This window comes from Balearica regulorum, chromosome 1 (genome assembly GCF_011004875.1).
Source record: "Balearica regulorum gibbericeps isolate bBalReg1 chromosome 1, bBalReg1.pri, whole genome shotgun sequence".
NCBI lineage: Eukaryota > Metazoa > Chordata > Aves > Gruiformes > Gruidae > Balearica > Balearica regulorum.
The window spans coordinates 150,545,048-150,617,136 of NC_046184.1; the positions used below are offsets into that span (position 1 = coordinate 150,545,048).

At 40.1% G+C, this 72,089-nt stretch overlaps 1 protein-coding gene across 1 annotated transcript; it reads left to right on the forward strand.

The window, feature by feature from the left end:
- The first annotated feature begins 9,182 nt into the window (after positions 1 to 9,182).
- SLC5A7 (solute carrier family 5 member 7) lies at positions 9,183 to 36,889 on the forward strand. The gene is made up of 9 exons (XM_075739227.1): positions 9,183 to 9,312; positions 10,325 to 10,547; positions 16,329 to 16,442; positions 19,355 to 19,510; positions 25,030 to 25,178; positions 29,160 to 29,303; positions 31,226 to 31,379; positions 32,196 to 32,413; positions 33,172 to 36,889. The coding sequence occupies exons 2-9, from the start codon at positions 10,370 to 10,372 to the stop codon at positions 33,793 to 33,795; spliced, it is 1,737 nt and encodes a 578-aa protein (XP_075595342.1). The 5' UTR covers positions 9,183 to 9,312; positions 10,325 to 10,369; the 3' UTR covers positions 33,796 to 36,889.
- The last annotated feature ends 35,200 nt before the right edge of the window (positions 36,890 to 72,089 follow it).

Here is a 72,089-nt window from a genome sequence, read left to right on the forward strand (position 1 = left end):
ACCTGCAAGCAGCGTCTAAGTTTTACTGAAGCACTTAAACTGAGATAAATATTTTTATATTGTATTTTTTAAAAAGCCAAGGTTATCACGTCAATCCAGTTGCCTTCCTATTCTGTTCCAAACCCTTTGAAATTACTGTATGACTTCAAAAGGAAGATTTTTTTCTTGAAGTTAGAGGTGTTTTCTTAATCCTATCAATTTCAACCCACTTGCTCTAAATCAAGCAGAAATACTCCAGTCAATTTCAACCAAGTGTTATGGTGATCTTTTAGACAACATTCATGAACGTGCATTAGTAAACACATGAAATCCAAATCAATGTACTTCTGTGAAGTTTGGTGTCACTCAGCAGTCATAAAATAGTAACTTGTGGATAAAAAGGAACGTCCTGGTGAAACTAGATAGTATTTCAGGCCGAAGTATTGGCTTTGTGAACCTTGTCATTAAATGCGCAAGTTTTCCAGTTTGACAATTTTACATAAATTCAGGACATCTTTAATGAGATTTGCGTACTGTAGAGCTTGCAGTTAAACAGCATCTCCACAAACTCCTATATATTGTGTCTGAGATTATTACTACCCAAACCTCTCCACACTTATTTCCTTCACATTCCTCCAAGGATATATCTACTATGACATTCTTTTCCCACACTAATTACGAATGCTGTTTACAGATTCCTGGTAGAAGTAGATGAGCTTATAAAATCCTCTCCTATCAGTTGAAGTTGATGAGAAGAATGACTTCAAAGGGGATAAAATCAGAATCATTTTACTTTTTGTTTTAATTTTGGCTCCAAATACGATTTTAAATTCTCTGGCTTAACAGTAGTGAAATGATACATTTTTCCTTTTTTATTTAAACAGATGATTTAATTTGAAAAGACCAAATTGCATTTCTCATAGATCCCTTATAAATTAGATCACAGAATTCAGAAAACAGCTCTGAATTGTGCCCTGATGGCTGTGTGCAGCTGGCTGGCCACTGAGAAGCCAATACTTTTTTTTCAGTATAAGTGACTTTTACAGTAACGATTACCATTATGGTTCTCCTCTGTTTGCCCATGCATTTTGTCTTGTGTGTGCTTTTTAAGACATCAGTAAATAAATACACACTTTAATTTTCCTGAAAGAATGGAGTGGTGGAGCAAGTGAACCTATCTGGATGTTTGAAGAGATACTGGGTAACTTTAAAGATCAAAAAAATTTCAAACCTCTGCAGAAGACAGGTCTCACATTTACTCTGAAAGCTTTAAAAGTGTGAACAAGCATGGCAATATCATGGTCTCATGGGTTACTGCCTTTCAGTAACTAACCATCTACATATGCCTCACTTTCATTGTGAAACCCAACATGCTAGCTTAAATCACATTTTATGTGACTTTCACAAAAAGCTATGCAGGTATGGACTTTAATTAGACTTCTGTAACTATTATACAGGAGATCTGTAAATTGTTCTGGCAAAGGTTCCATTAAAAACTAATTTAAAGCTGATACGTGTTTTTTCTTTCTCAATATTTTGAAATTGGCTGACACTAGTTTCAACTTTTTCATTATTAGAGACCATGCACAGAACAACAGATTAAATCATTGCCCAGATAAGTGGGTCTAACTTATGCTGTGTGGATATTTCAACTATACTACAAGCTACTGCTGCTAAAAAAAAAATTAAAAAAAAATAAAAAAAATATTTAATTTATCTAATCCTAAAATCCTCACAGAATCCAATCAATATTTTCAGGTTTTCCCCTCAAGAAATCATTGATTCTTTAGCCAAAATGTATGGACATGAGTGAAGAGAAAATTAGTCCAAACAGCACCAATTTGTATCAGTCTACCCAGTGCCATAGAGAAAATTATTTTATATTGTTTAGGATCAGTTACTGGTAGTGATGCCTGAAAGGCCAGTTTTTCACATTGCCCTCGCTAGATGTTTCCAAGGAAATTCCCATGGTTAAATCTCAATGGGATTTTCTTCAAAATTTTTGCAAGCTCTTACTTGGTCAAAATTATGCACTGAAAATGATCAGAAAGTTTATTTAACCTTGTCTATAGTAAGAACATGAACATCATACCTATTAATAATAGTAACATTTAAAGTAAAGTTTATATCATATCTTCAGATCATAGTCAACAAAATACAATTTCTGTGTGGTTTCATTTAGTGCTTAACATCTTTATTATATTTTTTGGTTTTAATTCAGTTTCCTTTCCTATTTTTTAGTAGAAGGCGATATCCATGGATCTATAAAAGGAATATTGCTCATGTGAAGTTCAAAATGAGAAAGAACCAGTCATCATAGGCTTTACCAAAACTTTTCACAGATTTCCTCTAAAGGCTGAAGTCCTGTCAGAACAAAGATTGAAACTACATGAAGCTGAGCTGTTGATTTTTTCAGTGAAGGTACAGAAGCATTTTTTTCTAAATTCTTCTAAATCTGCATTTGTAAAGATCTCCATGTTATCATCAAAAAAAAAATAAAAAAATATATCCTTCCTAAACTGAAGTTTTAAAACTTAATGTTCTTGAAATCCTTTCTCAATTCCTACTCCCCCCCACACCCCCACACCCCCACCCCCTAAGCCAGGACAGCAACGGAATATTGGATAGTAAATAACGAGCAATTTGAATTCAGACAGATTAACATAAAGCCCTCATGACTGTCACTGCAGGACAAAGTAGCAGAGGTTAAACAACTGAAGGTAGCTTAAACTCATCTGCTAGTCTTTGCCATCTGAAATAATATTTTTTTTTTCTTGCATTTGTATCAGTTCAAAGCAAAATTCAGACTACAAGCCACCTTCAGCATGAGTTGAGAATATTCATATAGTCAGTAATAGCTCCAAAAGTGTTTAAAAAACTGATCTCCCTCTTTTGCTCTCTCTTTGCTCTAGGGTATCTCTTTGTTGCAATACAGCACTTGATTGTCTCAAGGTTTGCAAACAGATCTGTGGCCCACTTCTGCGTCAGTTCACTCATGACTTGGTGACTTTATTTGCTGGGGTGGAGCTCTGGCACCCTCCATTCACCACACTCCTCTTTTCAGCTTTGGGTTATATTTGGATTTCTGTTTCCAATGTGGATGTGAAGTAACTAATGTGGTTTCAAGACCATAGTGTCCACGTAGGCATGCTCCTTTCCTTCTTGGGTATGTGATTGGTCGCTGACACATTGTAAGTTGTCGTGCAACACAAATTATAAATGGGAGAAGCGGTAGCCTAGCTGAGGGTGTTCCTATGCCAACTGTTCCCCAGTTCAAAGGCCTTTTGCTGTAAGGTTGATAAATGGTGGGTCTCCTTTCAGACAGATTTATTGTGCAGGGATAGATTTCCCCAGAAATCCAATAAGCATTTCAATCAGCTTGATCTTGTTTAGTTCAAGGCACACCAAAGAAAGGTGGATCCTTGGTTTGTCCATCTATTCCCCTTTGCTGGTCCTAACTTGCCATCTTTTTCAAAAATCAAAAGGAGAATGACCAGGATTACTGAAGCTTGCCAAATAACTCTTTTGTATTATGTCCTATATTAAGGATCACTGATTTGCATCATAGTTTCATTTTGTTAGCTATTTTATTCTGCTTAATCCTCATGTTGTTCGGTGATGCTGATCAACAATGCAGAAAAGCCTAAAGGAATATATGTAGTTTCTGTGTCAGGGTCTTCACCTTACAATACATTTGTATAGCACATATTGCAACGGAGCTTTGATGTGACTGGCTTCTGGGAACGACTGGCAATATCAATATTAAATAATGATACTAATACACAATTTCCTCACTTGTTTCGTTTTAATCATATGCTCAGTACAGTTCAGATGTAACAATTCATCATAAGGCAGTGTATATCTTTGATCCGATTCACTCTTATTTACACCCAGGTAAAAAAAGGAATAATGTAATACAGCTGGTGTAAGAGAATGAAAAAAATGAACACATTGTATTTTCTCTTTCAGTCCCTTAATTTCAATTTTTTTATGACAGCTTTCTTACAACAGGTGTTGAAAAAGTAGTTTAGTTCAGGTTGCTTGAAATTTCTCACAATAAAAGCCTTACTTTTAATTGCATACAACTTTGCAGGCATCAGGTTACCAGCTGAAATTTTTCATGCCAGATGTCTGCCTTAGATTGAATATTGATTTTCTTCAGCATTTCAGCAAAAACAATATTAGCTGCTTCTGAGATTTGCGTAAACATTGAATAAAGCAGCAGCAGAAATTGACTGGACCTACAATTTAAGTATATAAATCTGTACAAAAATGCTACCCATTCTCTTAGTGTGTTCTACAGATAAAATTATCCATGTCTGTGAAGCACTAATACTCTGCACTGCAAAAACACCTGGAGAAAATCACCAGTTTTGTTTTCATTGCAAACTTCGTATGAAGTGTAATGTGAAAGGCCACATGATTAATGAGGAAGATGAACAGAAGTAGTGAGGATTTACTCTTATTGAAAGACAGGCATCTCAGAGAAAAAAGTGGTATGTCATTAAATATTATTATAAAAGGTACATGGACAAAAGGATTGTATTAAGATTTCATAGTCAGTTTTAACTTTGCTTTTCCAATGTTTTTAAGTACTAAATTTTACAGTCTTATCATTCTGTACTGTTTTGTTTGGTTTTTTGTTTTTTTTTTTTTATTTTGGGGGCTTTTGTTTGTTTGGGTTTTTTATATTATAGACTGATAGAAATTATGCCACAGAATTAAACAATATGTCACATGTAGTATTTACCACAGTAGGAAAAAAAAGCAGTTGCTCGGACATTTTATCCAGTTTACTATCAAAAGAGTCACATCAGTGATCTACACTGTCTGGAATCCTGAGAGCTCAAAACCGCAGCTGTATCTGTATCTTCCCACAAGGTAACCGGGGACTGTTAATACCTTTCAAATATATCTTCCAAAAGAGTTCTCATCCAGGTGGCTTTTCTGAGCTGTTGAGCAAATGGATGGATAATTTCTTTGGGGAATCCATGGTTAATAAAGAAACTGCAGAGGGAATCTAAGATGGATAATATCCCCAAACCACAGACTGATCAAGAGACCCCTTTTTAGAAGAATTCTACTATAAACCTTTCTGTAGCATCTGTCTCAGGAAAGCTTTTATTACAGGCCTTAAACTAAGCTGTAGTAAAAGCTTTCTTACTAAGGCAACGCTCCTCAAAACCCTGCTGTTGTTTTTTTTTTTTTTAAGGAAACTAGTGGGTTTTTAAGTAATCCTGTAATCCAATCTTACAAAATGCATAATTACACCTTGCAGATTTTAAAGCATAGGCATCTATCAGAAAATAGAATTTTACCTCAAAGATAAATTTAGCCAGGTTAATTCCTTAGAGGTTTTATATCATGACTTAAACCTGTGGTTTCTTGAATACTGTGAATGACAGTCCTTAACAGATATGTTCACTGGACGTAGACTTCAGTTTCTGTTCCTCACATTTCCTATTGTTCAGACTCCTCTGAAAGACCAACTATGAGGAAGCATTAAGAAAAATAAACTGGGTGATAGTTTAGCCTGGCCCTAAACAAATGTTTTTATTTTGATCAGCTCCATGAGTTGTATCCAGGGTGACCTTTTTCTAAGCTAAGTCTCAGTGATGGACATAGGTTTAAAACACAAAAATCTTCACTGTTACCAAAAGGGAGTTCAAATAACTATAGATAGGCTCAAGAAATATTTGGAAATATTGTAGCATATTTGCATTAAAAAATGACAGATATTGTACATGAAAGCTAATTGTCATTGTTTCCACAAACATCTAATTTGCAATGAAAAACTGTGTTCTGAAACAATCTTAGTAAGGACCTGTATCTTTAGCCTTCTGCTCCTTGATAGGTATCCTGCCTCTGAACAAGCTCTCCACAAAAATATTCAAAAGATTTGACTGTGACTGAAATAAAAATTCATTTTAGTATTTGAAAAATTGCCACAAAAAAAGAAAGAGGACTTGAGGGGAGTTTGTTAGTGAACTAAATCTCAAGTGCATTCAGTAACTTAGTTTGAATTGTTCCAGGTTTTCACTGTGGCTAATTAAAGTAAAACCTGGCCCTTCATCAGTGTTCAGCCTATAAGGTAAAATTGAAAGCTGGATAGCCCAGTGCAGGATGAGCCCTTGGAGGCTTGCAGCACGCAGGAGTGAGGATGCAAGGTTATTTGCAAAACTTCATTTACCAAGGTACCGGTATTCATCAGATGATTGCTCTTTAGTGCTTCATACTGATTCATCTAACAACCTAAAATGAAAGAACAGTAAGGGTCCTTCCGCTGAGCCACGCTACCAGTCAACTTTGGACTGCCCCACTATGGGGTTATCAAGTCTACTGCTGTCACTGTTCAGAGCAAGACTTTTACAAGGGGCAGAGGCAGGCCACCGTCTTGGGCAGCCACAAACCACCAAGGACTGAAAAATTTGAACATGATTCAAGTTGAGTCGAGGCAGGCTTCTGTGCCATCTTTCTTAAATATGAAAACTAAGTTTTAAGTTTTCTTTTGCAAACAGCATGTTTTCAAGCTATGTTCTTTAAAAAAAGAAAATTATGTTCGAACCAAGAATAATTGTTCTAGAAGCCACAAACTGTCAATGGACTGCCTCCTTCCTGGAAAAGATTACCTCAGTTCTAAGCGTTTTGATAGCAGAAGTAATTATCTTTGGAAATGTGGTCAGGTCTAGTATGGAATCTGCCTTGCAGTTGCAGTTAGTATCTCTGGCATCATAGTGCATCTTTTCCCAAGAGCCATAAAATTTGCTGGTGCTTATTTGTGCACACCCTCAGATATCATGAAAAATAAGCTTGGCGTACGGCTGTGGTTGATGGATGCTCTTGGGGTGCAGCTGGCAGAATACAACAGGAATCTAGTGTAGCAGGGTCCTTTCCCAAGAGAAAGCACCAGAAGACTGCCTGAAATAGTAATAGTGGATGGGCAAAGAAGGGATAGTAAATTATGAACTCAAATAATGTTCACACCTCACTAAAATTATTGTCTTGATCTTTCCCAGCTACATCCAGGTGAAAACCCAAAGCCATATCAGCTCAAGGAACCTATAGTTTAAATTAACATCTCATGAGAGAATATATGATTTATCTTAAGTAACTAAAGGAGTAGATACACATGCAAGATAAAACTTGGCCAGTACCTTTGATTCATTGAGTGGAAGGTTGCAAACCATTCCTGAGTATCAAAAACTTATCAAAAGAGGCTTCAGAAATAAAAAATAATCAATTTTCAGGATTCATTTTAATGAATTTCATTAAAATATAATCAATTTAAAATGAATTAATTTCTAGAAATGAAAAAAATAGTTTCCCCACCTGCCACAAACAGGTGTTAATTAGGTCAACTAAGGACAACAGCAATTTGTTATAGTCTTCAGTGAAGACCGAAGTTGGGATTTAATCTAAGAAAGGATTTTTTTTTCCCATCGGTTAGCATTTTTTGAATTTGCCTAAGGCAGACATTGGCTAACACTTTTCCCAGAATTTTCCACACTTTGTGTTGTCCTAACTTCTTTCTTTGTATTAAGCTGGAGAAAAACAGACTAAAATTAATAAAAAATTTCTATGAATTTAATTTAACATCCATTTTAGCATCCAAGCATTTTCTATCACATTTTAATTGCTGGAACTTGTTCATTTATTCATAATTGAGACACCCTCAACATTGCTTCCAAGGTCTCTGACTTCTACTTATTATTTATATTGTGTTACTTATGACAGGATTTCTGTTTAGAAGGCGCCTTGATGCTCCCCTGTGTCTAAAATGTGTCTCTGTTGCCTGGGAGGAGGTTTTTACTGCAGACTCCCAAAGCAAACGTTGCATCACTAGCGTCACTCAAGACCCACTAGCGTCGTGCTCAACCCATGAGATTGGCTGACAAAAATAGTAACATTTCTAACCTTTAATTCTTTGGCTACCTTTATTTGGGCTTCTTAAACTGAGCCAGAGACTTGAAAGCAGTATTAAGCACAGTATGCAATCATAATTTATTGCACATAATGTACATAATCAATGGCTGGGGCTAACATGCTACTTTGTGTGAGATGCTCAGCAGCCCGTGAGCAGGCAGAAGCCATTCTGTTGGCCAGGCAGTTGGCAGACAGTGAAGTGCCAGCCCTTGAGTCATTCCTTGCAGTGGGCTGAGCTTTGTCCACTTGCCACCTTCCTCCTCTTTTCTTTTTTTTTTACATCTTCCCACATCACAATTTTTCTTTTGAATGTAGGATGATTTTATATTTTCTGCTTTAAATTAGTTCTTTTACCAATCTCAGTTCCATACTCCTGTGGGCTTTTTATTTCTACTTTTCTATCCTTCATGAGCCAATGGCCTATGTTACCTGCCTCTCAAGAGCTGACGGTGACTGCTATAGCTCAGCGTGATCTTGCCTTTATAAAAACTGGGGCATGGGCACATGTGGGCCCTCTTTGCACATGTACCCTTATTCTCAGCACTTAGAGGCTCATTGTCAAGCATCGTTTCGAGACAGAGAGCAAGAGTCCTTTCACGGGAAAGCTGATACTACCATAGCTCTGCAGGTGAGGTTTGTAAGAGGCATGGCAAAAAGGGAGACCCCCAAGAACTAGCTGCCCTGCAGCTGGGAAACGCAGTTGCACATCCAACCAGGTTTGGAAGGGAGCTGTGGGGAAAGACGGTCCTGACCAGCCCCACACAGCTGTGCCTTGGTTTGGTGCTTGCCTGGTGTTAGGCCCAAGGGTGGCACGGGAAGGGTGTCAAGGAGGGCAATGAGAGCACAGAGCTCACCTTCCCTCTCTGCCTCAGCTCTCTCCCCTTCCTCCAGCCCTCTCCTTTCAGCATCTCACTTTTGATCAGCTCTTTCTTTCCTTCCTTTCTCTTTCCTGTTGGTTTGGAATGATCCCGTTCCTTCCTTTCTCCCCCTCATTCCCTTTTGTTTTCTCATCCCCATTTCACTTCCTAACCCTGTTTCCCTGCCATGACACGACAATCACTCTCCCTTGAGTCATCCTTATTTCCCCCCAACGTCCCCTAGCACTCTGACGTCTTTCCCCCTTCCTCCCCCTCAGCTCTGACGGACACGGTCCTCTCACCCCACTCAACCCTCCTCCTTTATAAAGGGATTTTCCTCTTTTTAATCCACGAGCCCCCCGTCGCATCCTCAGCACTCGGTGCACCGCCGCCACCGCGGGGGGAAGAAACGATCCTGCCTTTGCGCCTTCCCCCTCCAAGCGGGAAAACCCCGGGCGGGGGCAAAGCCCCCCGCGGCTCAGCCCCGACACCGCCCCGCAGGATGGGCGGCCGTGCCCCGGGGGCTGCGGGGTAGCGCGGCGGCGGAGCGCAGGTGGGGCGGCGGGCGGCGGGCGACGCTCCCCGACGGCGTGGGGCGGCGGGCGGGGGGCGGGCGGGGAGCCCTGCCGTGGGCGTGGGGCGGGGGGGTGCGCGGCCGCGCCGGGCGGCGCGGCGCCTCCACGGAGCGCGGCGTGCGGAGCCCCCCGGTAGGTAGGGCTAGCTCCGCGGGTTGGCTCCGCGCAGGGCTCCCGCGGAGCCGTCGGGAGCGCGGACGGGTCTTGCCGGCGCGGTTGTGTGAGAGCGATCGCGGAGCGGCGGGGCGAGGGCTGGGAGGGGGCTCCGGGAAAGGCTGGGTACGGGGCAGCCGCTGCTTACGTCTCCCGGGAGTTTTCCCCCGCTGCAGTTCGTAAACCTTAACATTTCTGTCGTTCGACAGCTTTTAAGCTTTCCGTTTAATTCGCAAATTGAGAACGAGAATAGATTAATACTTCCACTGCTGGACATCTCAATGTTGCAAAAGAGAAAATGCAGATTTTTAAATACGGGAGATGATAGAAAGAGGAAAAGACTCAGCATTCCAACACAAAGACTCCGAAGATGTGTTTTGCTGTAGTAGCTATTACTTATCCATAGTTCTTAAATAACTTAAAACAGTTTTGTGGCTTATCTTCTGACTAAATAGAGACTTTTGTAATAGCCCACATGGCCAAGATCTTCTCTCCTATTCCGTGTACCAAACTCTTTCTTGACTGAAGAGTTCCCAGACGCTGGGGGTTTGGTGACACTAAAAGAATTCAGTGCTCAGTAACTGATTTCTAAGAATTGCATAGCTTTCAGCCTCGGCATTCATTTCCCTTTGTGATCGCAGGTTGCAATTGTTGGTTGTTGATCCACAGGCATTGTAATTGGCATGTAAACTTAATTTTGCTTACATCCGAAATACTCATTTCATAAATTCACCAGAATAGTCTCTTTAATAGCCATCTGAGTTTTCTTTGTACACTGATTCTAAAAGCATCTGACCAGATTTGTTAAAAGCAGACATATTATTGCATTCTCTCCAGAGTTCTTAATGAAATAGCGATCAAAGAAAGAGTTGGGACTTCGACATGGCTTTCCATTTGGAGGGGCTGGTGGCCATAGTTGTATTCTACCTGGCTATCCTGGCAGTTGGGATATGGGCTGCTTGGAAAACCAAGAACACCGGCAGCGAAGGAGATCGCAGCGAAGCTATTATAGTCGGTGGAAGAGACATTGGCTTGCTAGTTGGTGGATTTACAATGACTGGTATGTAAAAAAACACTTTTTTTTTTCTTTTTTTCTTTTTTTTTTTTTCCTAACCAGCGTATAACTTGTCAGTTTTCCATCTGAATGAAGTAGTGTAATCTGAATGTTGAATAATGCAAAAGGGAGACAATATATATACTTTTTTTTTCCAGTTGCTGCTAATATTTTTTAGTGAACAGACAAATGTAGCATCAATATAAAAGCAACAAATATTTTAAAATCATAAAGGAAGAATATATTATGTTTCCTATTCATTGCTTTCATATTCATCTGTAGATCGGATATGTTTTGGACACAGGTATAGAATTTATATAAATTAATAAGAAATCCAGTTTTAAAATAATTGTTATTGTTGTTAAAGCCATCCAAATTGATGAGTTACTTTTGTTTAATCTGAGTAAAACAAAGTTTATATGCAAAAAGATATGAGGAGGGGGTGCAGCATCAGTTAAGAATAAGTTTCTAAAAGAAAATTGGCATAAGCAAAGTTACTTTGTGAATTCTTTTAGCTTCTTTTGCAGCAGTTTGGCAAAATAATACATTACTGCGAATAGTAATATCAGTAGGAAAAGCCTGGGCAAAGGAAGAGTTTTCATTAATTTTGTAAGCAGTGCTGTCTGACTCCCAGAGCCAGTTCAACCAGGTGTCTTACCTGGGTAAACAAGATATTCACAATATGGTCCAAAAATCTCAAGTCTTACAGCTAACATATGGTATCAGTACAAAAATGCATTATAAGAAGAGTGAATCAGCCCACCATTTTTATTTAAGCAATTTAATTTCTAAGCATGTGGTGTTGGTGTTGTGTTGTTATTGTTGTTGTTGTTGTTTATTATTATTATTATTATTATTATTATTATTATTATTATTATTTCTAAATCCTATTCAGGCAAAACCCTTTCAATTGCCAAATTAGATTTATCAGGTTATATTTTTGTTTTGCTGTTTTGCACTGTTCTGGTTTCATAATTATCTAATAAGGAAAAGACACATAAAAACTTGGGCCAAAATTCTGTGTTCTTTAATCGAGGCAAATTCCCATCCCCTTGCAGGGGCATATTGCTCATTCAAAGACTGAATATTTGGATAGTGAGTAAGGAATGTTTGTAAAAGTCAATAAAGTTTGAATAGAGGCAGATATTCTACTTTTAGCACTTTGCTATAATTTACTGTGTCACATATCCATTGGCTACTGAAGTATCAGATACGATGAGATTCTGCTCGTAGCAAGAGCTGGTTTGACTGCTTTCTGTTGAAAGAAATGTTTTCAAGAGCACTGAAACCAGAATATTTTGCAGAGATATTGCTCGCCACAAAACTGTAATCATTAGATCGGGGGAGTGGAGACAAAACAAGACGTTCCCTGCACAAGTGGTTATGACTAACAGCTTTACCTGTGGAAGAAGACACAAATTCTGGTCTCCTTAATCCTATTTTATGGGAATATTTTTCATAACAGCTGAAGCAGAGATGAGACTTGAACTGGTGCTTCCTATATTGCAGACAATTTCTATAACCACCACAATTCACACCCACGCAATTCACCATGTAAGCTCTAGAGATGGCGTAGTACATTATCTCTGCGGTAGAATATCAGGCTGATCCTCAAGCCTTTGCACAGCTAAAACAATCATGGATTTTATACTATCAGGGTTCACGTACTTTCTCACCTCTACCTTCCATAAATATGGCAATTAAAGCTTGAGATGGCAAGTAAGTTACACTTTCAGTTTTAGGAAACCACACCTGGCACACAAAGTGAAGTGTGGGCACAAGTCTACAGAATCAGGGGTTAGCTGGAGTTTTGCCTCCTTGAGGGTGATTGGGATACTTAGTTTGTAAAGCCATAACAAAATAATTGTGAAATTAAGCTGATCAAAATCCACAATAATTTTTGCTAAATAGTCACATTATTTAAGGATATATTTGCTTCTTTAAAAATGATAGATGCAGATTTTGCACCTCATAAACATTCCTCCAGAGATATATAGCTATTCCAGCATTGTCTTTATATCGTACAGCTTTAATTGTCTAAATGTGAATCAAAGAGCAAAGCCCACCCTGTAAAAGGAAAACAAGACATTTTTAAAGATCTCCAGAAAGGATATTGTTCGTATGGACATGAAGTACTTCGGGTTATGAGATAAGGCCTAATTCTGTCTTTCTTGCCCAAGGCAAACACTACCATGTTCTGCGGGTATTGGCTACGAAAATGGTAGCAGTCTCTAGGGCTACTTCTAGGGGAGGACGACAGAACTCAACTTATAAATTTAAAATTAAATTCAGAGCATAAGCATCATGACTTCATGGGGACAGATTCAAGATTCCTGAGTAATTATAGTTGATTTTCTAAATGGCATTGTAAAACCTTAAAGCAAATGCACTACCTATGAATAATGGCTATGGACATGTTCGGATTTATACCATGATCCTGAAGAAGCGGCTGTATCAACTAGCTACTGAAATGCCTAGACACAAAGCTTGTTGAAGGCTGAGTGTGTCTGCAATTATGAAAATAGAAAAAATGAGAAGCTTGAATTATGGCTGGATCACAACACCTCATATTAAAATGAACTAACGTAGTACCATACTAGACATGCCTTTAATCTGTGTATTGTTCATACATAATTATAGTTAAAATGTTGCATTAAATATTAGCGTTCCTTAATTTGAGGGTCAAATTCTTAAGAAGTGCAACAAACTTGACTCTTTTCTGATTGTGGTGATTGAGTTTAAACCCCAAATTTGAGATTACATAATTGAAAGGTTACAAACACGACTAAGAAGGTAATAAAGTATTGATGTTATTTTTTTCATATTGGTTGGATTGAGCTACATATCCTTCCACAAGAAAAAAGAAATATTACAAAATTCTATTTTTTGTAATCCTTAGGTCAGGATTTTCATTTTACAGAACCTGATGAGTTGATTCAATAATTTGAGTGGTCAGACAGGGGATCATTCACAAAGTGCCAAAAGAACTGATTTTCTAATATATATTGATATATATAAAGAAATCTGAGATTAATTTCTGTGTTCCTCATATGAACTAGGAGCAGAATTGCACTCCATATCCTCAGTATTTGATCATTTTTTAGGGTGCATGTTTTAAATGGATGTTGGTATTTGCTGCATTTTTTGGTCCTTCAGACAGTAGGCAAAGAGAGGATTAAAATAGATTACCACATAAGTGTTTCCAGAGATTATTAAATTTTATATTCCTTTTGTCTGATTTAGAAAAAGAAAAAAAGAATTTCACCAAAAAAAGGTATTAAACTAACTTTAAATAGTGGCTTAGCAAACGGAGGATCAGAAAATTAATATCTAAAGTTGAAATCCCATCCTATCATATCCCATTATTTCTTTTCTAATGTATTTACTATTGTCAATGTACGTGCTGACAACCCATTCACCCCCTCAGAAAAAGGCATATAGCACCTTCCTAGAGCTCTGGAGTCCTTGGCAGATGTTCCAGAACAGTGATGTGCACACAAAAATTAATCAGCAGCTATTTTTCAACCCCCGATCCAGATATCAAGAAATCAAATTGAAAATAAGTGCTAAATCCTGCATTCCACCTTACCCAGCAATACCAGTCCACAGGGCATCATTCCCCTTCAGCCAGGGGAGGGCAATGGCCCCTGCAATGTCACACAGAAGTGAAGTGACCTGGCCCCCTCCAGAAAAAAGCAAGGGAGTTAGGCACAGCATCCAAGTGCCCCTTGGAGAACACCCACCACCTCAGTAGCAACCCCCAGCAAATCAATGCCAATGTTGAAGACTCCTGGCACCACAGCTGCAGCAATGCTGGACCTCTGTGCTTGACTATGGGATATTAGTCCCCATGTGGAAGTGGGTATCATTCATGCAGAATTCATGCTCTTGCTTTTACCAGGGAAGGAGACAAATACAGTTCCCTTTCTAAATATTTACTTTTGTTATTGCATGCAGGTTCTTACAACATATTCCATAAGCCTATACTGCTTGGACACAATAGACAACGCGTATCCCAGGTAGTTATGGACTCAACGGTCAATGGATCAATATCCAGGTGGAGATCAGTGACAAGTAGAGTCCCTCAGGGGTCCATATTTGGACCAGTATTATTTAACACCTTTGTCAGGGACATGGACAGTGGGATTGAGTGCACCCTCAGCAGGTTTGTGGATGACACAAGCTGAGTAGTACAGCTGATACTCTAGTGGGACAGGATGCCATCCAGAGGGACCTTGACAGGCTAGAGAGATGGGCCCATGTGAACATCATGAAGTTCAACAAGGCCAAGTGCAAGGTCCTGCATCTGAGTTGGAGCAATCTCAAACATGGATGTAGGCTGGGCAATGAGTGGATTAAGAGCAGCCTTACGGAATAGGACTTGGGGGTATTGGTGGATGAAAAAATGAATATGAGCCAGCAATGTGCACTTGCAGCCCAGAAAGTCAACTGTATCCTGGGCTACATCAAAAGAAGTGTGACCAGCAGGTCAAGGGAGGTGATTCTCCACCTCTACTCCACTCTTGTGAGACCCCACCTGGAGTACTGTGTCCCGCAGCCTAAGAAAGACATGGACCTGCTTGAGTAGGTCCAGAGGAGGGCCATGAAGGTGATCAGTGAGCTGGAGCACCTCTCCTATGAGGTCAGGCTGAAAGAGTTGGGATTGTTCAGCCTGGAGAAGAGAAGACTCTGGGGAGACCGTATAGCAACCTTCCAGTACTTAAAGGGGGCCTACAGAAAACATGAGGAGGGGCCTCTGAGGCAAATCAAAATGTCATTACAAAAATCTAGCACTTGTAATGATCTGCCTGCCCTTGGTCAAACTACAGAGCCAGATTTATAAAATTTATTATACATTAGAGAAAGCCAAGAACTTTTTACATGAAATCTGCAAATAGGAAGAGATAAATTTTACTACTTAATTTGTGATGAATTATTTTTGCAGGTGTAATCACAATACATTTCTGTGTTGGAGATTTTCTTTCATACGTGCTGTAGGTCCCAAATTCTCAAATGTAGAAACTTCCCTTCAAGGTAGAGAATCAATTCATTAAGGGTATGAACTTGGTATACTAAAAATACTGCTGTTTTTTATAGAGATAAGATCAGAAATATTACAGATAGCACCATTCAATTCTGGACTATGTCTTCAGGAAGCACAAAAATAAATGAGTCAAAGTTTAGAACTTAAATAGCAACACAAAACCACCACAGTCCTATATGGAACTACAGCATTTAGGGAAGTCAGACTTTACTAAATGTGCTTCATGTAGCCACAATTTAAAATTTAGCAAGGCTTTAAGGGCAATTTTTGTTTTCATGGAGGGCCTAGTAAACCATGCATTTGTTAAACTCTTGTCTAATTTAAATGTTTTGAGTTTTCCCAGCTGGGATGACTTTATCACTGTGTGTTTATTGTTCTTCTTCAGATTCCCCCTGACATCTCTCCTTCATTTGGACTAATAAAAAAAAAAATGGTAACAGTTAATGCGTTGATGTGTTTCATTCATTGTAAACAAGTAGTGGGGGACTCAGTCCTCACATCTGACTATACTATGACTGACACCTTGGTGATTGTCTCAGTCCATCTAACTTCTTTTTCTTATGCTTAGGTTGTAAGTTTTTCAAATTAGGACTATCTTTTATAGAAGGATACCATGTCTGGCACTTTTACAGTACATATAATAAAAAATAGCAATATTATAAGTGATGACAATTTCATTCTACAATGTGGGACATTTTCTTTCTGTGTGCACATTAAAGACTTTTCCATCTCTTCTTTTTCAGCCACATGGGTTGGAGGAGGTTACATCAATGGGACAGCAGAAGCTGTGTATGTCCCAGGCTACGGTCTAGCTTGGGCTCAGGCACCCATCGGATATGCCCTTAGTCTGGTTTTAGGTAAGCAAAGAACTAAAGCTAATAGCGTCTCATTTTAAACAGTTCTGATGACTAGTCCATAGTTTGAAATGAAACAACTAGGGTCTGATAAAAGGATATTGAGATAAAGTGAATCCCTTCTGCTGATAGATTTGGCTATTAAAAAGAAAAACAGAAAATCACTAAAAATAGTTTGATATCTTAAGTCTCCTGAATGCTTTGACAAGACTTGATTATTGCAACCATAGTGATCAATGGAGGTCACAATCAGAAAGGTTTTGTTGTGGGATTTTTTTAAATTATATATACTATGTTTTATATATTCAGGTTTTCTTTAAGTGCCTATATGATCTGCAACATGATAGTATCAGGGAATCTATAAATATTGGAATTCAAGAGTAGCAAATACCCTTTCACGTTAGGGAAGTGCTTATACCTTACAGATCCTCACCAAGAGTCTAAGTAACTTTTCTAATTTTGTGTAGGAAATCTGTAATAGAACTGGTCTATTTCCGCAAAATTGGACTAAGCAGCCTCTCGAATGTGATACAAAACTCCAAATCACATGCAGGGTCAGAGTGTAAAATACAGATGGCATTATAATTTTTAACGCTGTGGCCTCTAATTCCTGAAATGTAGCCTCAGAACTTCTTTACTTTTCTTAAAAATAATAGCAATACAAAACTTCTCATCATGTCTCAACCACACGGAGCAGCTCGCAACAGAAGTATTGCCTTGCGAGCCATGATGAATACACCACAAAGTTGTCAGCTACATCCTCTCAGTTTGTGAACAGATCATGTCCCTAATGCAACTGTGGATGCAACTGTTTACAAAGAATGTTGTTAAAAAAAAGATCCTGTGTTTTTCATCTTCATTAAGGCGACTGGTGTCTTAGCCTTTCTAATAATACTTAACCTCTCAGTCTATTTTGAGTCTTTTCCCATGGTCCTCCCACCTAGACTGTCCCTTTGTTTCCTTCGGTTGCTTATCCAGGTCTTCTTGCCCCTTTCATTTTTATCCCATACAACTTGGTTACCCACCTGACTCTTTTTTCGCATCAGAAGTGCTGGCCTATGGCCTGTCCTGGTTCTCCTCTCTTCCCAGGTAGAAACCTTCCCCACTGTAGATATTTCCCTCTGGCACATGTGGGCCAGCTCCAGTTCCAGTAGTAGTTCCCCTTGCTGAGAGCAGCTCTATCTCCTGTAAGGAAAACAATAACAGTAAATGTCTCCCTAGAGATCAGTTGATGTCATTATGAGGTCACGAGGTCCATCATCCACTGATGTCATTAAGCAGTCGTTAGGATTGTAGGCACAAACATCTCCTGACTCTCAGCCTCTGTAGAATTGACACAAATTAATAATAGCCCAGAAGGAGTTGAGTTAGCCTCTCCTCTCATTTCCAGCTATTTTAAAAGATATCCAGACTTTTTTCCTGGAAATTATAATGGCCACCGCAGAGAAACAAATGCTGTATCATGTGACCATACATGTGTCTGCAGAACACAGACAGGAAAGCATTTCTGTAGGCATGATCTGTACATGCAGGTTTGGGAGGAGGAGTTGTTTATCCTTCTTTTTAAAAATAATCAAAATTATAAATACAAGGCTAAAAGACATATTATTGTTTCAGACTGGAAGGATTTAAGATCTATTTAATCTCCCTCTTAATTCAATGCTGTACTGTGTACCACTTTTCCTAATTTTTCAAGCAATTTAGTTTTAAACGTTAGAATATCTCCTATTTCCTTTGACAGATGCTTGAACATCGTAATAGATTATAATACCAGTGATTCCTTTTTTTTCTTCTTTTAGTTGTCTTTTGTAATGATGACATAATAGTAGAATAGGAACAGGATCCATAACCAATCCAAGAATAGTAAAAAAATGCTGGAGGGTTTCTGCATTCAAACAACCTGCATAAAGACAATGTTAACATAAGCAGTATAAATAAATTGTGATTGGTAAGGCGGTGCCTTCTCTTCAGGGAACTTAATGAAATGAAGAAATATGAGCGATGCAAGGCAATACATAGAAATGTGGAAAAACTTCTGTACGATGCGATAAATACATTACATATCTTGTAATGAAGAACCTGATTAAGGGTTGCCAAATACTGTACAGTAGATTTTATTGGGAACTGACTGGTTTTCCAGGGTTTTTTTATTGTACCTTATACATTGCATTTCAGCAGTTTTACTGTGGTAGAAGTCTACTTAGTTATAGTCATATGCAGGTCTTAACTACACAGGTTTCCGTACAAGGGCTATTTCAGCTTTCCTGAGATATGTATGTCCTTTTTTTTCCCCAGCCAGAAAGAATTTTGAGGACTGTACATTAGAAAGGTGAGGCCTTTGCACATTTATGTACATATCCAGCCCATATCCAGGCAGAGCAGAATTGCGATGCATAAAAATTCCTGAACATGCATAAGTGAAATAAGTGTATGACAAATGTTCAGGAAGCCTGACACCTGCGGAGCCCATAAGGCATGTGACCTACCCTGCAGGTGTAGTAAGGTTGATTTAAGCATACATAATAAATCTGAATTGTCCTGAAAGAATCAAATTTGCTGTGTGTACATTAAGCATGTTTGAAGTCGTATTTCATTCCCTTAGCCTGATCCAAAATTAGACAAACCTCTGACAGCATCTGTAATAGCAGATTAAGTAAATTGTACCAGACAAACTTATTTTTCATTATCAGACCATAGGCATCAATGGTGTGGATGTGTTTATGTAACTCTGTAGACAGCTGTAAGGTAAGAGTTCTCAGAAGATGTTTTAACTGTACTTATTTCTTTAAAAAAAAAAAAAAATCAAACCAGTAATACTGATATTTTGTGCCCTTAACTGACAATCAATGTTTTGCCCCTTAATGGCAATGCATTCCTCCACCGCAGCTGGTGTCTTATGCTACTTTTCTTTGTAGGTGGTCTTTTTTTTGCAAAACCCATGCGATCCAAAGGCTATGTGACAATGCTAGACCCTTTTCAGCAGCTTTATGGAAAAAGGATGGGAGGGCTGCTGTTTATTCCAGCTTTAATGGGAGAAATGTTTTGGGCTGCTGCCATCTTCTCTGCCTTAGGTAAGGAATAAGCAGTATAAATAATAATTTTTCACAGGTGGAAAAGATTAAGAAAATCAGAAATGCATTCCGGCTTGAAATGCTAACTATCCTTGCCAAATGATTGTGTGACAGTTTTCAGACCCATGCTAACTAGTAATTAAACCTGGTAATGGTATCCCATTAATTATTTTGGTAATGGAAAGACATGCAAGGTCTCTATTCATTTTCAGGTACCTTTAAGTTGTCCCCTTTCAAAGAGCATGAAAACATTTAATAACAAAGTTCCTTTAATTGTGAGGGTGACTTGAGTGATTGCAAGTGTCCCTTTTATGTCAAGACTGACCCAGCTTCTTTTTTACACCATTGAGATCACAGAAGCCAGCCAAAATTTGCCTTAAAGATATGAAATATTATTGCCAATGCATCTAAAAAAAATAATCCTTTGCATATAGGAGACCTACATATACAAAACTTTCCATAGCACAAATAATAGAAGTAAAACAGATGCCAATAAAAAAATTGAAGTATTATCCAATCTAAATGGCTCTCTACTTGGCAAAATGAAGAAAATACTTAGGATTCAAGAAAGGATACAGAGAATTAGTGGAATTATGACTCAATAGGAAATCGCCTAACTACTCATACAGTCCTGAAAAAAATCAGTTTCCAGGGTTTTTAATTGCATTTCAGGCCTGAATTTAGCAATCCCTTCAAGAACTGAGAAAGCTCTTGAGTTGAAGCACCAGTAGTTGACTTTTACCAGCTAATCATACTCATAGTGCACATGCATGTGGTAATGCTTTCTAGCACAAGCTATTTTAAACAGAAAAACTTTGAAGGTACTCTCCAACTGTGCTCTGATGAACTGCAAAGCAATGGGGAGCTTGTTTACCACAATTTTGTCACAAAACCCTTAAAGGACTAAGAACAAACTACATGCTGAGGTGATAGCAGTTGAATAACTTGAAGAACACTCTGAATATTTGGAATATACTTTCTTTCTGTTGAGGACAAGCTAATCTGTGATATTTCAAAGCAAGTGATGTGAACACCTTTCTAGTTTATATTAACAGCTGACAGTTAAAAAATGTCAATGACTATAAAGGTCATCGAGGGTTTTGATTTTAACATTCTGTGAATAGATCTAGTTATATTATATATCCTAATTTGCACATCTATCCTCACTAATGAATATTTAATCCCAGTACTCTTCACTTCTTGATCTTCCTCATGATTCCTTGCTTGGCAGGGTTATAGAAGGGAAAGATAGGGCTTCCAGCTTGTGAGAGAGGTCTGAGTTTGTAATCCTTAAACACATGAACTTTGAAGGTTTACTGTACAACAAAAATCACCTGGCAGCTCTCAGCAGCTCTTTTATACCATACATCACATTGTGTTCTATGCCAGAACTCTACCACCTATGGGGTCAAGAATATCCATCTACAATATTTGCAAGTACTAAAAGTTATTGCAACACGTTTCATTTAAATTATCCTAATTAGAAGAGGATTTTTTTAAAAAGCATGGTTTTAAAAGACTGTAATCTCTTGAAATAGTCAATACATCCAAGGGAAATGTATAACCATCCTGATAACTGCTGTAAGGGCAGTGTAGTAAGGCACAAGCAATTCAGGAGATTTCTGACAACAACTTCCTGACACAAATGATCAGGGAGCTGATGAAGGGAGGCGCGTTGTTGAAGGAAGAACTAGTTAGGGATGTGAAGGTTGGAGGCAGCCTTGACTCAGTGTTCATGAGATGGTGGAGTTTAGGGTCCTGAGAGGAGGGAACAAGGCAAAAATCAGGACTGCAACAGTGGACTTCAGGAGAGTAGAGTTTGGACTCTCCAGAAAGCTGCTTGGAGAAATCCCATGGGAGACAGCCCTGCAGAGAAGAGGAGTCCAGGAGAGGTGGTTGGTATTCAGGAATCACCTCTCCAAGCTCAAGAACAGTCCATCCTGAAAAGCAGGAAAACAAGCAAAGCTAGAAGGAGACCTGCATGGATTGAAAAGGAGTTCCTGACTAGACTTAGACATAAAAAAAGAAGCATTGAAGAGGTGGAAGCAGGGACAAGTGACCTGGAAGGAATACAAAGACACTGCCCAAGTGTGCAGAGATGGGTTTAGAAAAGCCAAAGTCCACCTGGATTTGAGTCTGACCATAAAGGGCAGCAAGAAAGGCTTCTACGAGTATATAAATTAAGGAAAATGTGGACTGGTGTTGAATGAGATGAGAGACCTGGTGGCAAAGGATATGGAAAAGGCTGAGGTATTCAGTGCCTTCTCTGCTTCATTTTTTGCTGGTAAGACCAGCCTTCATGAATCCCAGGACCCTGAGAAGCCTAGGAAAGCCCAAGGCAAGGAAGACTTGCTGGGTGAGGATCAGGTTAGGAAACATTTAAGTAGACTGGACAGACACAATTTCATGGGATGCATCCTGCGAGTGCTGTAGGAGATGTCTGATAGCATTGCAAGGTGTTGTGGTTTAGCCACAGCTGGCAGCTCAGCACCACACAGCCACTCGCTTACCCCTCTTCCCTGGTGGGATGGGGAGGACAATCGGAAGAAAAAGGTAAAACTTGTGGCTTGGGATAGGACAGTTTACTGGGACAGCAGAGGGAGAGGAAAATAACAACAGTACTTAGAATAGGCAAAAGGGGTGGTACACAATGCAATTTCGCACACGATGACCCAACAACTGTACACGACCACACACTCAGACCACACATTCAAACCATCCAGAACTGCCCCACCCTTCCCCAAGTAGCCCCCCACTCAACTGTGCTGCGCATGATGTCATATGGTATGGAATACCCCTTTGACTAGTTTGGATCACCTGTCCTGGCTGTGTCCCATCCCAGCTTCTTGTGAAAATTAACTCTGTCCTAGACAAAACCAGGACACAAGGACAGTCAGTAATCTTCTGAAGACTGTGGTGATCAGGGATGTTCCTGAAGACTGGAAGAAAACAATTGTCACTCCCATCCTCAAGAAGGAGAAGGAGGATATCAGGAACTAAAGGCTGGTCAGCCTTACGTCCCTAGGAAGGTCATGGAGCAAATACTCCTGGAAACTACTTCCAAATAAATGAAGGTCAAGAAGGGGATTGGGAGGAGTCAGCACGGATTAATGGAGAGGAAGTAATTCCTGACCAACCTGACATCTTCCATGATGACCTGACTGGCTTGGTTCATGAAGGGAGGGCAGGGCATGTTGTGGATTCCAGAAAGGGCTTTTTACATTGTTTTCTGTAATATCCTCATAGACAAACAGATTAAGTACAGACTAGATAAGTGGACAGTGAGAAGGACTGAAAACAGGCTGAACTGTTGGGCTTAGAGGGCTGTGACCAGAAGCATGTAAGCCACCAGGTGGCCAGTCACCAGGTGTATACCCCAGGGGTCAATACTGAGTCTTGTATTGTGTAATGTCTTTATTTATGACCTGGTTGATGGGACCAAGTGCACCTTTAGCTAGTTTGCAGAAAATAAAAACTGTGAGGAGCTGCTGATAGACCAGATGGTTGTACTGCCCTTCAGAAGGACCTCAACGAGCTGCAGAAATGGGCCAACAGGAACATCATGAAGTTCAACAAAGGGAAACGCTAAGTTCTGCACCTAGGGAGGTACAACCTGGTGTCCCAGTACAGGCTGGGGGCTGACCAGCTGGGAAGCAGGTTTGCAGAAAAGGACCAGGGTGTCTTACAAGGCAATGAAGTTGACCATGAGCCAGCAATGAAGAGGGCTGGAGCACCTCTCCTGTGAAGACAGGCTGAGAGAGTTGAGGTTGTTGAACCTGGAGAAGAGAAGGGTCCATGGACACTTTATAGCAGCCTTCCAAGAAAGCTGGAGAGGGACTGTTTACAAGGGCGTGTAGTGACAGGACAAGGGGTAATGGCTTTAAACTGAAAGAGGGTAGATTTAGATTAGATATAAGGAAGAAATTCTTCTCTATGTGGGTGCTGAGGCATTGGAACAGATTGTCCACAGAAGTCGTGGATGCCCCATCCCTGGAAGTTTTTAAGATCAAGCTGGATGGGGCTTTGAGCAACCTGATCTAGTGGAGACTGCCCCTGCCCATGGCAGGGGTGTTGGAACTAGATGATCTTTAAGGTCCCTTCCAACACAAACCGTTCTATGATTCTATGATTACATGATTACGTGATTATACGATTACATGATTAATGTGCCCTTGTGGCTAAGAAAGCAAATGGCATCCTGGGCTGCATTAGAAGGACCATTGCCAGCAGGTTGAGGGAGGGGATCCTTCCCCTCTACTCAGCACTGGTGAGACACATTTGGAGTGCTGGGTCCAGTGCTCCCCAATACAAGAGATACAGATGTACAGGAGTGAGTCCAGTGAAAAGCCACAAAGATGATTAAGGGACAGGGTATCTGGCATATAAGGAGAGGCTCAGAGACCTGGGACTGTTCAGCCTGGAGAAAAGACTCAGGACATTTTATCCATGTGCATAAATACCCAGTTTGGCAATGGGGAAAACGCACTAAGGAAGACGAAGCCAGGCTCATCTCAGTGATGCCCAGTGACAGGACAAGAGGCAATGATCACAAACAAAACTACAGGAATGTCACAGGAAATTTCATTTAAACTTAAGAAAAAACTTTTTTTCTTTTTTTTTTTTTTTTTACAGTGGGAGAGGTCAAACACTGGCACAGGTTGCCCAGAGAATTTGTGGAGTCTCCATCCTTGCAGATATTCAAGACCTGACTGAACATGATTCTGAGCAACCTGCTCCAGTTGACACTGATTGAGCGGGGACTTCGACTAGAGAATTTCTAGAAGTGCCTTTCAGTCTCAGCAACTCTTTGATTCTATGAGCTCTTTTGTGGAGGCTGACTGGTCAACTCAACATTGTGGTTTGTTTTCTACAAATGAAATCTGCTTGATCGTGCTTGGAAAAGTTCTTGGTTTCTAGATTGACAACGGAGGATGGATTCTCCAGTTTGCGAAGAAACCCATCTTTGTCCCATGTAAACAATCAAAGGGCACTTTGGAAAGATCAGTGGACACTTGTCCCTATAGCTGATGCCTCCTCTACCATCCTTCCCTTGGTCAAAAGGGACTAGCTCAGAGCATAAGTGAGATAGAAAAGGGTGTAATATATTGCAGCAGACCTCCCCTAGACCTAGCCTGTACTGCGATGATACACTTGTTCCCATGTGGCTGCAACTTACCCAGGGAAGCTTCAGCTGTCTGTGCGTTATCTGCTGTTCCCCAGGCAATACAAGGTAATCTAGTCCTTACAGACCTTGCACAGTGTAAGGAAAGGCTGTTAGGACCTTTCCTTCCTCCATTTGATAAGAACTTGTAATATGACAGATACTAAACTTAGACCAACAGGAACCTTCCTTTTCCCACTCCCTTGTGCAGAAGATAGAGGGAGGAATATCTTCATGCTGTTGCTGTCAGACTGCGTGGCAGACCAGTACCTGTATATGTAACTTAACAAAGGGGAGCCTTCTCATCAGACATACTGCGACATATACTAACATACAGTGTTTTGTTTTTCCCCCACAGGTGCCACTATAAGTGTGATCATTGACATTAATGTCAATATTTCAGTCATTATTTCTGCCCTAATTGCAACTATGTACACGCTTGTGGGTGGGCTTTATTCTGTGGCCTACACCGATGTAGTTCAGCTCTTCTGCATCTTCCTGGGACTGGTAAGTTTGGCTTTTTGTCACTTCTTGGTTGAGGACTTTGCCCTGAGCATTATGATGATTGCTGAGACGTGTTGCCCAGCTTCAGTTTTGGAACTGTCTTCACTGGAAGCACAAAGAAGGAATATCTCTACTCACAGAGCACTCACTGACTTTAAAGAGTCTGCGTTTACATCAATGTATAGCCCATGCTATACATTGACAATAATGCTGACCAAGAAGCCCGAATCTTTGGCTTTTTTCCAACCAGTCTGATAGTGCAAACACTCTTGCCCTTTTTCCTGCTGAGTATAACTCTTCCCCACCTGTCCGTAGGACTGTGGCACAGGCACTGGAAGGAGGCATAAGACATAAGAAGCAGTCAGTAAAGCAGTCCAGAAACACTGGTATTGAACTTGCAGAGCTGATACTCTCCTGCTTCTCTTTCCTGTAGCTGTCACATACTCACACAGCTTTAAATTGCCTTCTTGTTTTTTCTTTCATTTCCCTCCACCGTCCTTGGAGACCATCATATATGAAGTCTCACCAGATGATCTTGCTGATTGAATATGGTGGTATGAATGTCCCCTCATCAGCTATGAATGATATGCTAGTGGGTAGCCTTTTCTTTTCTTTACTGCTGTTCTTTAAGCCCTACTCTGAAAACTATCAGTGCAACAGGGCTCAGATCACAGGGGTGAAATCAGAGAAGCTGCTGTCTGTCTTTGCCAGTGGCAGTAACAGATGGTCACAGCTGTGCAGAGATCTGAGACAGGCTGAAATAAATGGTGTGGCTCAAGGTGAAGGAACTATATGGCACCTTGGGGACCCAGAGTTGTTTCTCGTCTTTCACTGGAGTTCTTGTGTAGCTCTAGGGAAATTGCTTCAGCCAGAGCTCACACAGGTGGTCACTAACCAACCCTGTGTGTGTCCTCACTCTGTGGCATCCTACCGTGAGGCCTATGGCCTTATCTGCAGAAGTGCTAAGCATTCCCTGTTGTAACTGTCTTCATGGGAACGGTGCTAAATACCCTGAAAAAGCAAATCCAAGTTCCAGCTGGCCACCTCAAATGAGAAATTATTCCAGATCTTCTTCTCTCATACCTTTGTTCACCTGCACAGTGGGAAAAATACGGTCTCCTTCCCTAATATGCATGTTAAAATTTGTGAACCATTCAGTTTCTACAGATGGTGTGCATTACAGAAATTCCCAAAATTGTAGATAAATCAAAATACAGAAATGTTTTTCCAATGAGAACAACTCACGCACTGCTAAAGACACTGATCCCATGCGAATAACAACATGTGATCCTGTATTAAAGGCAACATGAACCTGAAATGGAGGGGAAAGCAAATGAAGATTGTATAGCAGTCTTCTAAATGTTTGGATCTCTAGCTTTAATAGTGTTATTTTAATTCTGTTCAGGATCTTTATGTAATTTCCCATTTAAAATAAACAGAAATAATGTCATGTAGATGGAACCGTATTCTCAGCCTTGAGAGTCATCAGTGGGGCTGGAAGCCTCAGATAGATAGCATCAAAATGGTCATGCTCTAGGTGACGCAGTTTTAGATGAGATGGGACACCTTCACAGTAGGTGTCACAGCAGATGTCACAGGCTCAGGTATCCCAGCTTCCCCTCCAGGCTCTGCAGCAGTTTGTATTCCCACTGGCACAGAGCTTTACTGCTCATTCCTCTAATGTCTATTCCTCTCCTGCTACTTACCCACAAGGCGATGCTTGTTGTGATCACTTCTGTTCCCTACCCTGGCTCCTCAATTCAGCCACAGCTTCTTCCTTAGGCTTCCATAACCTCTACCCCAGCCACTCCATGTACTTCCCTGGTTTTCTCCTTACAATCCCATATAGCCTCTCTCCTTCCCTCCTCCCTCTCCTGTACCCACACCTGCAATTCTCAGCTCTTTGTCTTCATCTTGCCCTGTGAGTCTTTCCCTGATCCTGCACTCTTCATCCGCTTACTGACTCTTCATCTCATCTGTATCATTAATTCTGCATTATAAACTCTTTGCCACTATGTAGAGTCCTTTTTTCTGGTTTCCAATCACATGAGATCCAGGTCCTTCTAGCTACCTGCTACTTCCACCCCCAAGCTTCAAGTCCTGACATGAAGTCCCAGTTTCTACTTCACTTCCACAAGCCTTGGTTTTATTTGCCTTCCATCCAAAACAGTGAATGTCCTACTCCTGATAGAAAGGGCTCAACGAAGAAAATGAGAGAGAGGAGAGAATTTGGGTCTATGTCTATATTGGCAAGTTAAACAGTGCCAAGGTGAAAACACAGGATCATTTGTAGAGCTTAATTGTTAACACAGTCCTGGCACTGTTTTGGCACATGCCAACTAGTATTTTCCCAGATAATTCCCAGGAACAGTTAAGGGCTGTTCTTTTTGGCAGGGAAAGGAGTCTAGATGTATGGATGTGAACCATCACATGTTAGTGAACTGCAGGGCCAGAGAAAGTGTCTTGACTTGTTTTATTTACTAATGTAGAGGTAGGCCTTGAGACCACAAAATTGCTAGGTTATGGTCAGGAACTGGAATCGATTACAAAAGCTCATAATGCATTTGCAATACAGTCCCTGTTAAATCCTGAGCTGTGGCATGTAGGCTGCAGGTGGACCTTTAGAAATTTACCCTACTGAAAATCTTAGCTAAGTATGTGCAAACTGCAGCTCTTCAGAAGCTCATCACTTGGACATGTTTGAGATTTGAGATTCACAAACAAGAATAAAAAAAAATATTTGACATCCTTGTTCCCCATTAATTTCTCAACAAGCATTGCATGAATTTTGACAATGTGTTTGGTTTTCCCTCAAAATATCTTGGAGACAGTTGAAACATTTTGGAGGTCTTTCCCAGAAAAGCCCAAGCAGACAGTGAGAAGGGAATCTTTCTGTCTAAGTGCTTAAATTGGCAAAGTTGTATATGTAACTGAGAACAGAATTATATGGTACATGATAAACAACCTGAATAATAGGTAGTGCAGCAAAACATAACAATCATTCATATAATCTTTACACATTATTGCAATAGTTGTGCAACAAAGTAGAGGAAGATGTTTGATTTCTCCCCTCCTTGCTCCTGTTACCCCATACAATTAAATGTGATCAATTGAATTGTAGTAATCTGTGTGTTTTGGATATCATTGGAGCCTTAAAGACGCCGTGCTTGTGATGGTCTATTCCATATGGCAAAAAGTCCAGTTTTCCTCTCAGTAGGAGCTACTGAGGTTATCCTCGCAGAGAGTTAGTGAGTTAAACTATTGCAAAATGAATTGGAAAGTAAATGCACAAAAAATCAGTTGGTGAAGGAAATGAACCGCCTGGCTGAAGCTGTCTCTGGGAAGGGTTTTTCAACTGATTTTTTGGCCTAGATCAAAAGCAGAGCCTGAAAATAGTCAAGAGCCCAGAGTGAAGTCACCCTCAAGGCAGAAAAGTGTTGTAACACTGGGCTATTGGCTGTTCTGGAGCAAGAGAGATGGAGGTTCACCAACGGCACCCCTCTCTTATCATGATATAATTTTGTGTTGAATTAAAAGCAAATTCCCAAGCCTTCAGGTGTGTTTGTGATGTCTCATGCCTGTATACTGGCAAATCCTGATGCTATTGCACACAAATCTATATGTAGATGTTTCTCTACAGTGTGGTCCAGGAAAGAGTGTAAAGAACATACATGAAGTTTAGGGAAAACAAAATGAAGATGTATAAATGCATCTTTCCTGCTGATTTAGCAATTTACACTGATTAATTCTCTTCTCATACTCACACTCTCCAGTACAGAGGTAAGCTATCCATTACCCAGCTCTCTGGATTTCGGAAACTTTCCACCAGCACACAACTCGACTTTTCTGCAAGTCAGCTCGGCAACTTGGCACTTGATCTGTAACATGCAAGAAGAAAAAAAATAGATCAATGTTAATATTAGAATTTCACAGATTTAGACTGCCTTCTTTAGACCTGAACAAAGTGTTACTCTTTGGTTACAGTGGATCAGTGTACCCTTTGCGATGTCCCATCCTGCAGTGACAGACATTGGGCTCACAGCTGTGCACCACGTGCACCAAGCACCTTGGCTTGGATCTGTCAACTCACTTGACATTTACACATGGCTGGACAATTTCCTTTTACTGGTAAGTGATGTCTTGTATGAAGGAATGAAGCATTTAAGCACTCCCACTGTGTTACTGTGACAGATGAAAATAATAGAGAGTCTAGTTAAGAGTTTCCAGCAAACTGAAAACTTTTACCCTCCTGACTCCTGCTCAATATTTCTGCACATTTGAATGATTTCAGTGAAATATCAGTAGAATATTGTAGCACAGCTGTCAAAGTCAGCATTGCCAGGAACGCAATTTAAATATCATCAGGCTGAAAGGGTTGACTTATGCTAAAATTAATTAAAAGTGTGCAGCTAATACTGATGTCATTCTTGGCAGAGGAATTTATATATTGCAGAAGGCAATAAACATGTTATACAAATGATTAAATATGCCTTAGGTACAGGTGACGTAGAAAAAGCTTAGCAGAGATGGATGGATGGATGGATACGTACATGCACATATGCAAAAAATGAACTGGAGGCTTTCATTATTTAATACCTATGTGTTACACATGGGAATGGTGGTTATTAAGACCTTTCCATTAGAAGATCTAGCAACACATGCTAACATTTTCCATTCCCAGTGCCCCTGAGAAACTCTACACTTTGTATTACCATGTTGTACTTTGGGATTCTTTTCTCTGTTTTGTTTTGTTTGGGGTTTTTTTGTTGTTTGTTTTGCTGTATTGGTTTTTTTTAAAATAATCTCAACCAAAAATCTTCAGAGTTTTCTCATAATTGGGCTATTAAAATATATTGTTCTATCCAGCTAAGGTTTTTAGAGATTCTCAGAGAGCCAAAGTATGACATTAGCTTAAGCAGATGTATTCTGTCTGGTAAGCCTGAAGGTTTCATCTCTGCTGATGACCAGAGGAACGCTCTGATGTTGCCAAATTGTGACACATTTTCTTTTCATCTTGTTTGTTTCATTATAGCTCAAGAAATTTACACAGGCTTGGAAAGCTTTGTTAAAGGAACATGATTAAGGCTGCAGAGGAAAACAGTCATAAATAGCAAGCTGAAATCAGAATTGCTCATGAAATATTCATTTGGTCCCTGTGTGTGCATGAAACGTGTATGAAACACCTGTATATACACGATTTGGTCCAAATGCCTCCTGCCTCGTTTAGTGTGCAGAACTGGACTGTGCACATTTAGTGAGCAATTATTTGCTTCATTTTCTTTCCATGCTGTTTTGTCATCAGAACTTATTTACTTAGTGGAGACTATTAAAATCCTGTTCTCAAGACAGAATTGTTAGCACGTGGTTTTTCAACCTTTGATAATACTCTTTTGTATCATATTTTGCAGACGTAATTTTAAGTCTAATCAGGATCTTCACGGTTACATACCTAAAACAAGAGAAGGGTTGCTACTGTAAAAAGAAACTTTCTTTTACTGCTTTGTCTTTAATTTCCATTGGTATCATATTTGATTAAGACAGTGAGAGAACAATTTTTCAGATTCTTGTGTCCCATCTATACAGAATGTGTTGCCTTGTTTTAATTGCCACACAGATTCATAAAGGAAAATAAAATCTTGCTTCCAAATCCTATCGAAGACTAATCTAATTTTGGCTGGGGAAGGGTACTGGAGGCCAAATTCTCCAAATATGAAATATGACAGTAGTATTTTATAACCTACTGTAAGGCTTTATCAAGTATTTATGCAGCTCACAATTCTTAGGGATTACTATGTAAGTGCAAAATGTTGTTGCTAATTGTACTAAGGAATAACGTCTAAAAGAATGGGATTTAAGTGGACTTACAAAGTTTTAACATTACTTGTGAGAATGAAAGCTACAGCTATTACTGACTGACTGATAGTCAATAAATAAATGAAAGAGCAGCAACACAGCATTCAAGTGATGCTTCTACATGCTCTCTATGTGGTGATAGCAAAAAAATCAAGAGTTCACCCCCAATGACGGGATGCTGCCCATTGTGTTTGCAGACATTAGGAGGAATCCCATGGCAAGCGTATTTCCAGCGAGTTCTTTCTTCGTCTTCTGCCACATATGCCCAAGTTCTGTCATTTCTGGCTGCTTTTGGCTGTCTTGTGATGGCTCTTCCTGCAGTACTCATTGGTGCAATTGGAGCATCCACAGGTAAATGATTAAAAATTAATAGTACAATTAAATGTGTGAAAACCCTACAAAGCTTATGTCAGATATAATCTAGCCAGGTGACATCATTAATCAACTCATGACTTTTCCAACTGGAGACTACACTGAAAAATAATATTATAGAATGTTTCTCCCAGGGGAAATTGCTCCTGCCCCAGTGGCTGACATAACTCATTTTGCACATTCTAGTTATCTACAGACATAATATTTCTATTTAATGTTTGAGTTAAATTATGATATTTTTATTTGGTCCTAACAGTACTAACTGAAAAGTAACTGTGTATGTTCTGTAGTCATTTATCAGAAATTTCTTGTCTTGACCAAAACATCCTCGTTAAGTTCTTTGTGAGAGCGATCCCCATCACCATGACCATGTGTTCTAAAGACCACAACAGTTCTAAACTGTTAGAAACGTTCTGTTAGAAATGTTTAAAACATGGTTTTGAGCTCTGAGTCTGCAATCCAAGAGAGCAGTTAAACACATCACAAACAAACATGGATCCCAGACTTTATTTATTGGCTAAAATGACACTTATGAGCAATGCAAAGTTTTAATATTAAATGTCCTACTGGAGAACCACAGGCTGTGGTGAGACTTAGCTTAGAGATAAGGAAAAATGCTGAGCAGAATTAAATCTGCCTAACAGAAATGCCGTCGGTCTGGCCCTAGCAACAGTTTAGTCTTTGAATGTGAATGAAAATGTGGCAATATGAATAGCTCACTACACATGAAGTCGAGAGATGCTGTAGCTGATGACTACTGATGTTACTAATAACATACCGGTGTCCATATTGCAGCCTGGAATGAGACTGAGTATGGTGTCCCTGACCCCATGTCTAAAAAAGAAGCAGATATGATTTTACCGATCGTGCTCCAATACCTTTGCCCAGTCTATATCTCGTTCTTTGGCCTCGGTGCTGTGTCTGCAGCCGTGATGTCATCAGCTGACTCTTCAATTTTATCAGCAAGTTCTATGTTTGCTCGGAACATTTACCAGCTTTCTTTTCGGCAAAATGTGAGATTACATTTTCATTTTTACTTTTAGACAAAATTTTAGGTGAGACCTTAACTAGGTGGTGCATAGACTGTAATTTCATAATGGAACACCTCTTTTGTTTTCCTGCCTATGACTAGAAAAAGTATAACATTTCATTCCTAACTGTGTATTGAATAAACTGAAAGTCATAAAAATATTTATGGTTGTGACTGATGACAGAGGTGAAAAAGCTAGCTCAGGGGAGGCAGCTTTCTAGAATTCTCATGGCACTGCAGCTTATCCAAATGGCTCCTAATTATTCCTGCAACCATAAATTTTTTGTAAATCCTTAACAAAATGAGACATCTTTCTGAATTATTGATTTATCAGGAAAACATTTGACAACATAGTGGGCTAGAGAGTTGGAGTTTTTCTTAGGAAATGGAGAAGAAGAAATTCTGATGCTGACAGTTTTTTCTGGTTGAGCCATATTTAAAAGTTATTTCTAACACTCTGCTGTTATGTTGTGGTTTTTTTTTCTTTGACACATTATCAAACTTTTCCTTATGCTCAATGATTAACAGCTTCGGGAATGGCAACCATAACCCTTGAGCTTTTTTCTCTGTGCTTGAGATGGAGATAGAAACAGAGGTAGAGATACTAGTTTGTAAATACTGAATATGTCATGCCAAATTTCCTTTTACAATGCAGTATTTTATATCGACTATGTGCATAAATGTAGGCATACATGTATTGCCATGAAAAAACCACTTAACACTGCCCTTTTTTTTTTCCAGGCTTCAGACAGGGAAATTGTGTGGGTCATGAGAATCACTGTTTTTCTGTTTGGAGCGTCAGCAACAGCAATGGCACTGCTAGCTTCGTCAGTGTATGGCCTGTGGTACCTCAGCTCTGACCTTGTTTATATCATCATATTCCCCCAGCTCCTGTGTGTGTTATTTATTAAAGGAACCAACACCTATGGTGCCATTGCGGGATACTTATTTGGCCTTGTTCTCAGAATAACCGGAGGAGAACCGTACCTCTACCTTCAGCCCTTGATCTACTATCCTGGCTGCTATCCAGATGAAAATAATATCTATATCCAGCGATTCCCATTTAAAACACTTGCTATGCTTACCTCCTTCTTTACTAACATTATAGTCTCCTACTTAGCCAAATACTTATTTGAGAGCGGGACTTTGCCACCAAAGCTGGACTTCCTTGATGCTGTTGTTGCCAGGTACAGTAGAGAACACATGGACAAAGCAACGCTTGTAAAAAGTGACAATATAGTATTAAATGAACTTGCACCTGTGAATCCACGACACAGTCTAACTTTGAGCTCAACTTTCACAAACAAGGAAGCCTTCAATTACGTTGATTCGAGTCCAGAGCTGTCCAACACTGAAGATAATTAAAAAATCTGGTAGCCACAGGCAAAGCAATGTGAAGCAGGATATTCTACAAAGAATAGTAAGAGGTATTTTATCAGAAGAAAAGCAAGAACCAGGAATGAAATGCCACTGCACAATTCTTTACGTTGTTTCTAGCAGCAGAGGCATCCCACGGGAGGAACTCTCTTCTGTTATTATCTAACATATTGGATTAGACCATAGAGTGTTTACCAAAAGATACACTCAGATCCCATTCTTTCTACCCAGAACTACATATTGTGTAATTAAAAAAAATATTTACAATTGAAAATATAGGTAGCAGAAAAAGTGCAATGGTTAATTAGCTAGGACATTGTATTAAGAGATTATAATACAGTCACTCTGAAATACTATCAGTCAACATTTTATTGGCACAGCTATAAATGATTTCTTACTAAAGAGCTAGTTGCTTGAGCAAAGACAGATAGAGAACTTCCCTGGGGTTTTGGTCTGGTCATTTTTTTTCCTCATAAAGAAATTCAAATAATACAAATCTAGTATTTTATTGTTTGTGTAAGACAGTAAAATGGGCAAATAGTAATAAATTCCTTATAGGAGTGCTAAACATCATATATTAATTTTAAAAGTTAAAATGAAATCACCAGTTTAAAATTACGTTATACCTAATGCAAGACAACTTTAAGCAAAGTATGTTACTATAGGTGTTCTTTTTTCCCTGCGGTTAGTGGCTGTCACCAATGGAGGATAGCAACATTTTTAAAGCAATAATTGGAGTCAAAACTCAGCTTGTGAAAAATGACAGAACTCTTATAAACTAAATAGAACTTTTCAATGTTGAGAAACGAAGCCTTATCTTGATTTATCATCAAAATGAATACTGAGCAAAGCAGTCTGACACTAAGCAACTGCAGCAATGGAACAAATATTAAAAAGTAAGGATAGTCAAGAAGGCTTGAAAAAAACGGATGAGAGGGTTTTCCACAGGGAAAATTCCCATTTTTCACTTAATAAAAAAGTATTCTCCAAGACATCAAAAAGTCTTTTGGCTGGACTTGCTGGTATTACTCTGTAAAGTGCAGATTTTCCATGGAAAATCACATTTTCTCAAAAATTTGATTTCCCATGGGGAACACAGGCTTGCTGGACAGCTTTCCACGTCTGTAATTGTCTACCTCTGAAAGCAGCGGCAGCTTGGAGGGGAACTGAAAGGAAAGCTGAACCCACAAGCGTAGTGAAAGGCGCAGTGGTGTCTTCCACTAAATGATGGACTCCTTCATTAACAACCATCCTCCTGGGCCGTCACGGTGACTCTGCGGAGCACCAGCAGCAGCCAGGCACAGACGAGACTTCACTCATGAATGGCAACGCTGGCCAGAAGCAGCAAAGCAGGGAGACGAAGCCTCTTCCAACTTTGCCCTGGCCAGTAGGGAACATGCAACGTCGTTTCCATTTGCCCAGGGTTGAGATGATTGTGTCTGTCCCCATTGGTATGTGCCTTTCACAGTGGGAGATCTAATAGCTAGATTTCTGTACAATGAAGAGTTATGCTCCAATAATTCTTTTTAATATCTACGCATGACACAAAATGTTCAAGTGAAATCCAGATATCCTCCTGTTGCTGGTCACTGGTGAAATTTCTTCTTTAACGTTCACAGCACGAGGAGCTATACTGGAGGATAGGAGATGTAAGAATAGGTTTTGCTGCTAAAGGAAGAAGCCATCGACTTGTGCATTCAATGTTGACATAAAGTTTCACAAGGTTGAATCCTTAGATATGTTTTTGCTCCTTTTGTGGAGTTTTAACAGCATATAGATGTTTTATACATAGAGAAAATTAATTTTAGAGATGTTGATTTTTTTTTTTCCGTACACTGCATTTAAAAATAACACTGCATCTCATTTATGAATATGCATTGTGAACTGCGGTACTACTGTGCTAACAAATATTGAGTGTGCTCTGGGGAGAGGGAATCAAAATCAGGATCTGCACTGAAAACCCAGCAGAGCCAATACAGCAAAGAAATGAAAAATTCCTGTGGGGTGAGTGAATGAGCCACTGATAAAATTCAGGGTGCTGAGGATCTCACAAACCAGATGCAAGCCCAGTGGTATTCATTCTCCCATGAACCATGGAAAAGAGAGGAGGAAAGAGATTGCACAGAAGAAAGAAAGGGGAGAACAGAGCCACTGCTGAATTATTATCAATTTCTGCCCCGAATCCACTAGCCTGAATCCCTTCTTATGAGAAAATATCAAGCCACAGTCTTGCTCTCTTACATGGCCAATGACTTTTGCTGCAGTTCCTAATTAAGTTAGGGGATCCCATCTTACAGTCACCTGTAGGTCTTCCTGAAATTTTTCTTACTTCAGTTTTGTCTTGGAATTGCTAGAATTTCACTATGAGCAGCTACATAGTGGCCAGATGCTTTCAATGCAGCAGCATTTCTGTATTATTTATTTCAAAATTCCCAATAGTGGGAGGAGAAGGAAAGGAAAAGGGGATTCAGCTGGAATTGTTTAAGAAATTTTGCTTGAAAAATATAAATCTTTCATTTTGCCTTGTATTGCCTTATTGCCATAAAAGCATAAAGGCTTTTTTAATGCTCAAAATGAAAAAGTTAAATGAAAAATTAAAATGCACTAGTCCAAAAATTTCAAGCCAGATGCTTTCAACATTATCAGAATATTTAATACTGTTTATCCTATGGAATATTTTTGTGAAAACACTGATTTCACACAAAGTATTCCTGTTTAGATGGAACTATTCATTCTCTGGCAGAAAAGGGTTCCAACAAAGTTTTCCAGCCCTCTCCAGAGAGTGAAAGTTTATTGCACTTTTACAAGCAGCACACTACGGAAGCTTTATCATGCAAAAGAGAGAAGTGGCACCGAAGACTGTTCATTCTGTGATCGTACCTCTGCTTTCCACATACCAAGTGTCTGCGTGTGTCTTTGCGTGAGTCCAACAACAGCTGCGGTGGTTGCGGTGGTGGGCTGCGTAGTGGACAGGACAACTCCAGAAGCCAAACCGAACAGCCCCGTGCAAAGTCTGTTTACAAGTTTTATTGCCTTAGTTCAGCTATCCTACCATTAAATTTATACAAAGCTGTTCGTATAACCAAAGGCCATATCTATGATTGATAGCTATGGAAAAAAAAAAAAAAAAAAGAAAAAAGAAAACAAAATACAACCAAGTTACTTCCACAAGCAAAATGTCAACAGGACTTGATCCTTCAAGTAAAATTTATTTTCATGGAAATCATCAGATGCTCCTTCCCCACTTTTGCAATTTGTAGACAGTAGTATTGTGCACTAAATTGGATCTATAATCAGTGAAGCAAACAGCTCATTTTCAGACACTGAGGTTATTGTTTCTGAGCCTACAATTTCTAGATAAAATATTCCTATCACAGTCATACATTTTACTTTCATATTCTTAACATTTGTGAATAACACTTATTTGACAGGGTTTTTTACCTCGTTTGCATGAGATGTGTTCATAAAATCAAGATTAATAACATAGCTGAGATGTCAAAAAAAGTTATGATTTCATCTATATTTGTTCATATGGGATAGTATGCGTATTATAAATAAAACATACTTTTGTGAACCTGAACTGAATGTAAACATTAAGTGGATCAAATAAAGTAAAAGATTTAGTCTTTTATTTTCATATAGTGCAACAATTTAGGATTTCAAATATAAGCACCATAGGAAAAAAAAAATTGTTATTCATTTTTCCTTCTGCCCTTCAAGTGTATTTGATCAAGTACCATGTGCAGTTAGACAGTAAGTTATTGTAAGTCTGCTATTAACCAGGGCAGTATTTGTGGCTGTTGTTAAAAAAAAAAAAAAGTATATTTTTGTCTGTGTCAGAAATGTTATATTAAGACTATACCTAATGAAGCAGATATAGGAAGCATAATATAGATATATATGTTTTAACTTCATTTGTATTGTATGCGATAGTGCCCATGCAATTCAGAAAAATACTGTCTGGTTTTGGGTCTGTTTTGTCCATCTATTAAAAATAAAGACTTTTATTTTATTATCACTCAGCATGACCTGAAATTTTGTGTCGTGGGCACAGCCCTGCGAAGATGAGGCAGCCCCGGTAGAGCAGGAGATCAGCCCAGGGGATCAGTGGGGGCCACCGTGGCAACAGCCTTGCCCCAAAACCTGGTTCCCATGTTGGAAACAGAGCTCTCATTTCAGTCATCACCTCCTTGTCCTCACAGCCACAAAGAAGAGCAGAGGTGCCTGAGCTCCAGGGGAATCTACATCCAGCGGGACGCCCTCCTGCAGACCCCTTGCCAGGGAACTTTCTCTTGGGGAGTGTCGTACTGGGACAGGGGCTGGGGTCTGGGCTGCAGAGATGGCAAGGAGCACCAAATGTGCTACGGGAGCAGGAATGCACGTGCCTACAGACTGCAGCTGGGTTCCACCTTTCACGTGAGCAGACTGTTTTGTTCCCATTTGTAGCAGGACATAAAGTCATCCTGGGCATTGCATGTGTTATAAATACAATTATTTAGAAATCAAAATTTTAGTTGACAGAAAACTAAATCTGTGCTTTTATCCTCCTATGAAGAGCTTGATCTAATGTCCATTGAAGTCAAAGGAAAGACACAAGTGGGTGGTTATCCAAATGCTACTATAATGACACATGCCAAATACACAGTGTATTTATCCCTCAGATGCTTTGCAAAAATATGTGGGCAATATTGTCCGCTCATGGGGATGGGGAAAATAAGGCACACTAACTTGTTTTCCAGGGCACTGAGGTGCTCACTCATGGAGCCAAGTACAGGCTGGAATTTTCAAACAATGTCACATAGCATAAACATTTCCTTGAGGCCATAATGCTCTGGTCTCCCTACGATTTGGGAGTTCGATCCCTTCTTGCACCTTTGCAAAACTGAAGCATGTTTTAAGACAAGAGCCCTGATATCTTGTAATTTGTATCTCAGAATGAAAGCAAATCCACCACCGTGCAGATTCAGAAAGGCAAGAAAAAGCACAAAGTAAGGGTGCGCTGATGATTGCTTTGGAAGCATTAATGAACTGTTTCACCACATGACATCATAGGTAAAATGCCACATGCAGGCCAGCTGTGGCCAAAATCACTGCAAAATCCTACTTAGGAGGCTTTACTTAGGAATCACTTGACACGTCTTTTTTAAAAATAATAATAGCTTATTTGTTGTAAGGAATAATTTAGGGAAAATTTTCCCTTATCTTTCTGTCAAATTCACAAAAGGGAGAGTGGGCATAAAAGCAAACAGTGGAGAAGTAAATGGATAGAGAAAGAAGTTAAGCTCTTCAATGTAAGTATTTTTAATCAATATTGAATATTGAACCAATCCCTTTCCACCACAGCCACGCAAAGACTGATGGCACATGAATATCATGCAATTACATAAAATTTTTGAAGTCTCCCTCTCTTTAAATTGCATTTAGTTGCCAAGCACAGTTTAAAATCCACAAAAAAGACTGAAAAGACCACCAATACTGAGTAGTCATGCACTTGAAAAGAGTGAACCTGGGTACAGTCAAAAGCCATGACATTTTCCCAGCTGGGAAAGCATCAGACTGCCCCTGGAAAGGTTGGAGAACAATTACACCAGAGTTGGGAGACCCTTCAAAGAGATTTAAAGAAGGCAACACTAATACATGAAATAATGCCCAAAATTGTTCCCACCATTAAGGTGGTCTCCAGCCCACTTTTGGTTCAAGCCAAGTGTCACTCTCCCAAACAGGTTCCCAGGCACAGCTTGGGGGCTGCACTGCTCCAAGGGCTGCAGAGGGCCTTTCCCAACAGGAGCTTTGCAAGCAGCCGTCCCTTTGCAAGGCTGGGCTGGCAGAGGTTGCTAACGTAACCTCGCGTCGGATGGGTTCAGCGCCCAGCATGTCTGAGCACCTTCAATTTATTGGTGAGGATACAGCCGCAGAGATAAACAAAGCAGCTCTCCACTCCTGACCTGGCCTTTTGGGCTTCCTTCGGGGTCAAAGGGGAGAAGCTGACACTTATCAAACGTCACTAATCTCATCCTAATGCACACGTTACCATGAGATGGGTCACTCCATACAAATGCCCATACAGATGTTTAAACATCTGTGAGATGTGGCCCACTCCTTTCTCTTGCTCCTTGAGAAGGAGGTTGAAGCCATGAATAAGATCACACCAAACAGATAGCTGAGGAATTTGTCCTAGGAGGGGGGTTTTGGGGTGTTTAACCTTTAGGAAGCGTTCACAAAAGGAGCATCGTTCACAGGGGAGGATTTGCACCTGGCTGTCTGAGGCACTGACCTTCTGCGACTGAGATTACAAAAACAGATAAAGGAAAACATCAGTCTAGGTTTCAAGGGATGTGTTGTGACTAGGAGAGACACATGCTATCTCCACATTTGGTGTTAATAAATAACAGGTGAAAAACAATGTAAATGAGACTGTGGTCAGAAATGCTTATAGTGGACAGCAGGGGAAAAAAAAAGAAAGTACTTCTGAGAATGAAAGAATTGATCAGATTGGCTGTATCTAATTGATTTAGGAAACATTGTGAGGTCAGAAGGAAACAATGAAGTTGTTTGTGGACTAATGCAGGAAACCTGGGTAATGAGGTAGAAGAACTAGAGCTACGGAAGCAAGATGTGAAAACCTCTCGTACAGAGTGGGGGAAATACGATAGAAGAGCTCTCAACATGGAAAAGAATTTGAAAAGAGCATTTTCTGAGGTTATATACTGGGTTATATAGGCCTGAAGAATTTAATTTGAATGTGGACAGACACACTTTTAATATTATTAGTGAAGGAAATACTACTTCAAACTGCATGATCATGTAAACATTTGAAATCTGGTAGCGACTGGTAAAAAGGCTGTTGTACTGGCAGAAAAAAGTAGGTGTAGTCCTGTGGGTAATACATTTCTTCCTCAAACAGTCAACACACAGACAGGAAGGGATGCTCTTTCCACTTTGAGTTTAGTGCATAAATACAGCATTACAAAATACTAGAAAATAACCTTGTATTGAAAGCTGAGAATTATTAGATTATCCTCTTATACAAAGAGCAGTAAGAGGAGATATTTAAGCTGACAATAAATTAATCGAGAGACAATGGGTATACAATACCATAGGACAGATTTCGAATGGGAATTAGAGGCAAATTCCTCATCATATGATTGAACTTCTGAAATAGTTGGAATATTGGGGACAAAAAGCAGAAGTAGCGCTAAAATAGATCCTGTGAATGAAACAGCAATGATGGTCAGGTCTTGGGTACGTCATAGTCCTACATCTCATGTTGCTCCTGCTCCTAATATACATCATCCTAGGAGTCTAAGCACACTTGAAGTAAGTTTAAGTGGCACCCTTTAATGTAAAATGCCAGTAGTAAATCAATTCTTAGCCACTTGTTAATTCTTCCAAGTACGAGTTTTCCGTGGTTATGACTGAAGCACTAAAATTCACATACTTATTTGGAAACGGACAAGGCCATTTGTTTGCCAAGCTACTAATGAATTTCACTGCAAGCAAAAGGAATTGAATATATCCTGCCAATTCACTAATGGAATATAATTATTATCCGTGTATTAATAACAGAGATTAGAGTGCTGCACTGCACTTTGTGTTACTCAGCAGTTCACATCCATCAAAGCATTGGACACAATTTTCCGAAGGACTTAAAGGGAAAGATGCTCCCAAAACTGATGGGTCACTGGAATGAATTCAAGAAATGGGGCAGTTCTAGTTATCTAGCTTCTTGTGATTTCAGTGTGATTAGGTAAGACATAGATCATCTTTGATTGATGATCTTTTGATGACAGAGATGTCCACCATATGTTATCTGTAATAATAACCACTGCAGGGCCATGACTGCGAAATGCTTGTCCTCCTATGAGGTCGGGCAGGAGCATGGCCATGGTGAGGGGAATGAAATGACACCTGCTGCCCACCAGCCTGTAGGTCTTGCCTCTGTCTCTTCCTCCTTTGGTGCTTGAGTTGTTCTGGTCTATGGTCAAGCGTAGTGATTAAGTCTGTCCTCAGCACCAAAGTGGGTTGTCTGGGTATGAACTTGCATATAGCCTACACACCAAGAGTCAGTCAATAATGGGAGAGAGCTGTCTTTAAAAGAACATATTATCCCACAGAATCACCAAGAGAAAAAAAAAAAAAAAGTTCTGCTGTGTTCAATTGCATGCCATACTGAGGACTTCCACAAGCCATCCTTTTAACAAATTGTAAGGTTTTCTTTTCTTCTGAAAAAGCATCCCTGAATTATCAACACTGTTTCCAGCAAAATCCAAAATATAGCCCCATACTAGCTATTATGAAGAAAAATTAACTATCCCAGCCAAAACCATTCTCCACTCCTTATTGCATACCATTTCATGCTCAGGCCCCACACTATCCAATACAACCTCATTGATGGCCACTCCCCTTCCCATTCTTTGATATAATACACAGATATCATTCCCTTAGTCTATTGATGACCCCTGTGAAATGTCTGTAAAATGTCTATAAATGTCCACCAAACGTCCACAAAATGTCCATTGAATTTATTTAGTCCATGACTTTGGGCTCCATCTGTTATGGTGATCACTCAGGACAGGAGAAATGGTGTGCTGTGTGGAGTTACTGGGCACCAAAGCCAGCTCAGGTCAGGTCACTGCCGCACTCGCACTGCTTCTTGTAAGGCTTGTCCTCCACTGGTTCAGGTGGTTCCTGCTATAGTAATTACCAAAATATGCAAGTCAAATCATGGGTTACAACAATTTAAATGCATTTCCATTACAATCTCCACCCCTGGTCCTTTTGGACCAGACCATTAGGTTTACCATTGCAATGAACTCCTCCCCTTGTCCATGCTCTAGCTTGGACTTACCCACAGACTGTAGTGCCTTTAGGGGTGTACCTAATCCAAGTGGAGCCTTATCTATGAGCCACAGCATCTCCAGGGGTATACCTGCTGCAGCATAGCCTTACCCACAGCCACAGTCCCTTCAGAAGTAAACCTGCTCACCCATGGCCACATGCTTTGAGGTGCTCCAGAATGACCTCATGCACAGCCACTGATGCTTCAAGGTGTACCTGCTGCAGCATGGACTTATCCTTGGCTCACAATCCCTTCAGAAGTATACCTGCTGCAGCGTAGACATAACCATGGCCACAGATGCTTCAGGATATACCTACTCTGGTGTGGATTTATTCATGGCCACAAATGCTTCAGGGTGTCCTGCTCCCACATGGACTCATCCACAGGTCACAGCCCCTCAACTGTGTTCCCACTGGAGTTCCAGCCTGTCCAGTCCAGCAGCACAGAAACATCAGCGATGCCCCGGCCATCTGCCAGCCCAGGCGCATCGCCATTGTTGTTATCAAAATGTTCCCAGGCACAGCGCGGTAAGATGATAAGCAGTACAGCAGTACAGCAAACAGTGAAAGCAAAAAGCAGCCACCAACGAGCACTAGACTCTAATACACAGTAAGGCAAGCAAGCCCCATGGCAAGCACAGGAGCCTGTCAATTAATAGCTAAACAGCAATAACAGCTATAAATTCAATCTAGCACATTCCAATCAGATCTGTCATTATCTTCAACACTTCGAGCCCCACATTGGGTGCCAAAAGGACTGTTGTGGTTTTGCCCCAGCCAGCAACTAAGCACCACACAGCCACTCACTCACTCTCCCCAGGTAGGATGGGGGAGAGGATCAGCAGAGTAAAAGTGAGAAAACCAGTGAGTTGAGATAAAGACAGTTTAACAGGTAAAGCAAGACAAGGAATTCATTCCCCACTTCCCATGGGCGGGCAGGGGTTCAGCCATCCCCAGGAATGCAGGGCTCCATCATGTATAATGGCTACTTGGGAAGACAAATGCCATCAGTCCGAATGTGTCCCTCCCCCTTCCTCCTTTTTCCCCCAGCTTTATATGCTGAGCATGATGTCATATGGTATGGGATATCCCTTTGGTCAGTTGGGGTCAGCTGTCCCAGCTGTGTCCCCTCCCAACTCCTTGTGCACTCCCAGCCTACCCACTGCTGGGGTGGTGTGAGGAACAGCAAAGGCCTTGGCTCTGTGTGAGCACTGCTCAGCAGGAACCAAAACATCCCTGTGTCACCAGCACTGTCCAAAACATAGCCTCATACTAGCTACTATGATGAAAAATTAACTCTATCCCAGCCAAAAGCAGCCCACCTATGTACCAGCACCTTTGAAATCGAGAGTATCTTCATTTGCCTTCCTCCACAGTGAGGTTTTCTCCTTCAGTAATGATCAACAGCTACTGTTGTCATCGCACAAGGTGCAAGCCTAGTTGCTCAGTATATAAGGAGAATATTAGTTAGCAATAAAAACGACTTGTAGCCTCTACAGTTTGTGTCTTGCACACAAAGATGAGGTGACAAAGAGGTAAACTGAACACCAGAGGTAATATAATTGTTCAGAGCTATGTAAACTTTATTATTCTGTGTGACTGTGAAAAAATATTATGTTCCAGCAAAGCAATGAAATAATAAGTTCTTCTGCTTCATTCTTGTCTCCTGCCCATCAGGAAAGTAATATTTGAAGAGATTGCGTTCTTTGATATCAGTTATCTGTTCTGTAGGTTATTGTTAAATGTACATGTTCATTATACTCTCAAAACCATATGCTAATTGCAGATTAGTGATAAACTCCAGTAACTAGATGTAAGACAGCCAACCTGAACAGGACAAATTCTATTCCTTAAGTTTTAAGGTAGGCTATTAAAATGAACTATTCCAACTGTATAAAGCTACACAGAACACTAGGTTCTGGCTTATGGTAACAGGAAAGAACATAACTATGAATCCTAGTTCAGATGGGAGATTTTTTTTACTCCAAATATTACCAAGACAACTGCCAATAAAAATGCAAATGTCTGGAAAGTCATCTCATACAGCCTCTGGATTGTAGCCATGACACCGTGAACATCTTTCCTGGTATCACACATGTGCAACACGCTGGCGAGCAGCATCAGCTGCACATGTGGAGGCAGAAGTTGTACAGACACTTCTCTCAGGAGAAAAGGAGAGAAAGATCTGGACCCATGAGTTAAAACTATAGTCATCCAGAGATGTTGTAGTGGTTATTGCCAAAGGCTTATTGGTATTCCTCTACTGCATAAATTAGTATGATATTTGCACAGTGTCTGATATTTGTTTATGCACTCAATACAGCAGCTATCCATATAATGAGTCCAAGTTGAGGAGCAAGCACAGTTACCCAATTTTAGGTTTGAAAAAAAACTTTATATTTTCCATCTTTTTAAAATCTATTTTCCTACTTTGGATGAAGTGTCCTCAAGGATTTCACTTGATCAAAATTGCTCATAACATAATGGAAATGTCTTTTTAGTGGCATAATATAATATTTGAATAAGAAAATAAATAAGATATATTTTCATAAGGAGCTTATTTCCCTTCTGAAAAAGAAAGATGAACCCTTCATTTCCCGAACAGGACCTCTCACAGGATTTCAATGCTAACACTTTAAGGCGACCTCATTTTTAAAAAGAGTTGAATGTTAGCTTCTTGAATACTAAATCTGCTTAAGCTACTTCAAAGCAGAAGTACAAACTTAAGAAAATCTGGGCTGTACAAACAGTCCGGTCCTATGCCCATTGAACTGACTACAGTGTATGCTTAACTCATCTTGCATGAATGCTTGCATCAAAACTTGGGATACTTGGCACTGCCTTTTTATAACTAATTTGCAGTCATAAGCAGTTTCTATTCGGATACACTGTGAGAAAAAAATACAGGCACCACTGGCAAGGTAAAACCAAAAATGGGAGAAGTCTTGTAGCCTGTATGTTCAGAAAGAAAGGCTTTGTCTGAGGGATTTCTTATGTCATTCCCTTTTACCTAACCTAGTAAAGCATTTACAGTTGCACCACTCACCTATTTCCTTCTCAACGTGTCATCTCCTGTAGATTTATGTTGCTTTCCAACAACCCAAGGAATATTGAAAAGCTTTTTAATGAGACTAAAGAAACTGTCAGTAAACAGATTTATTTCACAACATTGTCATTTAAAAATAAGCAAAAATGCAGAGGGCTCATAGCAATTACAGTATCTGCAGTTACAAGCAGAAATGTCAGAGAAAATAGGCATTTGGCAATATGACACTGAATGGCAATATCAGGACAATGCTGAATGTTTCCATTACTCAGTTTAGTAATGAAGGCTAATGGTCCTGTTTCTGCTGTCACTGTACGCCAGAGTAGTCCTAAAAACAAATAGTGGGAATGCAATTAAAGAGGTACAAACTGTAATTGAATATTCAAAAATAAAAGTCACATTAGTAACAGATTCTTGTTAAACACACAGTGAGCCAATGTGACAGATGTTATCAGTGCAGAACATCTTATTTACCCACCCATGTGAAATGCATGGTCTGGGATGGTTTTCAGTCATGCAGAACATTGTAGGGTGACAAATGCCCGCACCAAGAGCAAACAAAAAATATTGTGCCTTACTAAACAATATATATCTGGAGGATCAATATATACAATATATATCAAACAACACATATCTGGAGGGAATAATGATAGCCACTGATAACAAGACAACTTTGATCTCTAAATCAAGGCACTTCCAACAAATGAAGACAGGAACAGATACATCAGATGTGCTTGTCCTGCACTCCATCTCACCTATGTAGTAGGCAGCAGTGGCCTGTATATAAATATTTTGCATAGATAGCTACTCAACTTCTAAATAAGTAGTGGGGTCCTTGTAACTGACAGTCATTAAGGCATCAGGAAATTGCTTTTCTAAATGCAGGTCCACCAGGTTGTTTATATGTAGCTGGAACTGAGGGTCTGTAAGAAGGAAGAGAAGAATAGGACTCACATAGCCCATGTCATTTGGACTGTACTAGAAGATGCATTACAGTGGGTTGCAGCAGGCCTCGGAAGTGTACGAATTCTTTCAAGTCTTCATACAGCCTCTATCCCATCTTTGTCTTCCCAATCTGTCACTAAGGACAGGAGATAATGAAAGGGTTTGGATCACATATGTTTATTTGTTCTACCGTAATGAAGATTTGCACTAGACTGTTGTTCTAGTGTTTCTGTCTCATTTCTATAGTTTGTATAATTTCTCCTTATGCTTTTATGTTGATTTTTACAATTATTGCAAAGGCCAAATGGTGGCAGTTTCACTGTGCTGAAGAACACCACAAATATGTAGGGTCACATACTCCTTGTTCTGGAGAGTTATTCACATACATCCAAAGCAGAGAATTCACGTAAAGCTAAAAGGAATAAAATGGTAGGACAAGGGCAAACATTCATACAAACTGGCTAAGCACACATCTTCTGAGGTTCAGCTTATATTTTTGCTTTTCAAAATAAAATAAATGCCAGCTGAGGCTACGTGTCTCTTAAGTATCCTGTCTTACAGACCTAAGAGGAGCAGTGGGACCAGGAAGGCAACATCATTGCCTGCAGCACCAGGGAACAGGACAGGTGGCAGATCCATCCAAAATTGTCTTCCTGGGTGTCTTATACCATCTCGGGCATTTTTACAAAATGGGTGTTTGTTGCTACTCATCTAGTTCAGGCCGGCTGGGTAAGTAGCCAGAGCAGGAGCAGGTGAAGGTGGGGAACACAAGAGGAACGGACCTGACCTGTTGCCTGGCCAGAAGTCACCGCATCTCTCTTTGCTTTCGCTTTTCCTCATCTTGTCCATCTTGTTTTCATTTAAGCTAAGAGAACATCTCTTCCTATGTGTCTGCAATGTGCCTAAGGAGGCCTAAATTTGTCTGGAATACCTACATACTTGTGTAATATAAATAATAATAGAAATAATAAATATATCCCTAGCCACCTGCTTCCACAGCCATTTCCCCAGTACAATACTATTAGCAATATTAATTTGAAAGCTGGCTGTTCTTTGGCTCTCATTTGTTCTGAGTAATGTCTGGCAGGTTTTATACAACCTTGTGAATGCAATGCAGTGTTAACAATTCAACGTGCAGAAGAATTTCCTGTAGTAGAGGATTTATAAAACTGTCGTGTTGCTGTGCAAAGATGTCCACTTCCAGTCAAACGCTATATTTGGCATGGTATTTACCACTAAATTAGCAATTGCTAATTGGTTATGATAATATTTTTGTTTAAAGAGGCATTTCATTTCCCATGAGCTGCCTACCCTTTTCCAACATTTCTGTATTTGATAGGGAAATTAGAAACATCTTAGAATTCAGTGCTCTGTCTCAATACCTGAAATCATCCCCTCTTTAATGAAATGTGAATCGTGCAGGATTAGCAAGCAGGTAGTGAACTTTGTAGCTGTTCATTTCTCCAGCTTGTTTATAAGGTCTGTGTTATTACTTTTATAATTTATCTGTGCTATCATTACCTAAGACTAAGGGTTTTACTGCGTACACCTGATCTGGTAGATATTTGAGTTCTGTTGCTGGCAATTTCAGAATAAAGAACTGTTCTCTCTTTCAAATACCAAAATGTCTCCTTGAAGCCAATTATTAAAGAAACCCTGGAGTAACAGCACATGTCCTAGACAGCCTGTCAAACATATGCTGCCAATATCATATGTTAATACTAATCCCGTGTTAGAAAACAACCACTCCTTGGATTTCACACTGCATAACTTTAATGTTAATTGGATTTTTCACATATATGTAAGTAATTTTCTGAAGAGCTTTAACCTGTAAGCTCTTTAAACTAGGACTTATGTTTATACTTGTCTCCTGTCCCTGGCCAAGTATTTTTACACCAAAAAAACCCCAACAACCCTAAATACAATAGGATTTTTCACTTGATTCCCAGATTAGTTACCCAACTGGCTAAGATTTAATGTCTTCTCTTTGTAGACCTTGGCTTGAGTTTTGCAGATGGATGGCAAAATAACATCTAGAAGGCTGAAGCAATTCTAAGAGCAGTGCAGAGAGAGTGGTAAATTAATGGTATACATACGTGTGAGCTTGTAAGTACATACACAGAGAAAGAACTTAACTAGAACATTTAGAACATACATATATTAAATAATTTTTAAAAGACTTGAAACATGGAATATTTGCAATATATTGACTTATAATAACAGAATAAAAATATTTCATTCATAGCCTTTTCATGCCACAGTTCCATGTCTTGTAGATTTTTAAAATTATCTAAAGAGCAATAAGAGTAAGTGAAATGTCAGAGGGACCTTCACAAAAACTATCAGGAATTCCATAGTAAGCATACTGTGTGTAAACATACACACAATTAAAACATTTTATTTCATTGTTGCAATATTCTCTTCCTCCAAAATTATATGGATGATGCACAGATATTCGTCTTAGAGCAAAAGCTTAGAGCAAAATCTCCCAGAGAGTGATTATTTGTCTTCACTCTCCAAGACCCAACTGAAGAAGAAATACTTTGCAAGTCAAACATTTTGTACGGACATCAAAATGAAATCAAGAGGGAGAGTGATGTGTAAATCACCACCATCAATTCTGATCTTGTTGCAGTCAAAATCTCCAACGCAAGGTCAATGCAGGGGGAAATGAAAAACTTTAGATGCTGAAGGTCTTGCTTCCAATAAATAAAATTCCCAGATGCATATTGGTCCCTTCCCACTATTACTTGAAATGATTGGCATATTGCATTGCTGCCACCAGCAGTCCATGAAGAGTTTTGAGGAGTGTTAGTTTAGTTTCTGCAGGGCTTTTGTCTGACCATACTAATATCAACCAGCTCTGTCAAACTGTAACATCTCAGGCAGGTCTAAGTTAAGCTTGTTTCTGCAAAACAATCCTAACATAATTCTGAGCAAATCAGTGGCACTTGAAACAGATCAGAAGGAAATGAAAGCAATTCAGCAGTCTTATGTTTAATGAAGATTGGAATGTCTATTTGAATAAAGCATTGAGGAAAGGTGAAGTTATGTTACTGCTCTGGAGCTGCCCTGCAGTGAACGGGTAAAGGGGACAGAGGTTTTCGGGGTTAAGGCCTGGCATGACACAGGTATCATATCACCCTGTACCCTTATAGGTCCTAGATTATAAAAGTACTGTAATGACAGAATTTATGTAGGACAACAAAAGACATGTAAGATCACATCACGTTCATATAACTAAGTAGCAATAAATCATGAGAGAACAAAAGAGTTGCCACAGCCACTTGAGCTTTTCCCAGCCTACAGCTTCCAGTATATTTTAAAGTTCTTTTTGTTGTTGTTGTTTTATCAAAAAAAAAAATCATTTAATGCTTCTAAAATTTTTCCATTTGCCAGGCTGGTTGATCCAAGATACACTAAGCTATGACAGCTTCTCAATCCACAGATGGATTGTTAGCTCAGGTTGGAAGGATATTTAATATCTGATTTTTTTAAGGCACTAGCAAGACCCTGAGACTTTCTGAGACATTTCCCAGATATCAGTACACAGAAGAAATAAAGCAATTTATAGGGCCACCCTACTTTACATACTCTGCCATTTAGATAGCTCACACAGAGATTCATCACAGATCTGAAAAAAGACTTCTGAAAGAGTCACTAAAATTAGACAGGGAGCAATATGAACAGTAGAGCTCTCTTTCAAAAGACCTACTTGTCCTGCAAAATGGGATGGAATGATTCATCAGCTCACCATAGGCAGAGCTGCAAAAGCGAGCTGTTAGAAAGCTTGATGAAGGAGATGCTCTGAAGCACACCTGCAGAACTGCAAAACATGGTATTGAGAATGTGTAGTATCAGGAATTCAGTTCTAAGATGTGGGTTGTCATGTTGCATTAAAAAGTTATTATTTGTGCCATGTGCCTCAGGCCTTTGTTTTCTGCACAGGTAAATACTGCAGCTTCCATTTCCCCATCAATGGATGTCACTAGAGGTACCTTCCTACAGGCCAGTCCAGTAGGGAGCAAAGGCAAGCTGCCTAAAATTTTAGGATGGCCATTTTAATGTTAGCTAAGTGCTTCGTTCACATCCAGGGGAAAGTTACACTCTCACAACCTTCTTCATTACAGGTCCCTGTATCTGCAGCCTCTGGTGCTGTACAAGCCCGGATATATTGCTCACTTTAAACACCTGCTCTGTCCCACGTCTGTGGTGGGATGCTTTCAAATCTCTTTTTTGTGATTTCAAATCCCTTAACATAAAAATTCCTGGACACTTACTGTACTATTAACAATAGGAAGATGGAATGCTTCTTGCATAAAGTTAGCTTTTTTTCAAAGTTAGCTTTCTGTCTATGCTTCTTAGGAAAATGTATATTCTCCAGCTGAAAATATCATCTGACACAGGAAACTGCACTAATCAGGCAGTTTAATGATTAAAATGCAATACCATAAGACAGATATATTTGGCACTTATATGTCTTTTGCACTAGTTTAAAATGATGGCAGAATTATGTCCAGTATTTCTATTGCAGCCAAAAGCTATTTTGGTTTTCTCCTAAAATGTTTCTTGCTAAAGACTTGTGTTGCATGCATTTTCCAAGATGGTTTCTGATTTTGGTTATTTTATTCTCATGGGTCCAATTTTCTAAGGCACTCTCCATTTCTCCTTACAACTGCTATTCATGGGTGATCTGCACGTGCAAACACTGGACTCAGCATGCCCTTGGTTTGCAAGCAAATTTCACCAGTGGACAAATAAAAGAGCAATTTTGTTAAAGCAGATAAACTATTGTGCAATCAAAAGTGTTTATATTGTTAAAAGGTCTGTAATTATTTGTTTGATTTCCAAAGCTGATTCATTAACAACATTAATCATCCATGGGAAGAAGTGCGTGCAATAAATCCAAGCTATTGATACTATGCTGATAGCTCAATGAGGACATTGGAACAAATATTTGCAGTTACAGACTTTAAATACAGAATGGCAAACAGACAAATGTCTCCCTGAGGGGCTTTTAAGAAGCAGAAATCTTAATGAGCTCACCACTTATAAAACCTGAATACCTGCCTGGGGACAGACAATGTGAATGGTAGAGGAATCACGTGGTTACATTTCTCTTCAAGCTTAGCATCCAGCTAAGCTCATCAGATGTTTGCTGTTGCACAATGCAACATGCACCAAAGCAAGACTGAGAAAGACAGAGGTTATAATAACCTCAAGTGACATTTTGTTTTCTAGTCATTCCTGTAATGGCTGAGAATGAAAACTCTTCAAACAAAGTAGGTTTTCTGGGTTTTTTGCAGTTGTTTATCCTATTTAGTCTTTAACTGCAAATAGGGCTTTTAGAAATCTCTGCTGCCTCTGCAGGAGCTAAGCAAGTGGGTAGGGTTTGGTTTATAAAATTTAATCATGCCTGGTCAGAAATAAAACATCCACTAAACCACTGACTTTTATCACCTCTCAAACCCTACAAATGCACAACATTATCATTTTGGAGCTTTATTCTTTCTGTGGAAGAAAACATATCAAACACAGATTTATTTATTTTTCTTATTGGCCTCTGGGAAGTATTTATAAGCCCATAAACATATAAAACTAAAAATCTGCAAGTGCGTCTCTTTGTTAAACAACTCAATAAATGTCTATGACAAAAACTGTTTTAATCTGGAATATTTCAGGTGTCGTCAAGTTCTCCTTACAAATCCAGTTATCCTCACAAATGGAATATGTTTTAAAGCTTGTTCCATGAGCGTCCTGCTAAACATCTTTCAAGGACCTGGCAAAAAGTTCCTCCAAGGGCCAGTTTTGCCTGTATGACATGAGTTGGTTTTCTTTTCTTTTCTTTTCTTTTCTTTTCTTTTCTTTTCTTTTCTTTTCTTTTCTTTTCTTTTCTTTTCTTTTCTTTTCTTTTCTTTTCTTTTCTTTTCTTTTCTTTTCTTCTCTTCTCTTCTCTTCTCTTCTCTTCTCTTCTCTTTTCTATTTCTGCTCAGCATTCCAGGGACTCAATGAGTCACTTGTTCCATAAGGTGTTCGGGGTGGTGCATTAAGCATGGGTAATTGTTAAATTGAGACATGGGGGAGGGAATCTTTTTTCTCCTAGTAACTGGACTTGGGAAAGGGAAGACTCTCTCCTGCAGAAAACAGAGGATGGTCATGAGGCTTCAATGCAAAATCCCAGCTGTGTGCAGCCTTTAGGCCAGTGCAAGGAAAGGGGTTTGCCCTTGCACAAGCTGCTATTCATTAAGGAAAGAAATGTGACTGCACAGAATATGTCTTTGACAACACCTCTTCTGGCCAGCAGCATGGTAAAATTGCAGCCTAAGTGTACGCCTGGCTCTTCTTTTTCTTCAGCATCACTTATCTGTGGATGACACAGCAAAGCCAGGACAGACACACAGCTCAGGATTCAGAGACTAGAATCCTTTTCTTTTTATTTTCATGCTACACATTCTCCTGCTGTCTACTGGCCTCGTATTGTATTAAAGCTCCAGTTAGGCATCTCACCACTGCTCAGCCTCACTGTGTGATACCTACCCTCCTTGGGCGCTGACATCAGCCAAAAAAACCCAGGTGTCTATCACTGTGCTAAATCGCCATAAGTCGGGACCCCACAGGCACTTCAGGCACCTAGAAGCACGCAGCCGGTCACTGGCTCCCCAGCTTCATGCCAGGTGAGGCAGGAGAACTATAGAGATGGCTATAGGCTGTAGGTATGGTCAAGTGTCCTGCAGAGAGATAAAACATACTGTGGTTTTCACAGTATTGCTGTAGGTTGTACGGTATAATTTCAGACTAGGCTCTGTCTACAGAGAGAACCAATTCAGATGATAAAAAAAAAAACAAACCAACCAACCAACAAACAAACAAAAACCCAAAAAAAACCCAAACCATGGGATGGGGCAATCTACCAAATGGGCACATGAACACCACTGTGGGTACAAACATGCATTTCAGAGAGAAAAAATACCAAGAAAACAAAAGCGTTGGGGTTTGTTGTGCTGGGTCTGTGTTGGGTTTTTTTGTTGGTTTTTTTTAATCCCAGTCTCCCCTACTCTCTTAGCTTTCAAACTCCTTTTATGACCATTTCAATTATATGCTCCAGCTGGAGACCCGAGCTATCAATGACTAACAACTGCAGGAGCTGATTTCACACAAACTAGGCAAAAATCCAGCATGAGACTTAGAACTAGTCGTTCTGCCAGAGTACATGACCTAGAGGAGCTCACTGTAGCTCTGCTGCTTGTACCTATAGCTCTTCAGTCATTACAGGGCCGAAGGCTGTATTCTAGTACAGGGCAAATCGTCTGCAGCTTGTCTCCCTCCGTCCTACTTAGAGGTAAGTGGAATAAACCAGCACAGCAGGAGTAAATGAGCCATGGCAAAACCGATCTTAACCTCCACCCCCCTGATCTGGCAGCCAGGCACTAGGGCAGGAGACAAGATAATTCCTGTCAGCTCCAGCGGGCTCTGTAATGCAATTTGACAAATCGAATAGATAGCTCTTATTAACGTAACTAAATGAATTATTGCAAATGGGAGAGGTGGACATTGATCTGTCTTCATGTACGCATTTGGCTTTGGAGGAGGGGAGACTGGCTTTAAATTCAAGCTGCTGCTGCCTGAGGTAGTAAGTGACTGTAATGAATCAGTTCTGCAGTTTCAATATCCCCAAAACACCCATTTAACACCAATATCAACAAAGATAAAAGGGAAATACAGAAGACCACTATGGTTACAGAGCTATCAATGTTTGTAGTTGGACATCCTAGTGAATATTCAGGACCAGATTTTCCTAAATATGGATGTCTGCTTTACTTTTCTGGTGATGGAATGGGACTAACAAAGATATGTACGTGTCATCTACTTTGTTGAATGTTACCATCCCAATGAAAGACAAGGATACCCTGAATACATTCCTCAGTAATAGCACTTCCTACAAAAATTGCTTAAATAACATATTTCACAGGACATACAGTGCAAATACACAGATAGCTTCACCAATGAAAGCATCCTAGTCTAGGTCTCTAAAGTCAGGCACATAAATTTCAGAGCCTAAAGAAACATTAGTATTCCTGTCATGTTATCAGGGCTGTGACACAGGAACATCCAAGTGTCAAACCTGGATATTTGATTTGAAAATGTACTTTCTTATGTCTTCATATTCTTGCCAGTTAGATGTCAGAAAGCTAGAGGGTAGCTCGCATTCTCCTCTCTTGTCTGTACCCAGAGCCAAAAATTCCACCATGCAGATGCTAAGCGCACCTATGCTGGTTGAAGCATAGCATCGAAGACCTGCTGGTAATGGAAAAATTAAGCAAAATAGTATAAGCAGAATAAAGACGGATTAAGTATCCAGTAGAGGAAGTCTTCTTGGAACCATGCAATGTGATGGACTTCTGGAAAAAGAGATTAAGCAACTCTTGGCTTCATATACCTATCACTTCCAAGATAGGAGTAACAACATCTTGCTGAGCCATTGTGCTGAACATATGAGATTCTCTCAAGTGGTTCAGCTAGGATGGTTCAGCTTTCTGCATCCTGCAAACTGGTGATGCATTTTCTTTTGTCTCTATCCAATAAAACACTCTCCCTATTCAGCTGTGCAAAAATATTTGTTGGTTTTTTTATTCTTGCCAAAACAGAGTTTTATTTTTATTTTTATTTAGTTAATTTGGATAACAGTGAGTAGGTGATTTAAAATACTTCTGGCTATTTTTATAGTATTTATTCAAGGGGTTTTTTAAAAATCATTCTTCTAACATCACAGTGGAAGAGTATTAGTGCAGACTTAAAGTATGCCATGTACAAACAAAATCCATGCCTCACAAGTATTGGGGGGAAAGTGTGACTGGGAGTGCAATATTAGCTTAGAATTCTTTTACTAAAGGTGTTTGACTTGAAGGTATCATTCTCATGCATCATCTCATTGTTATAAGGAAGACTGTCTATACACCAGAACAGAAACCCACTCTTTCACCAGTTTTGAAAGTTCTGGGCACAAGGGTGCAGCTAAAGATCTTCCCCAAGTTTTTGCCAAAATCACTGCGTTGGTTTTGCGTGGCAAGGTTTTGGTAGCGGGGGGGCTACAGGGGTGGCTTCTGTGAGAAGCTGCTAGAAGCTTCCCCTGTGTCTGACAGAGCCAATGCCAGCCGGCTCCAAGACGGACCCGCCGCTGGCCAAGGCCAAGCCAATCAGCACCTCTGTGATAACATATTTAAGAAAGAGGAAAAACAGTTAGAGAGCGCTTTTGCAGCCAGAGAGAGGAGTGAGAAGATGTAAGAACATCTGCAGACACCAAGGTCAGTGAAGAAGGAGGGGGAGGAGGTGCTCCAGGCGCCGGAGCAAGATTCCCCTGCAGCCCGTGGTGAAGACCATGGTGAGGCAGGCTGTCCCCCTGCAGCCCATGGAGGGAGGATGAGGGGGTGTAGAGATTCCACCTGCAGCCCGTGGAGGACCCCACGCCGGAGCAGGTGGAGACACCTGAAGGAGGCTGTGGCCCTGTGGGAAGCCCACACTGGAGCAAGCTCCTGGCAGGACCTGTGGCCCCGTGAAGAGAGGAGCCCACGCCAGAGCAGGTTTGCTGACAGGACTTGTGACCCCATGGGGGACCCCACACTGGAGCAGTTTGCTCCTGAAGGTCTGCACCCCATGGGAGAGACTCACGGTGGAGAAGCCCGTGAAGGACTGTCTCCCGTGAGAGGGACCCCACGCTGGAGCGGGGGAACGATGAGTCCTCCCCCTGAGGATGAAGAAGCAGCAGAAACAACGTGTGATGAACTGACCGTAACCCCCACTCCCCGTCCCCCTGTGCCGCTGAGGGGGGCGGAGGTTGAAGCCGGGAGTGAAGTTGAGCCCGGGAAGATGGGAGGGGTGGGGGGAGGTGTTTTTAAGATTTGGTTTTATTTCTCATTCCTCTACTCTGTTTTGCTTAGTAATAAATAAGATGAATTCCCTCTCTAAGTTCGGTCTGTTTTGCTCGTGATGATAGTTAGAGAATGATCTCTCCCTGTCCTTATCTCGACCCGTAAGTTTTTTTTTTTTCATTGTACCTTTTCTCCCCTGTCTAATGAAAGAGGGGAGTGATAGAGCGGCTCTGGTGGGCACCTGGCCCTCAGACAGGGTCAACCCATCACAATCACCCATTAAAGTCAGAAGTCTTCGTTGCAGAGACAAGGGGCATCACAGCTGTCACAAAAGCACGTCCTCTCAGTGCAAAGGCATCTGCTACTACTGGCAGTCTCCATCAATCTGCAGATTTCAGGTAATTTCAGTAGGAAGTTGTGCAAGAAGCATAAGCAGCAGATAACTCTCTGAGAAGAAAGCATTAGTTTCCTTCTCTTCTGCCTTTCCGTGGAAGGATATTACAACGGCCACTGAAATGAAGAAGTTTTCAGGATTATAGTGAGAGAGAAATCCCAGCTTCTCAAAGTGGGTCCACGAAATGAACCTTAGGGTTATCCTGCTTCCCTCCTGTTTGACATTTCTGATACAGGGGTAGCAGTTCTGTCACCTAGGCAAAGCTACACATCCCTCTCCCAATTCTGAGAAAAATGTGATCATTACCTTTTCAATCTCAGCTATCTTTTGCAGAATGAGTTATTGATATCTGTTTGCTGATCCAATACACTGTGCTATAATACACCAGGGACCTTGGATTACTTTTGACTTCATCTCTGCTTTATGTTCTATAAAGATGCCTGTTCCCTCAACAGCCAGTGCTAACAGACCTTCCTAAAATATTGCTGGGCAAATTGCATGGCCTCCCGAATTTAATTAACTGTTCAAGTCAGCATATCTCAAATTAGTTTCTAAAATGGACCTGGGGCAAACACTGAAGCAGATGAATGACAGTGTTGCTTACTGCAGTAAGTCATCAGTGTGTACAGCTCAAACGGTTCCTGCTCAGGCTGATGGTAAGGTAGAAATTCACTATTCCTAGGGAAGGCATGAAGGGAAAATATGAAAAAAGAAATCTTATTGTTGCCTCCATTTCAGAAAGTCTCTACACCACTAATCATGGTGTAGACAGGCTACAGCAGGGGAAGGAGCTCTATGCCTCATTCACACCAACATACATCAGCCTGCTGCTCACCACTGTCAGAAACAGATCTGCCTTTAAGTACTCCACATGTGTGTGTGTATGTGCATACACGTATACCTGTACATATATGTATCTGTATATTTTACTCTGGAAGAAAAGAATCTAACGAGTCTGACTCACTGGGTTAAGAAATGTTGAAAAAATTGGTCTACAATGCAAGAAGCTCTAGAGGGCTTGGAACAAGTCCTAAAGGTGAAATTCTCCTTGCTCTTAGAGAGAACAGATCAGCTGAGAGAGCAGTGCCCATACCTATACTGGAGGAGGATAAAAATGGCAATGATTATCTCCCCTCATAAATCAAAACCCCCAGAACTCAAATGGGACCCAGACCCTTGCTCTGCATAATTTCCTTGTGTTGTCTGCTTCTTTTCTTTGGGGTACAGGATAAGTTAACCTTTCCAAATACACCACCTTTCACTTTTAATTAACCTGAAATATTTATTGCCCACTATTTTCTCATCTTGTAACCCTGCCATTTTCAGATCACCTGGGAGAGTGAGATCCTGCTATGGTAGCTGCAAACCATTAAGATGACAGACACATGTGAGCCCTTCTGTTTCTGCGTATCAGTTTTTGTTGCTCCCTGAGCAATAAAGTATGGAAGGAGCAGACAGCAAACTTTCACTGCAGGCAAGGTTAGACTACAAAGCCTGGTGCCTCTGTCTTCTTGCAGTTCTTGTCTCAGGGTTTGCTCAAATGTTTATTTTTCCTTAAACTTTAATAAATCATGGTATCTTCTCTCCATACAAAATAACATCAAGTTTTTTCTTCTCTTTCTGAATTTGTAAACCAATGCAATACCTGAACCACTATTACTGACCACTGTGCAAACAGGAATAAAACTATGGATTCACCCTCTTCCACCATGGTCTCCTTCTGGAGACCTGCCATTTTAGGCCAGAGGCCAGGATCTTGGGGTACCTTCATGGGGTTCCAGAAGAATGCTGAGCAGCCATTGAGCAAGACTGCAGAAAGAGGAGGTCTCAGCAGTATTTCTCCTAAAACATAACTGATGGAGTTTGCTAGACCTGGCTTTGATTAAGGAATCCATCAGGACACTAATAGTATAGAGATCTCTCACATTCCCAAGTGCTGGAAGATCAAGGAAGCAGTAAGACATTGTCTTAATTGGTGATTGTGTCTGAATAAAAGAGTTAGGTGCTGTCTGCTTTGACCTTTGGCTAATACAAGAGCATGAAAGAGGCAAACCAGAGATAAGCTGGATCTGCAAGAGTTTAGATGCCTCTGTGATGTGTGGAGACAGGAGATTACTTCCTGATACATTTACAGTGTTCGAATTCTTCCTTGTGCTACTAAAGGAGTTCTCATCTTATGCTGCATGGTCTGGATGTTGGGCTTTTTTCCCTACAAAAACATTATTTCAGCAGTAAATTGCATGTTAGACAGTAGTTTTGATGACTTGCTTACTTGGAATAAAAATGCAAAAGCTAGCACCTAAAATTTTACTGACTCTTGATGCCAAGGTCAGACTGAAAGAGCCAAAGGAACAGCACTGGCTTTATTAGCAATCTTTATTGCTCAAAGCACTAGAAATTGGAAGAGGAGAGAAGCAATAATCTGTATTTTCATTGATTTAGAGGTTCCCTTGAGATGAAAGGATGCATGTGTATTTTCAATAAAAATCCAGCACTGAGCTCACTGCTGTGCCTAGGGAGACAGCATCTGGATAGCATTGTTCCACTGTGTTCATTCCACTTATTAATTTTTTTCCCCAGTAAATAGTATTCACCATAAAAGGTTGTCTCTCTCAGTTGTCCTTTTGTTTTATGTTTTACTATGTATAACTAATAGTTTAATAAGCCATTAAAGCATATTATTCTTACTATTTAAGCTTCTGGTCCCGTTGGCTGTGTCTCACCCGATGGGCTTGGGAACGCTTCCAAGCATCTGTGCTCTGCTGCCTGTGCCCTTATCGACTCCTGCATAGCTATAAGAGGAAGACTCAGGCACACAGCCTTCTTCCCCTCCACCATGCACAGTTTCCACAGAGAGAAAAGCAAATTCCTCAGGATGGGCAGGTGCCCCATGGCACCTTGTTCGAGCCCCATTCCAGACAGCTCAGGACTCCATGCCCTGGGGGGTATGTACTTCAGTGCATAGCCACCACTCAGTCACAATGAGAAAAAGGATGTGCGCATTGTCTTTAACCCAAACAATACATCCTTAAACAATGTGTCCTTTAAAGGCTGGGAAATTTGGTTTCTGTAGCCATTTTACATCTGCCCAAAGCTTTTGGAGAGCCAACTGGTGATGTGCCAGGCCTTCTATCTTCTTTGAATCATTTCTTCTTACTGAACTGAAAGTGCCAAGTATCTCCAGTAACTCTTTTCTCTTAGATCTTAGCAAAACCCCTCTCAGCAAACTAAAGGGTAAATGAACATTGCACTTGTATGGCTTGTTCCTCTCCCTGCCATGGTTCCTTGACCATCGTAGCCACGTGTTTCACTCCATACCAGAACTACCCTGTAGCTTTCCAACTAGTCTGGCAGTGTGGTGAGCAGCAAAGCACTGGCATATTGATGTTCAAAAAAGTGGGATACAGCTGCCCAGCAGCTGTAATCCAAAGTTACCAATACAAAACCTGTTTTCTACCCAAAAAAAAAGGAGTCTAATACATTGTACTGCATGTTCACTAATTGGTTTAAGAGTTTATCTGTGCATTTCACACTGAAGTATATAAAACCTAACACATCTGCTGGGGCAAATATCCTTCTAGATATCTGGAACTCTGCCCACTTGCAAGTATTTTCCTGGAAATTCGCAGGTGTGTTTTTCGCCTAGTGATGCTGAGGAGCTCTGGCTTCTGTTAGGCATGTCAAACCCAACAGGGACAGTATTTTACCATAGTACGAGACCTGTCAGCAGAAGCTGACACTTTCTCTACAAGCTGCCATGTGTAATTTTTGCAGTTAAATAGGCCCAAGCCTGTTTTAGAAGTACATAGGGTTCTTCAAAGGACATGAGTCTATTGTCCACATTGCCTGTCCTGCAGAAGAAAAGACAGCTGAGGGGAAGAGAGTGGTTAGAGATTTGGGTCTCTGTGGTACAGGGCTCCAGAGAGGCTCTGTATGCATGAAGCTTAGAAAAGCTGTTATTTTCCACTGTGAAGGGGAAACAGTTAAAGAGGCAAGCCAGAGGCTTTTTCTATGTGAGAGAAACCAGCATAACTTCTGTACCGTTATGATTTAAATGCTGCCCTGGGAGTCTTAGGGTGAGTGTGAGATCATGTGGAAGCAGAAATAGCGCCAGCAGAGAGGAGCATCCCAATAATTCACCCTAGACAACCAGAAAAAAGTGATGGATGCCACACTGACCACAACAGGTTTCCAAAGAACAGCAGTGTCATTACAGCAGGCGTGTGTTTTGCCTCAGCTCCCAAGGAGTAATGCAATTAGCTCTGAGGAAAGCAGGCACCCCATGGTGCAACTCCATTAGGTGAAATGTCTGACACAAATGAGGTACAGAAATGTTGCTCTCTCTTTTACTTGCATTTCTATGGATGGATTTATGTTTGTCGGATAGTCACAAACTAAGAGCGCCTTAAACCTTTTAAATGTCTGTCTCAAGTAAACAAACAGAATGATATTCTTGGGCAAAATTTTTCTGTTCATCTGCCTTCCAAACTGTTGGCATCACTCCCAAGGGGAAGTCTAGACATAGGTCTGGTAATAGCTCTTCATTTGTACTGTATTTTTGGGAACATGAGATCATCTTCATGCATTCAGAGCTCTAACAAAGCTTCACCAACACTTGTTGCTTTGAATAAACCTATTTTGAACAATGTGATGATATGTAGAGATAATTCAGACAGCCTAAACAAACGGGTATGGTAACAGAAGCAATGTAGATGTACCTGCACAGTCCACTGCCCAAACTAAGGAAACCTGTTGCTGGGGTAAGGTTGCTTTCAGCAGTTGTGCTATGTCTAAATTAAATCTCACTCTGTTATCCCCAGAGCTACAGCAAGGGCTGTGACCCAAGAAGCAAGGCTGTGGTTATGCAGGGGACAAGGACACACAGGAGCAATAGTGAGATAGAGCAGCCTAGATGGTTGAGTGAAACAGTAGACCTTGCACACATTAAGCAGGCAAAAAAAATCTCCTGAGAGCTCCAAGAGTCCCTCTGAAATATTGAGACATAAGATGTAGACATACCAGTCAGGTCAGAGAATCACGGAATGGTTTGGGTTGGAAAGGACCTTTAAAGGTCATCTAGTCCAACCCCCGCAATGATCAGGGACATTTTCAAATACATCAGGTTGCTCAGAGCCCCATCCAACCTGACCTTGAATGTTTCCAGGGATGGGGCACCTACCACCTCTCTGGGCAACCTGCTCCTCATCGTAAAAAATTTCTTCCTTAAATCTAGTCCCTTGTGTCTCTTTCAAATCCAGTTGAGGAAGAGGCTGTTCTGATAAGGTGATGGTTAATCTGAACTCAGAAAAGCTCATCTCCCAAAGGCTGGAACTCCAAATGCTATTATCGCTCTGATTCATTCTGTTAGACACAATACATATTACTCATTACATAGACATAGTGCAACCTCCTCAGGATCATCAGCTCAGAGTAAAACCCCAGAGGATGGAAAAGTTAAAGTGAAAAATCAGTCCTTACAAGAGAACATTATGATAAAACTGAGTGTTTAAAGTATAGCAAACATATTCAAGAACATAGAAGGTTCAAATTTTACCAGTCAGTCAGTGGGAATATTTATAGTGGAATAAGTGTACTTAGTTTAATGGACTGTGGCTACTACCACCCTCACATGTGGTATCTGCAGTTTGTCACACTAAATTCATTTACAGACCTAATGGGCAGCACCATTGCCATGGACACAGATGGCTGAATGAAAGGAATACGGATCTGAGAGACTCCAACAGGCGCTTCAGATACTGTTCTTAAATGCATTAAATAGGGCACAGCAAGAGTCAGAGTAATCTTTGCTCCTTGGACTGATTTCCTTGTTCACTCTTGAATATGTATGAGAGGATGAAGGGAAAAAAAGAGGAAAGATGAAAAAAGGGAAGGGAAGGGGTTAGTTTATAAAGGCCATGTGTTAGTAATTCTTTTCCAGACTCCCTAATATAATGAGGTGCCAACAAGCAGGCTTTCGCTTCATCTTATCTTGTTACTCCCTAGTCCTAAACCGCTGAAGCATTAACTAGCCTGGTTCTATCATTCACTTCTAATCAAGGAGCTATTTCCCAATTATTCTTAGCATGTGTGCTTCTCAGAATACTAGGATTAACTTCATTGCCAGTGTTCAAAAGTCAAATGCTTTTCCAAAAGTCTATCATACAAGCCCCCTTTCCTGAAATGGGATTTACATGCATCCCGTAGCTCTGCCAGATTGAGCAGAAGATATCAGATGCACTGATTTGATAGCATCCATCAAGACAATATAATAATGCCATTTATCATACTGTAATACAAAGCTCCTGAATTACTTCAGAATACACAGTCACAACTCACAGGGAAAAAAACGTATAAAAGCATTTTACCTGTAGCTTTTGCAATCTAGTTTCCATTTGTTTTACACAAAGGTTTATATCCTTTTTCATAGAGAACTATGGACAACATACCTTTGTAATTACTAGCCTAATCCAACACACGAGATCAACATACAACACTATCATAATGTGAAGAATCAAATATTTCTCAAGCTTATCATGGTAAAATTCAGGTTGCTATGCAGACATAATGGTGAAATTACTTCATAAACAAATATGCGTCTCCCGAACATTCATAAGGCTATTATTCTTCCTTAGTATCAAACATATCTGAGAAATCCAGTTGGGAGCATTCCCTGAAAATAAAGATATCTAAGATTTCTTGTATTCGTTTTACAGGGGTATTTTTCATATTTAGTGATTTACCACATTTCCTAATAGCAATTTGTCTCTCATGTAAGCTTATCTGAAGGTCAAACATTAAAAATGAAACTAAACCTTTATCCTGGTAACATTCAAATATTTGTAGACAATTACTATATTTCCCCAGGTCCCACCATTATTTTCCAAGCTACCAATATTTAACTCTCTGGCTTTCCCTCAAATTCAGTCCCCAGCTAGAAACTTCATTTCCTTTAAAATATTACTCTCTGCATTTGAATCCAAAATGGCACTGCTGTCATCAATATTACCACTAGTTATAGAAATAAGGAATTTCTTCATATTCTGTTCATAAGTAAAACACAGTTTTATATTATATCATATTCTCACTTGTCATAAAGTGGTGGGGCTTCATCAATTCATACCCAGCAAGGACTGCTTATAGCTGTTCTGTTTTCTTGCTAAAAGAAATGTGGCAACTATTGCATATTCTAGACTGGAAAAGTACAATTCAGCTCTGTTTTCTGTGTTTAGTACCATTAACATGAGTGAATCTGATCAGATTAGAAAGGACTAAAGTTTATTTCTTACCAGTTTAAAAAAAAAAAATCAATTATGTGGTTTCATATATAGTTATGTATATATGCACACACACACATATATATGTATGATCCCAGTCCTGCAATTTTCTTCTGTGTGAATAATTCACTCAATGCTGATCAGCAGGCTTTCGTGCTCCAGTAACAAGAGCTCCTGTTCTTAAGATTTAGCATGCATGGGGCACTTGTAATGGAATTATAAAATCTATTTCTAAAAGAATGATAGATTCAATTCATTACCAGCTTTCAGTTTAAAATAAAAACTTTCCAAACACTAGAAAAACAAAGTCATGAGGCAAATCCAAGTCATAATAAATCTTCTGTATAAATGTTAACAAAATGGACTCCAGATGCAAAATTTACTCTGCATTGCCACATTGAATACTCTATAAATAAAACATATTTTCTTTTTCACTAAGTAACAATTCGACAAGTTAAAATAATTCAGTGTAGCTGAAAATGCTTAAAAATGCTTAAAAGCTGGCTGTAGCAGAGTGCACAGTAAAGGTCCTATTTGACTGATTAGCAATTTGTTTCTACAAACACTGCACAGCAGTTGCCCTACTTTGCAGCAGGCTATTAGAGCCTAATGAAAAATGTGCATTTTCATTAGAGTTAATGGTCTTGAACAGAAGCCCTGTGCTTCTACGAGGCCTTATTCTGTACTTAATTCTGGATTCGTGTCTGATTATAGCGGTTGTCCCTTGCTTGTATAATATATGCACATTGCAGAGTTTCGTATTAACGGTGTGACTCCAGTGAACGTGAGGAACAAAATCCGTCGCTCTCAGACGGTGAAGGCCCTGTCCTGTGAGACAAGGCAGCAAGTCTCTCTCAGCAGATGGGCTGAGGTCTGGACAGCAAAAAGCAGAAATGTTTTTCCTTTAGCTGGGTGTTTTCTGCTTTTGACATTTCGGGCTGTCACTGGGCTTTAAAAACTTCAATGCAAGGAGTGGTCTGCTGTACATGACAAGCTGAAGTTACTAAGTGATATGATAAGGAATCCCAAGGTAGATGAAGTTCAGGATTAATTAAAGACCACCGCGTGGGCTGGGGATTCAGCTGCATGGGACAGCACAGGGCTGTGCAAGGTGCAGCACCAGGGAGGGCAGAGCGGGGCAGAGCTGCAGGGCAATCGCTGCCGTCACCAGGCACGGAGCACTGGATGCCACCACAGCTAACAGCAGCCCCTGTTGTATAAATCCACAGTAACAGAAAGCTAACAATGATCTAAATAGGCAAGTAAACCAAAAGAGGTACTATTTTACTGTTTAACAGATGATAACAGAGGCAGAGAGACTGCAGCTAAGTGATATTCCCAAGTCTTATCTGAGCCATCCATAATACTTTTTTCTTCTATCCTAATGCTATTACCCTAATCCTAATACTGTCTTCCTTTTTGTAGTACTAGGGAGCAGGTTTTGCACCCTACGCCTATTTAGAGCTTGCAAATCAGCTGATTGTTTTCACAATACAGTCATATTTGCACTAGCAGCAAGATATTTCTCACAGTCTTTGGTCTCTACATATTTTGGATCGGTCGCTGCCTGTTCCCATGTATATCTTAGTAAGCATACATTGGGCTGACTTTCACATGGAGCTGCACGTTTTCCCTCATATTTTATTTCATACCTAATTTGTGAAAACATGTGTCCAGACTAATCGAGTAACTCTTTGTGTTTATATATGTGTATACATATACATGTATGTGTACACACGTTACATGGTTTGTGTATATGGCCAGTTGTTTCTCTGATTTGGCTTCATGTGCATTGGAGCCAGTTTTCACAGACGTTTTTGGTCTACATACATACACATAAATTATACAACACACATATATGCCTGACTTTGAGACTTCCCTTAATTTTTCTTCTGCTTTTCTTACATCCCTGAGAACTGCAATGCCTAACCCTTATGCAGTTCTTGCTCATAGTTAAAGTGGAATTTCCCAGAACCTATTATCCTAAATAATAACAGAACTGTCTATTTCCCTCCATTTCTCCTTTCTCATTCCTTAGGGATGATTTCTGGAGTGTTCTTTATTTTTCTGGTTTCTGTTCATTCTTCATTTTGCTTTCCACTTCTTCAGCTGAAACATGGCTTGTGATGATAATGACGATAACAACAGCAGAACTGAATGTGATTATTTTTGTGCTTTTAAGGTTTTGCTTCCTGTAAAAAATTGCTATTGATTGTTCATCAAGGTATCTGCAGCAACCCATTATTTATATACACTCCAGTTCAGACTTTTGGGAGGGAATTGCGTGGCTGATGATATGAACAAGTGTTCTGTATGTGGAATGTTATTTTTTGATTGCTAAGCTTCCTATAAGAAACACTTTTATTAACTTCTTAATTCTTGTGCTTTTTGCTAAGAATCAAAAACTTCTGAAGTTAATCTCAGTGAAACAAATATATAAAACATATAAAAGGAAGGGTATGTTCCCACTCTCTCTGAAGGCACCGAGCACCTCAGTAACTCAACCAGTTTCATGACTACCATCAGGTAGTTACAAGCCCATAAACACAGTCCGTATACTCTGTTTGCAAATTACAGAGCAAATATCTACACCTGTTGATATCACATCTCCTTTAGCCCTTGGGTGTCTGGAAACATCCAAAACATCCATTTAACCTAAAATATTCTCAAGCCTCCAAGTGAAAGTGGTGGTGGCTAAACTGTGGTCAGAGGACAACTGGTAGTCCAAGGGCTACTAATAAGGTATAATGTTGCAAATTGTCAGTTCTCTATCAGTGAGCCACAAGTGTCTTGGAGGGTTTATAATGACCTGTTGTCCTGGGAACTGATGATTCAGGGCAAGCTCATTCATACTGAACACAAAAATACCTGGACCAAACCACTGCATGCTGAAAACACAAGCTTCTCTGACCTCTCCGTAGGCACTGTTCACTTGCAGTACAGGAGGCTACTGCTTTATTTCCCATTTTAATTAACTTTGCATAATAATCAAACCACAGCAAATCTTCCTCTGAAGCTAGAATCCCCAAATGTCTCAAAGCTCCAGTCTTCTTATCCTGCCACTCGCCATGTTCCCGCTGCTTCAGCTTCCACTCACCGCTTTAACGGCTGCACATCTTTTTCCAGCAAGAGCCTATGCAAACGACATGTCTTAAAAACACACTATAGGCTTTTCACAGGCAATCACATTAACTGAGAACATCATAAATTACATTGAGAGAACTGAATTACTCATTCTGATTGCCAAAGTATCACCTAGCACTGTGCATCTCAATCTCTTTTAATTAGAAGGACAACTGATCTTTATGAAAATTGCACTGGCCAGCTTATGCTGTGCTGTCTCTGTAGTTTTTATTTACAACCAAAGGGAAATTAGATTTAATTTTGAAAGCTCATATGTTGCCTACATTTGCTAGCTTACTTGCATGTAAGTTTCCATGTATGGAAACGTATAGAGCTTTTTACTGTTATTGCTTCAGTCATGTTGCACACAGACTGACAATGTCTCACACAGTTTAATAAACACTAACCTATGGCCTTCAAAGGTATGACTAAAGAATTAGTCACTGGGTCAAATTATTTGAGGCAATTATAGAGGCAAAGAGGCATATGTCAGGCACAGAGGTCTGACACATACCAACAGGACTACAAAAAAGTAAGGCATGGTTGCAAGGTAAGATATGTTTATAGGCAGGAGCATGAGTCAACATCTTAATTTGGGGCAGGCAGGAATTAGGAGGTGACTGAATCACGTCAGTTCTCCCCACTTTTTAACATGAGCTGGGGAGGTTCCTGATCAAATGTACAGAGTCTTTTCTTGCCCATTCCCACGTCATCAGGTTGAATCTGGTCCCACCCCTGCAAAAAGGGATCTTTTGGCTTGGTTTGGGAAGTGTTTTGTTTTTACTCTAAAAAGAACATGAAAATTCTGGGGGTTTTTACACAATCTCTTCTGGGGTAAAGGGAGTACATATCTTCCACTTCCAGGTAATGCTGTTCAGTGTGAAAAATGTATCTGAAGTCTTAAAGGGAAATTTGGCAGTAGTAATTTTTGCTAGTTCTCTCTTTAATAATGTCCATTCAGAGTTACTTCTGAAGCTGAGTTTACCCAAGCCACCAGGTTTAACCTTCTATGCCTAGGGAATTCTGTATTTCCGTAAGTTTTGTAACTTAAAAAATAACACTAAAAGCATTTTTCCTTTTCTGCCTAACAATTCCCTGAAGTGAACTTATACATTTGAAAACACAGCTTTACATTAACTTGAACTGAATGTATATTTTTTTACTTGGAGGAGAAGCTCTGCAGCTCTACAATACCTGGTCTTTCAGGGACACATTATCCTCCACACTGACAGCACATGAAATTTATTGGAAGCCGCAGATTTCAGAGAAAACTGACATGATAAATATGACTCTGCTGCTGCCCTGTCCGAGAAAGTAGATGTTTTCTTTGCTTATAAGCTCTATTATTTTATAAAAAGTGAGAGGAAGAAAAGGCTGTTACTAAATTTTAACCCGTTACATTTCCAGAAACTGACATCTGGTTTCACGCTTTCCTGAAAGAATGGGAGCCACAGAATAATCTTCCCAACGGCTAATAGCTGGGCTGCCTTCCTGCAATGAACTCAGCTGACCTTAGAAGAAAAAGAAAACTGCATTATGCCAGACAGAGTCCAGATGCCCTGCCTTTTTCCACAATAACTCTTGTTTATAGAGGAGCTTAAGGATATGAGGCTGTTAAAGGAAATCCTAGAGAGGTTACAGGAGATATGATCCTATGTAAAACCTTAAAATATAGAAGAGGAATGAACCCATTGTATTTTATTTTTTTTTTTTTTTAAAGCATATCTATCTGCTGCAAATTGATGTTGCTATAATCAATTTTAAATTGCTACTGTTAATTTAGTGCATTAGTCATTGATTATTTACAGTTAGACACAGAAGCATTTGTCATAAACATTAGAACAAGAGAAGAAAAATGGCTCCTACTAATACTATTGTGTGTTTAATTTTGCCATATAATGTGACCTAAGTCATTAGTCACTGATGTATTTCTTTCTGCAAAGGGCAAGAGATCAGTTACACAGTTGCCCAACAAAATTATAAAATATACTTACTTTCTGCTGCATATCACAAGCTGACAGTCACAACAGGAGAGGCTTTCTCCCACCCTGAATCTGTAATTTTTATCAGAATACCAGAAAAGCCTACTTCCTCTAATATTGTCCTTTTCCCTCTCCTCTGCGTCCCAAAGAGCACATAACAACAATTTGCAAGGAGGTGTGTTTTAAAGGGACTGTCATGCTGGTCAGGAGGAGCCAGCTGCTGCATTGTGTGAATCTCAGGATTACAGAGTTACTGGGGCTGGAAGGCACCTCTGGACATTGTCTATAGTCCAAGCCCCCGTTCAAGCAGGGTCAGCTGGAGCAAGTTGAGCAGGACCATGTCCCGTTGGGCTTTGGATGTCTCCAAGGATGGAGACTCTACAACCTCTCTGGGCAACTTGTGCCAGAGTTTGACCTCCCTCTCTGTAACAAAAATATTTTCTTAAGTTTAAATGGGATTGCCTGCATTTCAGTTTGTACCCGTTGCCTCTTGTCCTGTCACTAGGCAGCACAGACATGAGCCTGGCTCTGTTTTCTTTACTCCACGCCTCCCACCACCACATCAGGTATTTATGCACATGAATAAGATCCCCTGAGTCTTTTTTTCTCCAGGCTAAGCAGTTCCAGCTCTCTCATCCTCGCCTCTGGAGAAATGATGCTCCAGTCCCTTAATCATCTTTGTGACTCTTTGCTGGACGCAGTCCAGTATCTTCATGTCTCTTTCACACTGGACCCAGCACTCCAGATGTGTCTCACCAGTGCTGAGTAGAGGGCAAGGATCCTCTCCCTCGACCTGCTGGCCATTGTCTTTCTAATGCAGCCCACGTGCCATCGGCTTTCTTTGCAAAAGGGCACATTTCTGGCTCCTGGTCAGCTTCAGGACTCCCAGGTCCTTCTCTGCAAAGCTGCTGTCATGCTATTTTAGCTAAATGTACATGATTGTCTACTGCGCACTTTTTTCCTCCACACATCCATGGAAAGTGGCACAGAAATGAGACAAAAATTGCCACGGGAAGGATAGGATTCATGCAATATTCACAAACCTAGCAGGTGCTTTATGTCACATACAGTTTTTTATTCCCTTCACAGTGGGGAAAAAAAAAAAAAAAAGAAAAAAGCAAATAAATGCTCTCTCATGAACATATTTTGTTAGGACCCAAGCTCAGTCCCTACACTGAGGCTGTGGATAGAGCTGGATGGGGCTCTTTCATCTTTTAGTAAGCAAGTTATGATCAGGCATGAGTGGTAGTTTGCTATCCTAAATAAACAAATAGGTGAGTGATGACTGTGGAAACAGGGTATGCAAGTTACAGTTTGCCTGGAGGGATTTAATTTCTCCACTGAACATTCTCATTCAGCATCTGAGCTTTGTAGCCCAGTGATTAGTCTTCCTTACCACCAGGCTGCTTGTAACAGGTTCTGGAGGTTCCTATCTGGAGCGTGCAGCACTGCTAATTAGCGAATCCACAGAACATCTGACATGCATGGTTCCTAAATGAACCTGATTTATTAAGTACATTTATTAATGCCCTTTGCAGTCAAATATGCAGATATATTATGAGTAAAGCCATTGGCTGCACCGAGGATGAATAATTCATCTTCTAAACAAGCCAACAGAGTGGGATATAAATCAAGGCATCTGCTACATGTCACCTTAAGTCTAAAGTAAATTTTTGTTGTCTTTGGTTGAATGCTGTGTGGTCCTTTAGTAAAGTGCATCATCGTGTTTTCAGCAATGTCCAGATCTGTATGATATAGAAGGAATTAATCGATCCCCATGTATTTGTTGAAGTACAAGTTGCAGTGATCAGAAGACTGTTTTTTTTACAGACAGATACCAAGAAAAAGAATGTTTTCTACAATAATATAGTACTAAACTTTTGTCTAAGTGCATAATGGATTTTCTATCATCTGTGGTGTCTAGTATCTGGCCATTGATGGATTGGATTTACCCATGTTTTTAATGCAAAGGACTACATAAGGATTCATCTATGCTAAAAGGTATTAGCATAATGCCCTTGACTGCAAAAAGCCATAGACATGAATAAGAGCATGGTTTGGTGTCACAGAAAATTACAATATTGTAAACAGGTTAGCAGATGAACAGAATAATAAAAGTCCCCAGAATTTGAAAGACATGACCCTGAGTGTCTCCTTGATCGCACTGAGGGAATTCAAGTAGGAACCAACGAGGCACTTTGGGATTCTTCTTCCTATACAAGTTTCTTCCTACTGAACACTAAGAATAGTTTATGTGTCACACCACCCAGCCACTGGGTCTGTAACTGTCCAGAAAGATGAACAGAGAACTGTACAGGAGAAGTGGTGCTTCCCAGAACACAGTGCTGATGAATCTTGAGTTAGGTGCTGGTCAAGCTCAAAGGCATGCTCTGGCTCTGATGGAAGACAGGACCTGCTCACAGCTATCTGGGTTTAATTACATTTTGCTGCGTGTCCACTGACAATCATGGATGCCAGAAGGCTAAACAACATCATTATGAACTGGAGTTATTTAGTGCCATGAGGATGAGAATAGAAGTAGAAAGCCTCAAAAGAAGCTCATGTTTCTTGATTCCTCTCTCTTAATACAGCTGATGACTCCTGGGAACTAAAAAAGGTAATATACATTGAGACTGTTACACTGTTTTGTCTTCAAGAGGTTTGTGCTGCATGGCTTTAAATTGCACAGCGACTTGTTAAAGACGTACTTCTAATGTCCAGCAGTACTAAGTAACTTGCAGCATTATGTAAATATTGATACAAAGATCTCTTCAGAGGCCTCTTCAGACAGCAAAGCATGGTGGTGCCCGCCAT

Coding starts and splice junctions, on each gene's coding strand:
- SLC5A7 (XM_075739227.1), top strand. CDS start 10,370: ATGGCTTTCCATTTGGAGGGGCTGGTGGCCATAGTTGTATTCTACCTG. Junction 19,511..25,029: donor TGCCATCTTCTCTGCCTTAG/GTAAGGAATAAG, acceptor TTTCCCCCACAG/GTGCCACTATAAGTGTGATC. Junction 31,380..32,195: donor TGCAATTGGAGCATCCACAG/GTAAATGATTAA, acceptor TCCATATTGCAG/CCTGGAATGAGACTGAGTAT.